Genomic DNA, 72,089 nt, shown 5'->3' with positions numbered 1-72,089 from the left:
TATTGTGCGGGTCATGCGGGCTGCGGGTCACTGCGGGCCAGTGCGGGCTAGTGCGGGTCACTCCTTTCTTGACAGTTTTTAGGTTGCGGGCCAGTGTGGGTTGCTGCGGGCAAGTGAGGGTCACTCCTTTCTGGCCAATATTTAGGTTGCGGGTCGCTGCGGGCTTCAACTTTCTGAGCAGTTTACAAGTTGTGGGTCAAAGTCAGCCATTATTTTCTTACGGGTTTTCAGGTTGCTTAAGGGTACTCGAGGTTGCAAAGTGCTGGTTGCTGCCCTGCATTAAATTTTTGTATAATTTCTGACATTTTCAAATGCCTTATCTAATATCTCAGTAAAAATAGGGAAACCAGTTGCACCTGTCTTTCCTGAAAAGTGATATCCTGAAAAGTGACATTTTCATTCTAGACTGTTAACAGGTGTAGGCCACCTCAGTAAGTGATTATTTTGCATCAAAAATCTGAGTATTTTGAGCACCTCTGTAATTTGAGTTCTGATGTAATTCAAACAGAAATGTTGCATGTCATCTGTACACTTTTATCAAATAATAATAAACTGATAATTTGCAGTTTAAAATATTACAAATGTGTTGAAGAGAAAACAGGCTTGGCACAGGAAACATTCAAGCATGCAAATCAAGAGAAATTGTGGGTAATGTACTGTACTGTATGGAAATCCGGTCACGACATGCGACATGCGACCTGAGTAATAAATAAAAGTCTTGCTCCTCTCATGCATGAGGTCGTTGGTGGCGCACTCAGACCTGCATTCTCGATCAACAGGTGAAACCCGGAAGTGCAATTATCGGCAAAGATGTTGTATTTTTCGTGGTATCCACGAAAGGAAATATGACCTTTAAGGAACTAGGTGTTTTTCATGGTTCATTTTATTTCAAGAAACAATTGTACACGAAGATAAGTCTCATTTCTATCGTTTTCGGGCGACCAGCAAATCGACCCGCACTTTGACCCGCAATTTGACCCGTCGACCCGCAAAATAACGATACTGGTTCTCTCATAGACAACAGTGTATTATATTGTGAGTCAGCATTTCAGTGAAATTCAAAAATCCAATCTCTTGTCACAATCCTTTAATAACAACCCTAGTCTTATCAAATATTTTAATATAAATAATCAAGCACACAATAATCAGAGATTTACCTTTTTTTTGTATTGGAAAAAATTATTCAAAGTTTCATCAAAGATCAATCATAAATCTAGTTCCAGCTCGCATAATAGCCTGCGGAACTGGGGGCACAAAGCGAGGTCAACGTTCCAAATCATACATTGTATCAAATTTCCTTTGTTCAGCACAACATTGTATCGATTCTGATACCTAAAATATCTCAAAATCAAACAGCGATCGACGATGTCTGTCTGGCAATGCCCGAACCATCGAGTCTGGCAAAGCAATCGTAAATTGAAGATCGAGTCTACTGGGTGACTGGACGCATGGGACACGCGACCTGTCACGCGCCCGGTAATGCGTACTTTCCAATCACGCGCGTACGCGACGATTGTGATTCTCGGACATAACCTGTTCTAGGACGTGGGCCAGAGGGAGTCTCCGTGCACCCCAACAGGATAACAAACCTGTATTTTTCAGAAGCCTTGGGATCCTTAGAATACGAAATGGAATTTTAACAGAAAAAATATAGGGATGCAATAGCTGTTACGGTCGTGTTTTGAAGATTACTGCAAATCACGATTTTGCGACCAACATGCGTTTTCGTCAAATCTGTCTATTGTAAGTCATCTGCAGAGCTTATTTTTTATTGTAACCTCACTTGTTTGGTATCATTAGAAAGGCAATTTATTTTTCTTTAGGATGAAGTATTGTACTAAGCAATATCTTGTACAGTTTTCATGAAATATGACCAAAGCTTACCCCCTACCCCAAAGTTTAACAGCGCAAATTACAGTTAACCTCAAATTCTACCAATTTTTAGCTACACATAATTAAAAATGCAACGCTTTGTATGAAGTCTGTTTTAGTTGGTACAGGTACATATTCGAAATATGAAATAGACTTTTAACAGAAAAAATATTGGGATTTTATAGCTGTAACAGTCATATTTTGAAGGGTACCGCAAAATCACCGTATTGCCGACTTGCGTGCGTTTTTGTTAAATGTCTTCATCCGCTGAGCCTGTTTTTGTATATAGACTAGCTTGTTAGGTATCATTAAAAATGTAATTTACTAGTCTTAAAAGATACATATTGTTACATGCAATATCTTGTATAGTTTTCATTAAATATGACCAAAACTTACCCCGTACTCCAATATTTATATAGAAAGTGCTGTCACAGCGAACGTGATCAAATTCTGCGAATGTTTTAGCTAGACATGATAAAAAGAGCAGTGTTTTGTATGAAATCTCTTTTATTTGCTACAGAGACATACTAGAAATATAAAATAGACTTTTAATAGAAAAACTTTTGGGATTTTATAGCTGTAACAGTCATATTTTAAAGGGTAACGCAAAATCGCATTACCGCAGATTGGCATCTTTTTTGTTAAATTATTCTTCTTGTAAGTCATCTGCTGAGCTTGTATTTGAATATAACCTAACTTGTTAGATATCATTAGAAAGATAATTTATTAGTTCTTAAAATGATATATTGTAACATGCAATATCTTGTATCATTTTCATGAAATATGACCAAAACCTACCCCATACACCAAAGTTTATATTGAAAATTTCAGTCATAGCTAAAATCAAATTCTACCAATTGTTTAGCTAGACACAAAAAATATGCCCATTTTTGCTATTAAATCTGTTTTATTTGGTACAGGGACATGTCGGAAACATGAAATAGACTTTTAACAGAAAAATGTTGGGACTCTACAGCTGTAACAGTCATATTTTGAAGGGTACCGCAAAATCACAGTGTTGCCGACTTGCATGCATTTTGTTAAATCTGTCTTTCTATATGTCATCTGCTGAGCTTGTATTTGAATATAACCTAATTTGTTTGGTATCATTAGAAAGATAATTTAGTAGTTTTTAAAATGAGATATTGTAACATGCAATGTATTGTATAGTACTCATGAAATATGACCAAAACTTACCCCATACCCCCAAAGATTATATCAAAAATTACTTTCGTAGCTATCGTCAAATTCTACCAATTTTTTAGCTAGTGTTATAGTCGTATCTCGCCGGTCTGGGGAGCGTACTCACTGCTGAGAGGTACTTCGAGATCTTTGACAGAGTAGAGACTCACAGAGTTGTTGGATATCAATGATGGTGGTTTATTACTGAAGTGTAGAGTTTACACATCAGATGCCCAGCTATCTCCGACTGAAGATAGTTGGTGATTATCCCTTTTTTAAAAGAAATTGTAGCATCCTAATTAGATTAAATTAGTTAAGCCTCCAATCGCTAATCGACTAGTATTTCTTGATTGGTTCAAATAATTAAAATATTCTTCCCTTCAAGAAATACATTACTAAACTTTCTCTGATAGGACATTGATCATATAAAATTTTACATAATCTGCATAAGTGACATCATCGTTATACAACATTTCCCTTATGTAATCGTCCCAGGGTCCTGCCTGGAATTTAGGTATTGATGATACGAATTCACTCTACTGCCTTGACAATAGATGTCACTAGTACCAGTTTCTACCTGTATCCTTGATACTTAGGTATCAATGACGCAAATACATTGAATGTCCCTGACAACGGAGTTTTAACCAAGATGAAGGAAAATTCGTAATGATCATTAACCCTTACACAGACTTGGAAAGTTCAGCCGTCTCGTTCATTGACCTTTGTACAGATTCCGAAATTACAAAAACAATATCAATAAGCCAGAGAAAATTTAGTCTGTAACACTCCCCTCATTTCAAGGAATGCGTCCCGCATTCGAGTATACTAAAACAATTTAACATACAAGTTGATATTATTAGATAAAGTGAACAAATGCAATAAAAAATACATAATCGACAAAGTGTTTTGTTAACATACAACATAATTCAAAAATAATAAAACCCATAAAATATATGTAAAGGCTAAAATATAGATGGTATACATACATATACGATAAGACTGAATATCATGAAAGTAATAGAGTAACTTAAGAGACTGAAGTTATTTCCCTATTCTTTCTTAATGGAGGGGTCGAGGAAGTAATTCAATCGAGGCATTCGGTTCAAGACTTTCATCCATTTCGAAAGGGGAAAAAAAAAAACTACTGAAACTGATATAATATTTCCGAGGTTGAACTTAATTTAACTAACAATAGGCGAGCCTATGTCTGACCTGAGTCAACGGTACACACCTTGAAGTCAACACCCTGATTGTAAACAGTCGAGGTATTGCTAATTTTAGATCTGAATCCAAACAACAAGAAGTGTTATGTAACTCGCAGGGTCAAGTCTGTAACACTAGACATAATAAAAAAGGCAGTGTTTTGTATGGAATTTGCTTTATTTGGTACAGGGACATGTCGGAAATATGAAATAGACTTTTAACAGAAAAAATATTGGGATTCTCTGGCTGTAACAGGCATATTTTGCAGGGTACCGCAAAATCACAGCAATGCAGACTCATATGCGTTTTTGTTAATTTTGTCTCATTGTAGGTCATCTGCTGAGCTTATTTTATTACATAACCATGTTTATTTCAATATATTACTTTATTCCTTCATAATGTAGGCCTCCGGCCCTTATATGAGCTTACAATATCTATGTGTCTTCCAGAGACAAGTATTTTTTCAGAAATACAAAGAAGTATGGCGTGGAAAAAAAAAAAAATTTTACAGCGATGAAGGGAAAAAAAATAGCAATAGTTACAGTTTCTCTTTAATTCTGAAAATGTGATAGATAAATAGAGCTAGATTTTTTATTTGATTTTCGTCTTTTGTTTCCATAAGTATATTGAAACTAAACAATGATGGCGACCTGTAAAGATTACTTGGAAGGTATTTTTCCCTTAAATAGTTCCATGTACTACATTTAAATAATAAGTGATATTCATCCTCTATTTCTTTGTGACATAAATGACAGATCCTAAATTCTCTATCCACACCTCTATGACGTCCAAGTTCTATTTCTAATGGGTGGTTTCCGCATCTAAATCTTGCCAAGGCTCGACGATATTTAAAAAGATTTATACTTGAAATATACAGTTCTAACGTTACATCTGTCTTAAAATTTCTATAATAACTAGTTTTCTCACATGTGCTTATATCTGACCACCATTCTTGCCTTTTTGTATCTTTTACTCTGTTGACAAACTCTGACAGGAAAAACTCTGTATTACCAACACTACAAAAGACGAGTTCTATCGACAGAGTCGAATGCTTTCTCAAAGTCGACGAAGAGACAATACAATTTACTTCCACTTCCCATTGATAACGACTTTTGTATTATTGCGAACAGTGTAAAGAAATGATCTACTGTGGAGTAACCTTCCCGAAAGCCCGCTTGGCATTCTGGGATATTTTCATTTTCCTTTGCCCATTCTTTTATCCGTTCATTTAGGATACTGGTAAAAATTTTGCTAAATACACTAAGAAGTGTGATGGCCCTGTAGTTTTCTGGTTTACATGGATCACCTTTCTTGAATAGTGGTACTATTGTACCGACTGACCAGCTATTTGGGAAAATTCCCTGATCAAAAATACAATTGTACAGCTTATTTAGGAAAGGTAACAACACATCTATTGAATTCTTAAAAAATTCTGCTATTAACATATCTGGTCCCGCTGACTTGTTATTTTTAAGTTTGCTTATTGCCTTCAGTATTTCTTCATCTGTAATTGAACAATTCAAGATATCCGAGAAAGCATCATCATTGCTCTCCGGTACATGTAACCTACTGGCATCAAACTCAGTAAGGAAAAGCTCCATTTCATGTTTAAAATCCATATTCATGTCTAAGTCATCTACAGATTCTTGAAAGAGATTCGAAAAATACGACAACCAATCCTCAAGTGAGACTAGACTTTGCTGTTGCTTACCACGTTTTCTTAATTTTATAAGATTCCAGAAACTCTTTTCATTTGTCATATTCTCTCTGAGAAATGTCTGTGCCTCCTCCTCATATGCACGCTTTTTACAGCGTATCAATTTTTTATAAGACTTTGTCTTTTCTTTATACGTTTCAAAATCCTCCTTCAACCCCGAACGACGAAATTTTCTCAGACTTCTCTGCATACCTGATTTAGATTCTGTACACTCTTTATCGAACCAGGTCTTTCTACAGGAGTCATCTCTGATTTCATGTTTTCTTTGAGTAAACATACCTTTAGCCGAACTTTTCAAAGCCTGTGTAATACCTTCAACAACATCATTTACACCAAAGTTCCTGGCTGTCATCAAACTATGTAAAAATTCTCGACTTTCTCCACAACCGATGTTATCTTTAAATTGATGTACCAACTCCTCTCGCCAACGTACTATGCTGGCTGGGGGGTGTTGGACCTGCTTGGTACGCTCAACTGTTACTTTAAATGAACAACATAATGGAAAATGATCTGATTCGACTCGGGTCGGTACATGAAAAGACATAACATTATGAAATAGTTCTTCTGATACCAGTACATAATCGACAACACTACGCCCTTCATTTGAAATACAAGTAAAATCCCCTTTGATAGAATCTTCTTTCCTACCATTTAACATGTAAAGTGACATGTCTTTACAAAGCGTGATTAATGACAGACCAAAATTATTTATCCCCTGATCGAGTGAACTACGTGGAATTTTGAGACTATTTGATTCATAAGAGTAACCTACTCCATATCGTGAATCATCAAATTTGACGAAATCTTGCATGGACGCTGTTCTTGCATTCAGGTCACCAGCTATTATCATGCTAACATCATCCCCATTGAAGGTATTCAGCACATCAACCAGGTGGCTTTCCAGTTTTTCCACCCCGTCATCATTGCGATTTGCATACAGCTTTGAGCCTTCTGGTAATACATATGTAACCACTAGGAGAACATCCTTTACAAAATGAAAAATCTTCTTTCGGAGTAAAATAATAACAGTATTATTCAAATCAGTCTTTATCTGTTTGACACCTGGTGCTAATTTTTTGTTAACAAATATTTCTACACCACCGCTAGCTCTCCCCCTCCTGCTCAATTTAACAGCTGGACATTTAAATGAGACAAAATCTTTGAAAATACAAACAGAGTCCTTTTCTTGTGACCACGTTTCGACTAAACCAAAAATATCAAAAGATTGACAGAACGAAATAAAGTCACTATTTGATAAATGTGAGGCAATGCCTCGAACATTCCAGACCATGAATCTCAAATCATTTTGTCTGTACTCTACATCAGGGCCTTGGCCGAATCCCTACAAAGTTTTACTATTCACTTCCACTACGTCCGCAGACTCTCCGTTACATATGAACACGCGGCGCGTGCTATCCGCCATTGTCACAATCAACTTATCAAAGATTACTGTCATCTTGGTGATATCTTTCTTTTCTTTCAGTGTCTTTCTGTACGCGAACAATTTCTTTCTCTTTTCTCGTGTTCTTCTAGAATAATCTTGATCTATGTAGATTCCCGTTCCTTGTAGTTTTCTGGATTTACGTGCGACTTCTTCTTTGTCCTTGAAACGGCTAAACATAGCAACAATCAACTTACTACCGTTCACTGTAGGCCCATTTGCAATGCGATGGACTCTTTCGAAATTTATGTCTCTGTCAATCTCCAATTTTCCTCGAATGGTATCCTTGACCCTTTGTTCAGTCTGTTCCCATGTTTCATTCTCATTTTCTTGCTGAATGCCGGAGAATATTAAGTTACACCTTTTGCTTCTGTTTATCAAGTCATCTTCACTTTCTCTGGTATTCGCAATCTCTCGTCTGAGTTGCCGTATTTCTTCTTGAAGGTTTCCAACGGTTTCATTTCTGTTAGTGATATCAGAACCTTCATTTCGCATTCCAGCAATGTCCTCTCTCATCGTGAAAATTTCATCTTCAACATTATTTATTCTTTGTTCGAGTGACTCGAATCTGCCATTCATCAATTTTATGTCAGCAGCGATGGTTTCCAGTTTATTCAGCATGGTGTCTTTCAGCATTTGGATGTCAGACCGTATATCGCTTGTAGTGTCAGAGTCACTTTTTGATGCACTTCGCAACGCTCGTTTTGGTATAGCGCCGCTTTGGTTTTCTCTAGTTTCACTCTGGGGTCCTGGGTTTTGCTCTACATTTCCAATTATCAAGAGATAAAACAAGCATACCTTTACGGCCAGCGACATGGTCCCACTCGACACTAGGAACGAGTACAAAGAAACCAACATGGCGGGAGTTTTGACTTGACCACATGGTCTCCCTCCAGCAAATTTGCCAATTCTCAGTCTATACGTGTTCAAGTCCACACCCATCGCTCTTCCTCACTTCCAGGGTCTCAGTAGAGCATGTTTCATCTGAATTTTGGGCTGTACTGACCAAATTTTACATGCCAATTTCGGTTTCCCGAGGAGCGCCAAATTCTACGTGTGCACTGGATGACGTCTCATTTGCATCCCACCATGTTTATTTGGTACCATTTGAAAAGGAATTTATTAGTTTTTAAAATGACATATTGTTATATGCCATATCTTATATAGTTTTCATGGAATATGACGAAAACTTACCCCATACCACAAAGTTTATATCGAAAATTACAGTCATAGCTATCGTCAAATTCTACCAATTTTTAGCTAGACATAACAAATAAGGCAATGCTTTAATAAAATCTTTTTATTTGGTACTGGGGAATGTCAGAAATATGAAATAGAGTTTTAACAGAAAATATATTAGGACTGTACAGCTGTAACAGTCATATTTTGAAGGTTCCCCAAAAATCACAGTATTGCCAACTCGCATGCTTTTTTGTTAAATCTGTCTTCTTATAAGTTATCTGCTGAGCTTGATTTTTGACATAAACTAGCTTATTAGGTATCAATAGAAAGGTAATTTACTAGTCTTTAAAATGACATATTTTAATATGGAATATATTGTTTAGGTTTCATGAAATATGACCAAAGCTTACCCCATACCCCAAGGTTTACACAGCAAATTACAGCGAATCTGAAACTCTACCAATTTTTACAATTTATTAACTTTGTATACAAAAAGCAATGCTTGTATGCAACCAATGAAATCTGTGTTTATGTTAAAAAAAGTATGTCACAAATATAAAAAGAACTTTAAACAGGAAAATAATATGATTTTGTAGCCTTTTGGATCATATTTGGATGGGTACCCAGGTATCATGACAAATTTGCCGAAACACATACATTTGCCATATATGGTTCCCCCGTCAAAAAATGATCCAAATGGCTACTAAATAGTATCATCTTCCCGTTAAAAGTTTATTTCATACTTGTGACATACTTTTGTAACAAACAAATCAGATTTCATACAAGAATTGCCTTTTGTATTATGTGTAGCAAAACATGGTAGAATTTAAGATAAGCCGTAATTTGCAATTTGAACTTTTGGGGTATGGGGTAAAGTTTGACCATATTTCTTTAAAACTATGAAGAACATTGAATCTTACAATATGTCATCTTAAAGAGGAATAAATCGCGCTACTAATGATACCCCACAAGCCAGGTTATGTTACAAAATAAGCTCAGTAGATGACTTACAAGAAGAATAATTTAACAAAAAAGGTGCCAGTCTGCGGTACTGCGATTTTGCGTTACCCTTTAAAATATGACTGTTACAACTACAATCCGAATATTTTTTCTGTTAAAAGTCCATTTCACATTTCTTACATGGCCCAGTACCAAATACAACAGATTAAATACCAAAACAGTGCCTTTTTTATCATGTCTAGCTAAAAATTCGCGGAATTTGATCACGTTAGCTATGACAGTACTTTCTATATAAACCTTGGGGTACGGGGTAAGTTTTGGTCATATGTCATGAAAACTACACAAGATATTGCATGTTACCATGTTTCATTTTAAATGCGAGTAAATTACCTCATTAATGATACCTAACATACTATGTTGTATTCAAAAACAAGCTCAGCAGACAACTTACAAGAAGACAGGTTTAACAAAAACTCATGCGAGTCAGCAATATTGTGATTTTGCAGTATCCTTCAAAAGATGACTGTTACAGCTATAACATCCAAATATTTTTTCTGTTAAAAGTCTATTTTACATTTCTAACATGTTTCAGTACCAAGTAAAACAGATTTCATACAAAACATTCTGTATTTATTGTGTGTAGGTAAAAACTCAGTAGAATTTGACGTTAGCTATGACAGTATCTTTGGATATACACTTTGGGGTATCGGGTAAGTGTTGGTCATATTCCATGAAAACTATACAAGATATTGCCCGTTGCAATGTGTCATTTTAAAGACTAGTTAATTACCTTTCTAATGATACTAAACAAGCCAGGTTATAATCAATAACAAGCCCAGCAGATGACTTATAGGAAGACAACTTTAACAAAAATGCATGCAAATCTGCAACACTGTGATTTTGCGATACCCTTCAAAATATGACTGTTACAGCTGTAGACTCCCAACATTTTTTCTGTTAAAAGTCTATTTCATATTTCTGACATGTCCCTGTACCAAATAAAACAGATTTCATACAAAGCATTGCATTTTGTATTAAGTCTAGCTAAAAATTGGTAGAATTTGAGATTTACTGTAATTTTCGATGTTAAACTTTGGGGTATGGGGTAAGTTTTGGTCGCAATTCACAAAAACTGTAGAATGATATTGCATAGTCAATATGTCATCTTAAAGAAGAATAAATTGCCTTTCTAATGATACCAAACAAGTGAGGTTATGCTAAAAAATAAGCTCAGCAGATGACTTACAAGAAGACAGATTTGACGAAAATGCATTTGGGTTGCAAAATCGTGATTTTGTGGTACCCTTCAAAACATGACTGTAACAGCTATTGCATCCCTATATTTTCTCGTATTCTAGGGATCGCAAAAAAATACAGATTTGTTATCCTGTGGGGGAAGCACGTAGACCCCCTCTAGCCCACGGCCTAGTATCTCATGTAATATATTCTGAATTTTTTAAAATTTGGTGTAAATTAGTAGGAGCTGAAACGTTTTAAAGTAGAGCTGTGGAAATTTGTATATATGTGTGACGTCACTGACCAATCGCGCGACAAACCTGCGTCTTTTGGAATTGTGTGGTTCTGTATCTTTGTTATGCAAAGAAAACCATGAAAACTTTGTATTTTGATTGATTTCGGAAATCACACTTAGCCACCGTTGCTTAGCAATTTTAATCCTTCGATATCGCCTTAAAGTTGTAACAATTTTTCTGACTGCGCGACCACTCCACACGCTGTCGAGTCCGTGAAGCACTCAAGCTTGTACACGTACGCTCACTATATCACACATCGCACTACAGTGGCCGGGTAGCGTGTGTCTATGCGGGTCATCAAAAGGTCACCCCCCCCCCCCCCCCACCCCTCTACACGGATAGCTGCAGTGCGTTTCCACATCGTGGCGGGTTGACTTTTTTATGACAAGTATAGCGACGCACGCTACACCGCCAACAGATAGCTGCGTTTCCACAGCTAACATCGCACACAAACTTTATCGAAGCGAACCAATTTACACATCGCTTAAAATCGGTATGTTAAGAACCTTGATGCCTTTGGAGAGATTAAATATGATAATTCATAATTAAAAATGATAGGATATGGGTAATATTTGCCATATTTTGAACAGAAGCCGGGAACCTCGGGTTAATCCCTCTTTGTGGATAAGAACCTCGATGAATTGAAAGTAAGAACCATACTACGGGTGAAATAAGAACACAGGCGCTCCTTAGCTGGTTAGTCTACTAAGTAGATCGATTTTCGGTTCGATTTATCGATCCCGTAGTCGATATGCCCGCCAATGTAACCTAATTAGGTTGCAGTGGCGGGCATATCGACTATGGGATCGATAAATCGATCCGAAAATCGATCTACTTAGCAGACGACCCAGCTAAGGAGCGCCTGTGAATAAGAACCTTGATGTTGGGTATGAAAAAAGGAGGTAAACTATAATAATAAATAATGATTAATAATGATAATGTTGACCATATTTTGCAATTGGAAACCAAGATCCTCAAGGTTAATTGACTATATCATGGGCATGCAAACTAAGAACCTTGATGTGGGATATGAAAATGTGTACGTTCAGAACCTGACATAGGGATTTAACCTAGCGATCACTTTTTAAGTGAGTTGGGAGGTCTGTTCGTATTTTCAACCAATCAGAGCTAGGGTAAACCCCTAATGGCATTTGGCGTTTATAGACGCCAGCATGCAGCAGTTCGTATCATACCTCCTGCGTGGCCAGGCTTGTTCCTTGACATGTACGATTTGTTTTGGAGCATTTTCCAGCGAGGAGATTCTGATTTTATGTAAGCAGCGAAACATTTTACCCGTTTGTACCAGAGTTATAAACGGTGAGTCTGTTGAGATATCCGTTGTTGTCCGATGTAAGCCTGTTTCTGTAGTAAACTACAATGCATGCAGTGCCTCACTCATGCTTGGCCTTTTTTTTCCGCTTCCGTTCCCCATGAAAACACTACACGACTCATGAAGTCTTTGATTAAGGTTATGATTCCATAGTTTCTTTGGTCTGTCACAGAATTATAATAAGCGAACTGTGTATTCTAGTTGGCATGTTTTGGTCTGTTTACATCCATGGTCTGATTGATGGACAATATAAAAATATACTTCTCTCTGACTCTATTGCGTGTGACAGACTGAAATGCGTTCCACTCCATTGTCTACCAATCAGTTGCCCTACCACCACGTCAAGGTACATGCCATAGGTAGGGTATGTAGGCGTGGATGTGTGCATCACGAATGTGTCAGTGCTGTTTGACGTCATATCATGGACATAGAGCTGTTGATTGCATGCAAGTACTGTGATTCACAGTAGCATCTGAAATTCAATTATGTATATTATCTTGGAGTTGTTCCGCTTTGTTAAATAACGTTTTAAAACTATTTTCCAGAATCGTCTTATTTTCCAAGGCAATTCACAGATGTATTCTGCCTAGAGATTTCGCCATCCAGGAGTTCACAAATGGAAAAAGCACTCACCATTCAGCTGACAAAGGAAAGAGGTGTTATACTTCCAACGGCATCATGAGTGTCATTCCCAGTGGTAAGGGACCGTTCAGTTTTTACGGCCGGGGGGTGGGGGCCGGCAAAATCCAGGGGGGGGGGGTCATCGTAATTTTGGAATCCCCTAAGGGGGGGGTCATCGCTTTTTCACTGGTAGGAAAGGGGGGTCACCACATTTTCAAAAACATAATACCAACAATGAAGTTCACTTTATGCCATGGCCATGATCGACCCTCTTTACCGGCGGGCCGCCTTCGGCGGCCTACTACAATAAATATACATTATGTATTACCCATGACCCTCTTAACAGGCAGACGCCTTTGGCGGCCCACTCCAATTAGGTTTACTTCATGCAATGGCCATGATCCGACCCTCTTCACCGGCAGGCCACCTGCGGCGGCCCACTACAATAAATTGTATTTTATGTAATACCCCACGGTAATCTTACTGTAAAATTCCCAATTGAAGCCGCGGCTTGTATTAGAAACATTTTTGAGGGACCCCGGGGATCACGCACTGAATAATGGTAATGGCCGCGCACCTTCAGCGGCCCTGTCCAGTAAAGTCTACTTTATGCAATAACCATGATCGACCATCTTTACCCGCTGGCCACCTTTGGTGGCCCACTAGAATAAAGTTGACTTTACGTAATGGCCCATGACCCTCTTAACCGGAGGGCTGCCTTTGGCGAACCACTCCAATAAAGTTTACTTTATACAATGTCCATGGACATGAGTTGTCTATGGAAATGAAATTAAAAATTGCCTTACAGTCGTCCTAATTAACAGATGTTTCAATGGATGTGGCTGAGAAGTTTGTGCACTGGCATCTCTGCTACACGAATAAAGTGCGCTGCGTACCGGAGTTCAAATCCAAACCATGCGGGTAAATTTGACATATGGGTTTTGGTTATTTTTCAGGGGGGGGGTCATCAATTTTTTTCTTCTGACAAAGGGGGGTCATCTTTTTTTCACAAAAAATGCAGGGGGGGGTCTATATTTTTTTGAACACCGGCGACAAGATTTTGCCGCCCCCCAGGCCGTAAAAACTGAACGCTCCCTAAGTTGATTAAATTTGGTGAGTAAATGATGTGGTTCATCCAATGATGCTACCAATAATACAGCTCCTAGTTGATGTCCACCCCCCAAGATGTGATAATGGGAGTCAAACAGGATTAGCTGAAAATAAAAAAGATGTTAATGATCAACAGTGATTGATGTTGTGTGTCTTTGTGAATTGTGATTATTTACAATCAACTTGCAAAACGTTAGTGAAAATTAACATCTACAGCCAGAATTATATTGCACTTGTGTCAACATAATAGTCATGACATTTGCAGATGGTTTCGTAAGTTTTATAATGTGAATGTGGTTACCTTGTTTTGATGTGTAGAACACCACACTCTGTCCCCTTGATACATATATTACAGTGTGGATGGTGTCGTGAAAACTGATGCTGCAGATGATGTAACAGACTTTGAGAAATGTTGTGAAAATTGTTGTAAACAGGGCCTATCTCTTGATTGTATCGTGTAGGAAACCTGCAATGTAACACTGCCTCCTCGATGGTTAAATTCATTTCAAATGAACGGTTTGATCTATGTTGATGAACATACCTGGAAGAAAGCAATATTATTATGGTAAGTACTGTAGAGAGATGCACTGGTATTTTCCTACTCTATAATAGTGCATGGCAATGCCCTTGCTGCTCAATGAACAAGATGCCGACATTTAAGTCTCTTTATCTTAACTCCTTGTATTTATTAGACGATGTTCATTGGTGCTGTGCAACAAATGTTACATATATGCTCTGTCAATGAAGTTCTGAAATGAGTCTTTAGCTTTGTCTTCAAAGTTTGGACATTTTAGGCAGAATGCAGCATCAGTTTGTTGCCACTCTTAATTTGGAGGTTCGTTTTTGAACGACTGCGCATGCCCAGATCTCAACTCGATTACGTCACTGACTTCGAAGTCTTCGTGTTTGGTTGGGACATCGGCTATTTTCGGCCTTTGTTTTAACGCTATGCAAGGCCAAGTGCGGAAAAATTCGGTCTTGTTAACTTAGTGACTAACCTCACTACAACATCATGGCAGCAATAGAGCATGATAAGTCGTAATTTGTCAACTTTTCCAGCTTTCTGTTTGACGTAGTGCGATCGTGACCTCAATGTTTTCAGTATCGGCAGTGACAGATCAAGCACCCGCAGTTCAAAAATGTCCTATTTTCGCGTACTTATGTGTTTGTGAGCAATGTCCTTCGAGTTATTCAATCGATAAATATAGATGAACAAAGGATGGCAGTTTCATTGAGCTACGTTGACGGGGGACGTTGGGGGACATTTTTGAAAATCGGTTACCCTTCCATATTGTATTCGTTTAGCCTGGTCAAGCCAGCGAAATTGATGATCACCGAACTGTGGATGGTTCAAAGACTTTGGAAGTGCAGATTTTATTGACTGAATGTTTCCAAGTTGTCTTTCCCGGGGTTGAGGCATTTGACAAACTTCATAAGATTATTTCCAAATACCCCACTGGCACACTAGGGTAGTACGTGGGTAAGCTTAGGGGTTGACATCGACTTCGTACTTTCCACTGTCCCTTATAAAGTTAAACCACATTGTAAATATGTTGAAGCTTCAGCATGCTCGAGATACAGGTTTTAATACAGATACACTGCTGTTAGTCAAACACGTGTATGTCACACATTCAGAACCGACCCAGACACATTGGGCACAGAGTGACATCAGTTACTTTGCACGTCGCCTTCAAGTTCAACTTAATTCCAACACGGAAAAGTTTTTATTTGTGAATTTCATGTTTTGCAAATCTCTTGAAAGAATAAATTTCGTTCGGTTTCTTTACGTACAGGGAAAATTACTGCAGTTACTGGCTCATGTCTTTAGGAACAGCAGGACAGTCTTTCACAAGTTACTGGCCCGGCATGAAAATAGCTGGCCTCGGGCCATCGGGATTGCGTACATGGAATCTACATCTCAAACAACGAGCGACTTGGCATTGGGCGAGTTGGAATCGGGCGAGTTGGTATCGGGGGAGTTGGAATTGGGCGAGTTGGTTCTGGGCGGGTTGGAAAAGGTGCGAGTTGACTTTAATTCGTTACCCGGCTGCACAGTGGCCGGTCATCGTCCATTTCCGCGTCAGATAACGTAGGTAACATGTACGTACATATGCATTCAGGGATTAAATACGCATGCGCATGTCAAAGTTCACCGAGGTCATCCAATCTGGGATTGTGCAAACGAACCTCTAAATTTAGAGTGGCAACGAACTGAGCATTATACTATGGTAGCTGGTGATGTTTAGATATGTATGAAAACATTATTTTTAGCTCCCATATATGCATATGTATATATGCAAATGGGAGGTATTCGTAATGTTAAGATGTATATGATGATAATCATCAATATTCAGAGTGATCAGTAGGTTCTGTAGGAGTGCAAAGAAATGTTTCCATTATGTTAATTTATAGACATACATATGTATCGCTTACTACATGATTACCAATCTTATTCCATATGGTCTTTGGTTGGAAGACTACCAAATATAGAAGATTAAATCAACACATTTAAACATGCAAGTATGACTGTCAGTCATTATCATACACGATAATGACACAAAAAAGTCCCATGACACAAAAAAGTTTCATATTAGATCGAAAGAAATCACACTATTCTGTAACTCCTCAAACTCTTTGTATTGTCGAAATGTTGTTATTAGTAAATGGAGACACCATTATTACCAACACTAGAATAAATTAATTTAATTTCTGATATTAAATCAAGTTGTCAAGTTCTCAATTTACTTACATTGTATGCATCTGACACCTTCTTGTTTGTTATTTCAGCATTCCTATCGGCCAGATACTCTTCATAACGCTTGATTGTATTTGGACTCGTTGAGTAGCCCATCACTCTACCTATAGTACCAATCCTTCCCAGGGTAGACCATGGTCACGAAGATAAGCCCCACAATCCTTTTCAAGAGCAGAACACTTTTGTGACTTGAAAACAAACAAAATCTAAGAAGGTAAATCATTCAAAAATCGATTTCAGTTTCTTTGTTAGAGATGTCCAGTCATGCAAAGATATGATAGAGATTTTACAATATAACTAGGAAGAACTTTTCTGTCTGTGTTAGCACAAGTTAGCTAGCCCAAGGCAAATGTGGGGCCAACTACTCATTTACACACATGAGTTTGAAGGGAACAGCAGAAGAGAGTTGCGCAAAACATTTATTTATAATTTGCTGGCAGTGAGATGCTTTGCTTTTTACTTTGATAGGCTTTTATGGACGTTATTGGTGTCTTGTTTCCATACTGCATACTCATACACAATATTATGACTGAAATTTAAACTTCATTCTTTTAACTTTAAGTGAAATGATACTTACCTGAAATATGATATTGTATGTAGAAAAACCACAGTCCTTTTCCTTTGTAAATGGTATCTATCTAATGAATATCTGTTATCTCTCCTGCAGATGGAATTCAGGATGGCTTGGTAGAGTCCAGGACTGTGTTTATCACAAAAGTCCTCCATGGCATCACTGTTGTATAGTCTCTGGTCTGGATTGGTGGTGTAATATTGCAGTAAAGCTGTTTGAAATGACTTCACAGACTCCTCGAAATTAAAACCTAAGTCTATTAGCTCACATTTGGTTATACCAATGTGAGTTTATCGTATAAGCTGAAGTCGATGGCATCTGTATGTATGTGTGTATGTATGTATGTAAGTACAGTATGTCCGTCAACATCAAAAACATGCAAACCACTGCACGTTTCAGCTTGGTATTTGGTGTATGGATGCATCCTGGGCTATAGATGGGATTTTGTTCAAATGAAGTATGCATTGCCAAAATTATGCAAATGAGCTTACAAAATGTGAAAATGGTTAAGAATTAATATCTCAAGAACCGCTGTTTTGATTGCTTTGAAAATTTGTGTGCAAGTACCTTAGGTGAACCTTATACAGTTTTATGAATATTGTGAAGATATCCTTAATTTTGTATTTTTACTGAATTTTTTGGTGATTTTTCTCATTTTCTATAAAAATTCTTCTTCTCTGAAACCGCCAGCTCAGTCGCTCTCAAATTTGAGTTGGATCTTTGCTAGGGTGTTACTCTTCTTATTTGTTGAAATTTTGACAAAATTGGGAAAATTACTATTTTGGAGCAATATTGTAATTTTTGGTCAAAAAATCTTAAACAGTATTTTCTTTTTAAAACTCCTGGACAGACAGCTTTTATCTTTGGTACACAGACGTACAGAGAAGACAATAGTTAGATATGTGGAAATTGTCCTGAAATATACAAATTTGTATTTTTAAGACAATATTGTCATTTTTGGTCAAGAAAACTTGTTCTCAAAATTACTTGTGTGATAGCTTTGTAATTTGGTATAAAGTCCCGAGGGATGTTTTTAGATAAATTTTCTGCTCAAAGTGTTGGGAAACCCCCAAATTTGTATATTTTAGGTAATTTTCTCAGTTTGTGACCTTAAATGACCTACACCAACCCAGGATATGTTGTGAGACAGTTTTGAAGGCTGTGAACATAATTTTGTCATATTTGGTATCAATTTGTAGGAAAATTTGATCCAGAAAACAGCTGCGGTGAATTTTTTCATTGCGGACCAATTTTTGCAACTTTTCTATGTAAGACATACAAGAACTGATGAGAAATTTGGATCCAGGATAATTCCAGATGTTGTAATCACCGCCCACAGTGGAAGGCATTTCACCATCTCTAACTAACTTAAGTGCTGTTTACATTAGAATGATAACACTCACATTGTATTTACAACCACAAGGTTGTAAATACCAAGGAATGGAACATTTGATATTCAGGAGGGGTAGGGTCTAGAAGATTGATGAGGTAGCATTACTTTTTTACCAGGTCCCTTGTACATTTTTTTATCCACTCCCACCTTTTCTTTTTATCAAACCTTCTCTGTCTTTTTTTTGTTGTTGACATTTGCTTATGTATTTAGGATCTGCTTGTCCCATTGCTATAGAAGTTGATATGCATGTTCCTAAAGATGACCTCCAATACCTAAGTTGGAGACCTTTTTATTTGCTTTTGTCATTCTTGTTTTTCGTGGTTTAAATATTCTCGAATGGACAATTCAAACCGAATGTGAGCACACTGTCCTTGACGGTATTTTTTTTAAATGAAGAAGAACAGTGTTATTCAACAAGATATCTAATACTCCCACCACTGTAAAGGAGGAAAGGCATCTGACTGTTTAGAATGAAGCACAGTAATTTAGGAATTTTGTGCAAATAAAGTACAATGGACAATATTTAGTTTAACTACTTTCAAGATGCACAAATGATCAATACAATTCGTTGCAGATTCTGTTGTTACCTGTTAATAACTTCTTTATGTCATCCATTAATCTGTTCCACAAAGTACAGTTCACATGGAATTGTCCATCAGAATACTTGATTGTGCCGTAGGGTGTTTCAATAGATGTAAAGTCATCCTGCAGAGCCTACAGAAATAGATTGAACAAGTAAGGAGCATTATTATCAATGTCGTCAGTGGTTAGTAGTACACTGAAAATGAATGTAGATTCGGGAGAATTCTACTAATGAAAACCAAAGACCAGTGTAATTCACAATTAAATGGAGAATAACAAACCTTCTTGACACACTTCAGCACAACATCCTCAACTCAGGCACTAAAATACTTTTGGTTTCAAAGATGACACTTTTTAAAATGTACTATGCAATTTTTTCTATTATTCATGTTATCATATGTATACCAAACTCTCATCAATATAATTGTTGTTAATAAAAATAAGAGTGTGCAAGGACACTTTCTGTTACTCACTTCTCAAGTAGAATGGCACTCTTCTGTTCTTGAGTTGGTGGAAAACGTATGTTGAGACAGGACTGGTGTTTTTACCTTTTGGAAATATAGCAAATCAAGATTCAAAATTGTCCATAAACATATGGGTTTGTCTGACTTAAAAAAACAGGTGTTTGAGAAGTCATTGTTTGTTAACTTTCCATGTAAGAAATCAGTACTTCAAAATTTTAACATGATACAATTTAATGCATGATTGACAGTATTTTATAATTATATCACAATTTTGTGACAATTGTTCACCTAAATTTAAAAATAGTGAAAAGCAGAAGGGTTGTACTTGTAATTCATTGATGTAATAAAAAAGCATTTTGTATCACATTGATGTTACATATTCACAGTATCAATCAATTAAAGAGACAATGACCCAGCTGATCAAAAGTTATTTTACTTACCTGACATTTTTCCCAACATCCCTGGCAGATCATACTACCAACTGTACCCACACCGTTGTTTCTTAGAAATTTTAGCAAAAGTGACTTAAATAAATCTTTTAGCCACCATTGAATGCACCATATACTTTTTATCGAGGAAAAAATGTGATTTTATTCCATATGATGACTCTTAATTTTGATTGTCAACGGTAATTCGTACAGAATGACCACCCCTAAGTTGGAGACCTTATTTTTTTGTCAAAGAATGTGCACAACTTTGCGCAGTGGATTTGTGCAGCGTCTGGCATAATTCTTCAGATAGTGGCTCAGTGCACACAGTGAGCTCCACACGTACACATGCCACACACTGCATATTAAAATGGAAAAGTATTTAAACTGTATCAAGGATGAAAATGACGGAAAATACATTACCAAGCTGAGAATAAGTGACCATAATCTGATGATTGAGAAAGGTAGACACATGAGACCAAAACTAAAAGCTGAGGACAGAATTTGTAATAGGTGTGATACCAACTCAGTTGAGGACGAATTTCATTATATCATGTGTTGTCCATGTCATACACAATCACGACAAAAATTGTTAGACTCGTTAGCAGTCAACAATGAAAACTTCAACAACTGGGATTTGCAAGCCAAATTTTGCTACATAATGAGCAATACAGATAGCATGATATACCTCACAACATTTATCCAAGAAACACATATTTTTTAAGATTCCCCCACATTTCATATTCTGCATAAAGTTATATCTTATATTTATATATATATATATATATATATATATATATATATATATATATATATATATATGTTTATTATTTTTTGATAAGTATCCTTTTCTTATTTTTGTAGTATTAGTTCTTGACTATGTTCACCCATAGACTCTCGAGAGTCTATGGTTCACCTTTGAGGGAGTAACGTCAATAAAGTTAAAGGTTAAAGGTTATTAATGTTCGCAAAGCACCCTGGGTCATGTGGGTTTTCAGGCTGTACACCAGTACGCGCGCACCCGGAGTATGTCATGTGCTTGCAAGCCTGTCACACAAGTACCAGTAGGACGTACGCCCTCTATGGTCACCTCTCTCGTCCGAACATGTTATGCAGAGTTGCTTCTCGAGGGTCTATGCTTTGAACTTACAAGTATTACTGGTGAGAAGTCGAGTGTTTTGCCTGAAAAATGTCAATAATTTTTCTGTTTTGGTAGAGCAATGGGGTGTGAATTTATTAGAATCTTTTTTTTCTCTGATGGTGGAACAAAACAGGAACAACAGTGACACAGGATCCCGCATGTTTTACTTTCCAAGATTTTATTCATTTCAACAATTCAAGATTACAAGAAGTAACAACACAATTTTACATAATCAAACTTTCTAAGGTTAACAAAGGATGAAGAGTGAATAAAATTAACGTTTTCGTGTGGTAAAAATCTTACTTAGGGAGTCGTCATTATTTACGACCTTAGGGGGAAGTCTGGGGAATTTCATGGTAAGCTTATTCTGAAATTTCGAGTAAACCCCCTGCCAACCCCAATGCATTTGAGTAACCCAGTCTCTAACACAGAAATTTTGACTGATCCCCCCCTCCCCCCCCCCACACTTAGACCAGTTAAATACCAAGACATGCATTTGTAACATTTACAAAACTACAGCAATAGTACAGACCTTTCATATCCTGCTAGAATATCATCATTTACCTCATGACAGTTGAAAAAGATGACACCAGCAAAAGGAAATTCAAAGTCACAATAAAATGTAGATACAAAAGCTCATGCTGTAACCACTATCCAACCATATAGTATTGTTTACTTTGGATGGGTATCATGACAAGGTTTTCACTAAGATATCTGACAGGGCAGAATTTGAAAGTACAGGAGAACAGTCAGGAGGCTGGGGGGGGGGGGGGGGGGGCAGTGTCAGAGGAGTTGTACCGTCTCGTGTTGAAAATTTGAGAGATTGATGTGTACAATAATGCAGTCTGGTGCAATATGAGAGATGTTATCAATTTGTGTAAAACTGTTAGAACACCCCACAGGGGAAAAGTGTGAGAGGCGTGTCCCCTCTGCCACATCGGAAATTTTGAGAAATTAATGTGTTCAATGATGCAGTCTGGTGCAATATTAGGTGTTTTCTATTTGTTTTTACTAAGTAAAACTGTTAGAACACCCCAGGGGGAGAGGAAGTGACAGGGGGTCGCATTAAGAATTTTGAGAAATTGATGAAATGGTACAATCTGAGAGGTATTTCAATTCATTTTGTACCAAAAATTGAGCAACCCCCTTCTTTCTCTCCAATTTTGAACAACCCCCTTGAAGCTTTCAATTTTTTGAGTGACTATAAATACCCTCACATTCCTCTGACCCCCAGGCCCTTATGTTAAATTACTCTAAAAGACCCATAAAAATATTCTTGATGGCCTTTAGAACTAAATTTGTGAACAACATGTACAGTAAAAGTGGTCAACTTTGATGCAGTCTTGCTGATGCATTTTTATGGGGCTTGAACTCACAATATCTACAATACTAATTCGCCTAGCTTAGCAGTCAGTTAAAACCCCTACAAATAGGCGTTTCAACTAGCAGCGGCCTGGTGGCTCATGTAGCTGTACTGTGATAATATTCAAGAGAATCCATAGGATAGCTAGGTGTGTGCCTCAATCAGGCAAAACAACAATTAGCAATAACAGCAATAATAACAAGGCAGTATTGCTGAAGGCAATGAGTACTTGGGCCGTGATAGAGTAATTTTGAGGACAATATACACTACTATTCAAATATGGTCTTGAATTTCCTCCTGTCAATTAGGCATTTGATTAACTGGTTATTAAACGAAGCAATGGCATGACAACGGCAAAATATGTCTAGCAACTTTTGTGGAGTTTGAGGCAGGGGTTCTTTATTTATAGTGGAAATTGCTTAAACTCCTTAAATATTCAAATTACAGCAGATTTCTTTTGTTCTCGATGGTAGATGTCTAATATTAAGATGGGCATATTTAGATTTCTACCCTATAGTTATCCCTATATACCAAAAATCAGACATCCAACTCTATTGGCTTGCTCAGAATTAGATATGCGCATAATTAATGAGGTACAATATGTAGTGTCATAAGGTGTCCCATCATACCAAATATGAAGGGTGTAGCACTTGTGGTTACTGAGTTGTGGACAAATATATATATTTGAGGTAAAAGGTCATTGAGGTCACGTGACATTTTGTCAAAATAATTGTATTGCTAAGTTATTCCTATATACCAAAAATGAGACCTCTAGCTCTATTGGCTCGCTCAAAATTAGATATGCGCATAATTAATGAGGTACAATATGTGGTGTCATAAGGTGTCTTATCATACCAAATATGAAGGATGTAGCACTTGTGGTTACTGAGTTGTGGACAAATATATATTTGAGGTCAAAGGTCATTGAGGTCACGTCACATTTTGTCATAATAATTGTATTGCTAAGTTATTCCTATTTACCAAAAATCAGACCGCTAGCTCTATTGGCTCGCTCAAAATAAGATATGCGCATAATTAATGAGGTACAATATATGGTGTCATAAGGTGTCCTATCATACCAAATAAAAAGGGTGTAGCACTTGTGGTTACTGAGTTGTGGACAAATATGTATATTTGAGGTCAAAGGTCATTGAGGTCACGTGACGTTTTGTCAAACAAATTATATTGTTAACTTATCCCTATGTACCAAATATCAGACCTCTAGCTCTATTGGCTCGCTCAAAATTAGATATGCACATAATTAATGGGGTACAATATGTGGCGTCATAAGGTGTCCCATCATACCAAATATGAAAGGTTTAGCACTTGTGGTTACTGAGTTATGGACAATAATGTATATTTGAGGTCACCAAGGTCACATGATATTTTGTCAAAATGTCTGAGATATCTGCGTGAACTGATGGACTCACTGACGGATATGACCCAATCTATAAGCCCGCTGGACTTTATCCGTGGGGACAAAAAACTGTGTCACTGCATCCTTTAGGCAATATGAATACGATGAGAAACTAAATTTTTATTTTTCTTAGCCTTATACATGGGAGTCTATGGAGAACTGCCTTATACATGGGAGTCTATGGAGGTGTAAACTAAAACGTCCTCTAACACGGCCAAATTCGATCGCATTGTGAAACAAATCGACGTGCATCTGTATGGGGTTGGGTACTATTCTTGTGCAAAGTTTGAAAGAAATTGACCAGGGCATGTCTGAGATATCTGCGTGAACGGACGGACTGACATGACCAAACCTATAACTGCCCCAGGACTTCGTCCGTGGGCACTAAAAACAACGCAACAGTTATTACAGCTACACCGGCGGTAGGTCCATATCCAGAGCCCCGTACGGTCTGCCGCCGTCGCTTGAAAACAATCTCATAAACATGGCCATATGGGCAACTGTGTATGGGCAGCTGAATGCTTGACTTCCGAGCTTCCCGGAGAAGGAAGGCGAGCTGTCACGTTCAAGCTCAGGAATATTTGTCGATCAAATTTCAGTAAATTTACCTTACCTGGATGAAATTTTGTCTATAGGCTGAAATTTCGCCGAAGTTTGACAAAATTGCATCAATTTTTCAGGTTCATATCCGACATTTTTGAGTTTTGAGTGCAGACAGAAAAAGTTTTGAGGCAACATGGCTGCGACCCCATGGTGACCTTTTAGCCCCGCGTACGATGCTATGTGCTACAGCTAACACACAGCATCATACGCAGGGCTAGCGAGAGAGTTGCCGACATCGACGGTTATTTACGAGAAGTGAATGAATGACTGTCATTTTTGGCAGCGATCGAGTAGCTGAGGTAGGCTGGGATACGACTTGGGCCCAAGAACGCTGAATTTCGGCAGTAATTTGGCTTTTTACGTCAAGTCCCAAAATGGATTTGAAGTCACTGACCCTACGTACGGGGCTTTGCAGGGCTGTGGTGCGCGGGGCGATTAGCTGTAGCGGAACACGCAGCATCGTACGCAGGGCTAGTTGACCCCAAGTGAAAATGTGTTCGCGATCAAATCTTCCTATATTTTTTTCAGAATTTTCGACAAAATCATTGCTTCTTAAATCTTTTGTAAAATATAAAATTCTAAAATAAAAATGCGATGTGCCATGTCTCCAGATTTCTAAAATATCGTTCGTTGACCGTTCGACGGAATACTCATTTCGCAAACTTGTGACGCAGTTGAAATTCAATACTCTAGACATCCTCCAAATTATCCAATCATTCGCGTTAGAGTTCAGCTCGCTTAGAGTATCATAACATTCTTCGGCCTTCGTTTAGATCGACCCTAATCTCTCCCATTTAGGAAATAAATACACAAGCTACCTTGACAATACTTCGTGCACCATCCAGGACCAAAGGCACTACAAATCTGTCTTGACGTCATCATCTCCTTACATGGTAATCGGCATACCGTATTTTTTAGCAAAGGAGACACAGAATACTTCGGAGTATTCAGTTTCAAAACGTATTACATTGTGTGATGTTGTCAAAAAAGGTAATGTTACTGCAGTGGTATAAATTACAAAACACAAAAGTTCAAATCAGTTTATTTTGGACTGGCTTTACCCAACATTTCATATTGTTTCTTATGCCAGATTTGACCACGTGCTTACTGGCGACCCCTTTACATGCAAATTTTGTGTCAAATGGTGTGTTCTCCTGGAAAAACAAACGTACGATTTCTATATGAAGGAGGCGAAATTTGCCCTCAAAACTCGAAACCACCCCTTTATGGGGTGTACCTAGCTATTTTGAACGAGCTTCTCGAATCTGCAGCTCTATTTCGAAATGATGGTCTGGTTTTCTCAGCTCAAGGATAAGTGTTCTCCATCGCTGTGGGCATTACTATTCTCAACTGGGGGTACAGTTTCCAGTCGTAATGGTTTTCATTGTGTCCGTGATATAAAACCTTTCCTTTTCAAACTTTTACTTTGATTATCACTAGTACACATCTTGTCAGCGATTAAACATGTTTCAAGTTTAAATGTTAAATTCTGGTCTCGAGCCCTCTTGTTCGACCAAACTGAAATTACCCCTCCCACTTTGGCTCGTCCATTGGGTGTAGCAAGGGTCGTGCCATCGACTAGGAAACGGAGGGTGCATTAATTGTTGCATTTCGATGCACATTTTGATTATATTAAGAAGATTTTGTGGCAAAAACTCAGATAGAGAAGCATTAATATTCAGATCTCACTTATTCAAGACTGACTGAGAGCAGCACTTCCATTCAGTTAACATCATTACGCCATTTATTATGCCGAGAAAGATGAAGCCAAGACATTTTGCCCTCCCTGGTCTCAGCCAGAAATGGTTATACCTTACAGTTTTTTCCCACGGAATGAAAACAAATGTACTTGGGCTGAGGCCCAAGTACAATAAATATCAATTTCTGCAAGTCATTTAAAAATATACCACCAAGGGCACAGTATTGCTCCTATCTGACAAAAAAAAAGAGGTATTCCTATTTCCACTTATTCACTCAAAATGCTATTGTGTTTGCAAAGAGTTTGAACTTTAAATTTTCATAGGCAGAATTCCGTTTTAACACCCACTTTTCAATTTTGTAGATCAACAGTAAAAATTTGATGGTCCTTGCTTGAAATGTTAAGATTTACTCAGAGTTAAGTTATACACAGATGAGCCAAGAATACAATGTGCAATATACACACCAAATAACCTGGTGATAAACTGGTGAGAAGGAAACTTACAACAGCTCAATTAACTTTCAAATGTTGGACGTCAGAGAAAAATTGAAAGATTTCAATAACTTCCTAGTTGTATGAGTAGTATGTGTAACATTAAATGTGAAAACTTCTTGGTTTCAGATAAAAATGAGCAATTATATTTTGACAATTACTGCAAGCAAGATATATTGTAAGTTAACATTGTCTACTGCAAGTTCAAAGTTGTAATCAAAAGCAGGCAACCACGGGTAATTGGTCGATGATAACTGATAAATTCGAACCTTGGAAGGAGTAAATATATGCAGTGTACTGATCAAAAAACAATATGGTGTCAGAGGGATAGGTCGTCAACATTAATATCGTTGTTTATTCTGTTTGTGTGGTGAAGTGACCTGATATTATCATTCATCACTCATCTTATTCAATCTACACATGATTTCACTTGGCTGCCTTCATCTTTGTGAAGATTTACTTAATTAAGTGATACCATGACAGGTTTTTTTGCTTATGTAATAAAATGATTGAAACTGATACAAATAAACTGGAGTCTGTTTTAATGGTATGGTGCATCTTGCCATATGCCTTCTTGTGGATTGAAATCCCTCATCAGTGTATGGGGTTTCCTCCATGAAATATTTGCTATAGTTGATCCACTACATAAACATAGCCTCACAACTTTTTTCTAGATCATATTTCACTACAAATTGGCACAAAATAAAACTACATTATTTTCAGTGTCTTCAAAATTGATTTACAAGGTATTCAGGGTTGGAATAGGCCATTCAAGCTTGCAGACTAATATATTGGCTCCAAAAATAAAAAATCATGGGTTCCCTCAGTTTGAAAAATGATTTGGCTTAGGTAGTCTCCAGGGATTTTTATAAGAAAATGCAAAGCTATCAGATAAACAGCAATTAGACAAAAGCACGTTTTGACCAAAATTGACAAAAATTGCTTCAAAAAATACAAAATTTTGCATTTTCTCACTGTATAAAAATATCTGACTTAAGTCTTCCTAAGGACCTGCATATTGAATATCAAAAAGTCTGACAAGGAGTTTTGAAGAAAAAAATAGATCTACAATGACAAAAATAATCTCAAAAATACAAAGTTGCATATCTTGGCACGATTTTACAAAAGCTTATTGCTGTCATCCTAAGGGACATGTATAATCAATATTAATGCGTCTGACCAGAACTTTTGAATGATATTTTAGGTCAAATATGACAATAATTGCCTTAAAATATGTTTTAAAATATTTCATAACAATATGGACAAATGTCAATAAGGTTATCCCTGCAGAACAGTATATTTAGATTTCTGTAGCATACTAGAGTTTATTTGCTTCTTCAAGCATACCATTCTTTTTCTTGACATAAGGTAAACTTCAGCCTCCTCCAACAACACAATTGTGATGTAATCTACAAACAAACCTGAGTGAGAAAAATAGAAATTTAGATATACTATTAATACATTTTTGTATATTTCTTTCACCCATGAAAACCTGTGGTAGATAATGTCATAAAATGTATGATATCATGATAGGGCAAGCCCATAAACTTGTGCACAGTAACATTGGAAATGTAATTCAATATAATGTAATAGTTCAATAATTATATGAGTTCTGTGTGCAATAAAAAATATTTGTTAAAATACTCTTATTTAGCACTGGTGTTGATGACCTCCACTGCTTATGCATGTGGCTCCTTGTTGAGTCTGATTACCCAGTATACTGTGCACCAGGATGCTGATGTTTAAAACAAGTCCTTATGGCTGCTTTCCAATACCAGTGCAATCACACATACAAGTGCTATGCTGACAAGCTAAATATTGATTTTAGCAATCTTTTTGTAGTAAAATAACAACTTACAGTGGGCAAATATAAATAATGAAAAAAAATGTCAAAAGTAAGCATTACAGGCCCTCTAAACTTTTGAGAGTTGTAATATAATAGCTTACACAATTATCCCCAAACCATTCACAGGATACAGCTCAAGTTGTAACTACAAAATGGTACACCAATGTGAGAAGCAACATATGAACATAATACCCTACTTACATTGACGTTTCTTTCACATTCCTCTTCCAAAACAAACTACTTACCATCTGTTGTTAAGGCAGTGTCATAGCATTCAAAGATACTGTCAAAATAAATAAAAAATAGTGACAATAATCACTGTTCGCTCCCATACAGTTATCAAAACAAACCACCAATTGTATGAAACATGGGCCTAAATACAGACAGACTGACATTCACAGACGGGCACAGAGTGATAACATTGACCCCAAGTGTGCCTTGGCCCATGGAGAGTGATAAAGATATAACAAAAAGCTGAATGTAATGATAAAATAGTTAAGTATAGGCCTACAGACACTGAGGATGAATAAGTTACAGCAATTTGATTAGTTTCTTTTCGTTTTCTACTTCTGTGATAATTTTTAAGACAATCAAACTGCAAGGCAGTTTTAATATGTATTGACATACATGTTATCTTTTACAAGCACACAGCAAACTGTTCTTGATTTTTCATTTACAATATTTGACATAGACTGAAATACATAACATGCAACCAATATTTACATTTTGCCCATGCACCAGATACATGGAGAGATTTCAACATGCAATCATTAACTCAGAAACCCTATAGGGAAAAGTAAACATTGTTTTCTTCCAGAACAGCTGGTACATCCACATCTGGAGCAAATATTACACAAGGATGATGACACAAGAGATAAAGTTAAACTGTGGTGAACTTGACTATTCCTTTCAAATCCTTACCTAACTTGATTGACATCTTAAACTAAAATACACTGCATGGTTAATTGCACACAAAAATACATCAGGGGTGTACCATTTGATAAAAGGGGGTTGTCTGGAAGATTGATGAGGAACATCTTTTTTATCCGATACATTGTACATTCTTTTTTTCCCACTATCCCACCTTTTCTTTTTGACAAACCTTCTGTGGCTGATTTTTTTATTGACATTTGTTTGGATTTTTTTCAAAATTTGTTTGGATTTTTTCAAAATCTGCCAGGACCCCCCCCCCCCCCCCCCCCCCCCCCCCCCCCCCCCCCCCCCCCCCCCCCCCCCCCCCCCCCCCCCTCCATCACTCTTAACATTGAAAAAAACTTTGAATATATTTGTTGGAAACCAAACCTGCTGAAATCACCTCAGCTATGTTTTCTCATTATTTTTTACCGCATTTCAACACCAAATACAGTTTACCATTTCAAAAAATGCTTACTGAATCACAACATTATCTTAAACATAGGTGCCAATGTCCCTGAAGCTACTATAGACATGGATACAAAATAAGTATTTCTGACTGTATGAAATCATCTCACTAAGGTCATCCTAGGGACCTGTTAACCAAATATTAAAGCTGTCTGACCAGCGGTTTTGAAAAAAACAAGCGACCCAATAGTCGACAGAGCTCTGCTGTGTTATGTAGAGAGTAACTTTTTGTGACATATGTATTGATGAAGATGGTTGAGATCTTTGATAGCTCATTTCAGGATGGCCTGACCTAAAATGGCAAAATTAGCTGCAAAAATACAAAATTGATGATTTCATCATAATTATGTATAACAATGTATACCAAATATCAAAGCTATCACATGAGTAACTTTTGAGAAACAAATATTTTGACCAAAAACGGCAAAAATTGACCCAAAAATACAAAAATTGAAGATTTCATCAAATTTCACTATATCACACTAGGAGAACCCCCAGGAATCTGTATACCAAATATCAAAGGCATCAGACAAGTAGTTTTTGAGAAACACATTTTTTGACCAAAAATGGCAAAAATTGCACCAAAAATACAAAATTGCAGATTTCATCATATATTCTATATATCATATTTAGTTTATCTGTAGGAACCTGTATACCAAATATCAAAGCTGTCAGACGAGCGGTTTTGATGAAATAAATTTTTGACCAAAAATGACCAAAAAATTCCTTAAAAATACAGATTTGCATATTTCATCACAATTTGAACAAATCCAAATTGGGTTATCCCTAGGGACCTGTATATTAAATATCAAAGCTGTCAGATGAGCGGTTTTGATGAAATAAATTTTTGACCAAAAATGACCAAAAAATTCCTTAAAAATACAGATTTGCATATTTCATCACAATTTGAACAAATCCAAGTTGGGTTATCCCTAGGGACCTGTATACCAAATATCAAAGCTGTCTGACCAGCGGTTATGAAGAAGAAGATTTTTTACCAAAAAACGCCTTTTTTGGCACTAATTTGTATATTTTCAACAATATCAAAAAATCAAAAAAAGCACAATTATTTCAGGTCAGCCCAAAGTACTTACATGCTAATTTTTCATGTAATCTGCTCAGTGGTTATTAAGATTTTCAATTTTGACTGTTTGTACATTTTTTCACTTAATTTGCATATTTTTGGCAATGACAACTTCATTTGGACAAAATTTCATCTACAGCCCACCATCCATGTACACACCAAATATTAAGATGAAATGTGCAGCGGTTTTGGAGTTTTTGATGTTGACGGACAGACATACAGACATACAGACATACATACATACATACAGACATTTCCCTAGCCTATAAGAATAGCTTCCATTGCCATATATACATATGGCTATGGGAGCTAAAAACCATTATTACATCAGAATGAATAGACACTGTTCACAGACGTTTCATATTAAAAATTAGTCCTTTTTTAATGCTCTCAGTTTTCAACAGACATGCCATAAACCTTCAAAAGACACAGTTTATGTTTTACTTTGCATATAAAAAATGATATCAGTCTTGCAATGGTTATAAGTGGAGCTGACAACAGTTGCCCTAAATGGGCAGTGACACATATGATTTGAATAAAATATCACTTTTAACATTTCCTTCTTTTGGCAGGTTACATCTGAACATATTTTACAGTACATGATCCTCATAGAAATTTAAATGCATCTTATTCAAAATGTAAGAACTTTATTGCCAATCAAAAAAGGTTTTGTTTAACAACATTTAAAAAAAAATAATGAGAAAATTTAAGAAAGTTTGACCAAGTCAGTATGGAGTTAAATTGTTTGGAAATCTTGAAATTGGAAGAATAGTGAAGCTAGGAAATTGGGTGATTTGCAAACATTTGCAAAAATTAACACTTCATCAAGCAGCATACGACTGCTTGACAACCTTGAACGATAAACCCAAATAATAATATTTTAATCTTGGGTTAACAATTTCATTAAATTACATGAAAGTGATTTTGGTGCAAAATACCCTGTGTTGGGTGCAGCGCCCCTTAATTAGCAAGTTTTATACCACTGCAAAGTCTCTGTGCAACCAGGTGACACATTCTGACTCGGTATGATCTAACAGCAGATTCCTGCATAAAATTTTGATTTCAAAACTTGAATCACTTTTTAATAGCATAAAAAGAGCAAAACCAAGGAGAAACATAGATGACAAAGCCTTATAAGGAAAAGAGAGATGTACCACATGACTCCGTGCAACCAGATAACACATTGTGACTCAGCATACTACTAAAGCAGACGATTGCATAAAATTTTGATTTTGAATCACTTTGTAATAGTATAAAAAGAGCACAACAAATGAGAAAACTTAGAAGTCACAGCCATAGCACACTAAGAGAGATGCGCCTGAGTGTCCATGCAACCAGGTGACACATTGTGACTCAGCATACTCCAAATGCAGATTCTGCAAAATATTTAGATTAGACAACTTAAATCAGTTGGCGATAGCATAGAAAGATGAAAACCAATGACAAAACTTAGCAGTCACAGCCTTAGCACAGTAAGAGAGATGCACCAGAGTGTCCGTGCAACCAGGTGACACATGGTGACTCAGCATACTCAAAATGCAGTTCCTGCAAAATATTTAGATTAGACAACTTAAATCAGTTGGCGATAGCATAGAAAGATGAAAACCAATTAGAAAACTTAGAAGTCACAGCCTTAGCACAGTAAGAGAGATGCACCAGAGTGTCCGTGCAACCAGGTGACACATGGTGACTCAGCATACTCAAAATGCAGTTCCTGCAAAATATTTAGATTAGACAACTTAAATCAGTTGGCGATAGCATAGAAAGATGAAAACCAATAGAAAACTTAGAAGTCACAGCCTTAGCACAGTAAGAGAGATGCACCAGAGTTTCCGTGCAACCAGGTGACACATTGTGACTCAGCATACTCAAAATGCAGTTCCTGCAAAATATTTAGATTAGACAACTTAAATCAGTTGGCGATAGCATAGAAAGATGAAAAACCACTGGGAAACTTAGAAGTCTCAGCCTTAGCACAGTAAGAGAGATGCACCAGAGTGTCCGTGCAACCAGGTGACACATGGTGACTCAGCATACTCAAAATGCAATTCCTGCAAAATATTTAGATTAGACAACTTAAATCAGTTGGCGATAGCATAGAAAGATGAAACCAATGACAAAACTTAGCAGTCACAGCCTTAGCACAGTAATTGAGATGCACCAGAGTGTCCGTGCAACCAGGTGACACATGGTGACTCAGCATACTAAAAATGCAGTTCCTGCAAAATATTTAGATTAGATAACTTAAATCAGTTGGCGATAGCATAGAAAGATGAAAACCAATGAGAAAATGTAGCAGTCACAGCCTTAGCACAGTAAGAGAGATGCACCAGAGTGTCCGTGCAACCAGGTGACACATGGTGACTCAGCATACTCAAAATGCAGTTCCTGCAAAATATTTAGATTAGACAACTTAAATCAGTTGGCGATAGCATAGAAAGATGAAAAACCACTGGGAAACTTAGAAGTCTCAGCCTTAGCACAGTAAGAGAGATGCACCAGAGTGTCCGTGCAACCAGGTGACACATGGTGACTCAGCATACTCAAAATGCAATTCCTGCAAAATATTTAGATTAGACAACTTAAATCAGTTGGCGATAGCATAGAAAGATGAAAACCAATGACAAAACTTAGCAGTCACAGCCTTAGCACAGTAATTGAGATGCACCAGAGTGTCCGTGCAACCAGGTGACACATGGTGACTCAGCATACTAAAAATGCAGTTCCTGCAAAATATTTAGATTAGATAACTTAAATCAGTTGGCGATAGCATAGAAAGATGAAAACCAATGAGAAAATGTAGCAGTCACAGCCTTAGCACAGTAAGAGAGATGCACCAGAGTGTCCGTGCAACCAGGTGACACATGGTGACTCAGCATACTCAAAATGCAGTTCCTGCAAAATATTTAGATTAGACAACTTAAATCAGTTGGCGATCGCATAGAAAGATGAAAACCAATGAGAAAACTTAGCAGTCACAGCCTTAGCACAGTAAGAGAGATGCACCAGAGTGTCCATGCAACAAGGTGACACATGGTGACTCAGCATACTAAAAATGCAGTTCCTGCAAAAAATTTAGATTAGACAACTTAAATCAATTAGTGATAGCATAAAAAGATGAAAACCAATGAGAAAACTTAGAAGTACTTAGCACAGTAAGAGAGATGCACCAGAGTGTCCGTGCAACCAGGTGACACATGGTGACTCGGCATACTCCAAATGCAGATCCTGCAAAAAAATTTGATTAGACAACTTAAATCAGTTGGCGATAGCATAGAAAGATGAAAACCAATGACAAAACTTAGAAGTCACAGCCATAGCACAGTAAGAGAGATGCGCCGGAGTGTCCATGCAACCAGGTTTATAATGCTTTGAGCATTTTCGACCGTTGTTACTGAAGCAGTGCCATGAATACAAAAGCAAGCACAGTAGCTTTGTACGGCGTTGGACCATAACAATCAAACACTAAAGTGCTGAATCTGTCGAGGTCGATCATGATGACTGATGTTTGTAGACACAGTCAGAGGCGGACTGTCATGTAGACCTGGTTTCGTCTGACCTCTGAATTTTAAAACCGCCTGCATGCTAACACCAGAGATATATGAGAAATCGTATCCTTGTGTTACAAGCCTACGATCAAGAATCGAACAGACTACTAGACTTGTACTCACTTGCTTCGAAATGGCACAAATGAAAACGTGCTTTGACAACCAGAGCTAGCACAAGGTATCAAGAATGCAAGGAATTAGCCATGCTTGGACTTTCAACTCTGATCTTTGACATCGAAACATAACCAAATATGGGTGTGTCATAGCCAACAACCACATGACATATTTACAACCAGATGACAGGACTCCCAAACGCGCGTACTCCCTCTATCCTTTTCAGGCAGTTGAAGCGCGAACTGCGCATGTGTCTTTAGACCCACGTGTAGACGAAAATGGCGGACATATCAGGTAAGAAAATACAAAGTTTGCAGTATTTTTCTTTATACCAGTGGAGTCTGTGACGTGGGCAATGATCGTAAACAAGAGGAGACATTGCACAAATGAGCGTACTAGTAGTGATATTTCATTGTGTTCAAAAATTCAATAATGCGCGTCGCGGCTTTCACGTCTACACCTCACACGAATGCGACCTCCCGTTTATGTTTGAACGTCGTTGTAAACAGATCTACTGTACTGAGTACGAGCAGCGTAACTGCAAAAGACAAGATTGGTTATTCGCTTGAATTGTGTCTGTGTACTTTGCAAAATTGGTACTATCATAATTCCTGATTCTCTAGTGAGCACTGAATGGTTGTGTTAAATGGTGTGCACGTTGAACAAGTGGCTTGGCATGAGCATAACCATTAACCTAAAATTTGCATACATTTTGTACCGCCTAATCCAATCGCACAAACAAACACAAGTTTTAGTGGCAGTACAGTTTTTTTCCGGTCAAGTAATGTCATGTATGCGAACCACAACGAAAGGTTACATAAAATCACAGCAGAATTCGAATATGAAACACATCGCAATAAAGATAAATTTACTTGCATCACTATGTTGTATGTATGTTGTTATGCAATGTGTAAAACTGTTATCAAAAACGGCTTTGCTTGACTCACTGTCGGTCTACCTATTTATTTTGTATAGGTACGCCGCATAAGAAAGCCAAAAAGGACAAAGAAAAGAAGCGCAAGCATAGTCTTGGAGATATTGGGGTGAGAGGCATGGCTTCGTTTGTTTGTATATGTTGCCTTGCATCACATAATACCAGGCACTTGAAGTGCTCCACTCCAAGTATACTACATTCCCTGTCCAGACTCTTGCAGTTTGCTTGCACTATGTCTACAGTAACAGGAGCAGGTCACTTAAACCTCTGTCCATTTCAACCTCAGTGTTTAACATCATGTTGCTGATGATAGTCACCTCAAGCCCAGTACCCTGGGCCTGGTAACTTCAATCTTGTCATACTTGTTATGTGACAACACTTTTAATATCATACAACTAGGCCGGCAGAAATGATGTGTCAGGGAAGAAATCTGCTTGATTTAAATATCATTAAAATAGGGTTATTTGAATGCAGATTAACCAGGGTGGAAGTGACCAAAAGCCAACGGTAACTATGTTATCACATCATCACAGTAGATGGAAAGAGAAGGATACACAAAGACTCTCTCATGCCATGACAATAGTCAAGCTTTACATTGTACTACAATGTTAGCTGTGATATCGCAGCGGTGCTGTGGCGTATCAATCGTGCCCGCGTCAAGGGCCACAGAACCGTTGCGAGCCACTCCATATACTTGTTTGGTAGTTTACTCCGACACAGATCGGTGTTGCTGATTTAGCACACAAAATAATGAAATGTACTTGTCTTTGAATAAATTAACTTGTACCAACATTTTCATTGACTAATAATAATGACTCACTCTGTACTCCTGCTTGCAACCTCGATGATATCAACACGTATTTTCAGCCATTTTCCTGTGAGCATCGACGATCTATGTGATATTTGCCCTCTTGCGTAAAACACATTGAATACGCTGGAGGTCAAAAGTTCAATTTGAGCAGAAGCCGTCAATGGATCACCGAAAAATGGCTTAAAATATATGTTGTCACGGTCAAAAAATTAGCAGAAGTAGGAGATGAGAAGTAAAAAGTCAATGATAAAGCAGGTACAGGTTGATTCATTCAAAGACTAATAGATTTCATTATTTTGTGTGCTGAATCAGTGACACTGATCAGTGTTAGAGTAAACTACAGAACAAGTCTATTGGGTGGCTCGCAGTGGTTCTGTGTTGATGACCCTTGACCCGAGCGCAATCGATATGCCACAGCACCACTGTGATATCACAGCTACTTCAATGTATGCACTACAGTCTGTGTTCGCGCTGCCCATTCGCCACGTTCGCAAATGCGAATTGAAATCAGCAGTGGCGAAGAAAAATCGATCCTAATTCGCCACAGTGGCGAAAGTGATTTTTGTTGAAAAAATTTCGCAAAATAAACAAAAACGTGGGGTTTTTTAGTCTTTTGTTGATCTGCGCTTCTCTTTCGGCGATTCGCGAAAAAACTATATCTACTTCCGTATTGTTCTCTCCGACGTACGTAATTTCAATCAAGCCAAGTCTCGCGAGAAATTTGACGTCAATTTGTATAGTGTACAGCATGCACATAAATGACTATCGCGAGAATTGAAAATGAAGGCAGACGCAATCGAGCTCTAGTCTCGCGATAAATTTGACGTCATTTTGTCTAGTGTACAGCAAGCAAAGCGAACACTAATTGAAACTTTAGCTACAGCAGACATACGCATTTTAATCGTGGCCACAACGTTCGGTGTTGAAATTTATTTGCATCGTGGTCTAGACGTTCTGTGTTGCGCATTTTAATCGAGGTCTTATTTTAATGGTGGGCGATTTGCATCGCGGTCCTCATGGTCCCGTATTGATGTTCATTAAAATCGCCATCCCAACGACGCATTCCGTGTTGTTGTCGATTTGCATCGCAGTCTCGACGTTCCTTGTAGTTGTTCATTAGAGAGGTTATAATCTAATTACGTGTACATCTGAAGGCACACAGTGGCATACACGTATCCATGCTCAGTTGTGATTTTTTGGGTTGATTTTGCAGTATTGTTTTTTCAGAAACATACGAAATTCGTTTAAGTTTTAAGTTTTAAGAAACAATTAATTTCTCTACGCGAGGACTATTCAAGCTCGTTGTATCCTCGCATTAAATTTACCGATTTTCTGTAATACAGTTATTTATGTGGTTTACGGAAATCTTTGTGACAGCTTCAGGTAAAAAGTTGAATTAGACGGCAACATTTCATTTATGTCAGGAAATCATAGCACGTACGTCTTGTGCAGGTGAACTGTACGGAATTTCCTGATATCAAAGATGTTTGCTAATTTACAATGATACTCATACTTAACGAGATTTCCTGTCTAAATTCCTGCAAATCACCAAGAAAATCTAAAAATTACTAACGTAATTAGGACTACGTGTAGAATTGTCGTTTGATGACGTTCAGAACGTCTGTGCCACATGTACGCGATGTCTTGTATGACGTGACAAAGACGCTACGTGTACTGATGGAACGTAATTACGTGTAACCAAACTTCTATTTTAATCGCAGTCCGAACTTTCAGTGTTGCTGTCATGCTGTTGATTTGCATCGCGGTCCCAACCTTCCGTGTTGCAGTTCATTTTATAATCGTGGTCTCAACGTTGCGTGCTGCTGTCGATTTGCATCGCGGTCCAGAATCAAGCAATTTCCAGCGTTAAAATGAAGACAATTGGATACAAGGTGGATGTGTTGATAGTTTATTCTTGTGCATGCAACCGACATTGGAGATTATAGCATTATAGAAAGCTTTGTTTTCGTAAAAATGTGTGGCTAATAAAATTTGTTTGTGGCTAATAAAAATTTGATACTATTCGCCACAGTGGCTAACAGCTTTCCAAACCCAGCGCTAACACAGACAGTACACTTACATTCATTCTTTTTCCAATCATTCACATTCATTTCAAGCATAAACTATAGTCTTCTTTGAATTCTTGCATATTCAATTAAACTGATCATGATTTTATGGCCTTTTAGAAATATACTTACAATAACAAAGGATCTGACATTATAAATGTACAGACTGTATTTCAAACGATGCAAAACTTTCTATGAAAATAATCTGTCATATTAAAAAAAAACGAGAGGGAAGCACTGTAGGTGCCAAAGCAAATGTCAGATGAGGGATTTGATCAGGTAGATCCAGTTTACGGAGAAAGTGTCAAAGTTAATATTGGTAGTTAGACATGTTCACCAATAGATCAGAGGATATGCCATGGTGTCAAAGCCTTAGAGGATGGTATTTCTGTTCTTTACTGCCATTTATTCAACGTCAAGCAGGAAGATGATTTCAGTGACACTTCTGTATGTAAAATTTACACATGCTAATCTTCTCAAGTCTTGTAAGGCAACTATCCAATTTCAGTCATAGCCAGAGAGTAATGGAATGACTAGACTAAAATATTGAGTCATATGATAATACTCTTGGACCTTTGACCTCATCTTGTTGGGTCAAAGGTCCCTTAGTACTCTCTCATCACTGAATCTTCCAGTCTATAGAATGACAAGGCTGCAAAAGGTGTTCAGTCAAATGTTTGCAAGATCATGAATATGGCGTTTAGCAGTAGGGACATGTGAGATCTTTTAAATGTTAGTAACAAGATGCTTCGTAGAACCCTGCTGAATGAAATAGTTCCCGATTATGTTGTGTATGAGCTTTATGTACTACCAAAATGATTGAGAAGTGGATATGTTAGAGCACACCCGAACCCCAAAGGCACTTCTATTGAAGTATTCACATCAGGTTCTGCAATTTTGACATCATGACTTAAGAAAAATGTTCACGTTTTCCTGTTTTTGTCGACTTGATCTTTAATCCACATTGACACATTGCAAGTGGTTGCCTCGCCTGAACTGAAGCATACGGCAAGTTGACTACAAAATTGCATATTCCCCAAAAAATCATACAGGGTAAAATGTTTTACAGAATTTGATTGGAGACAATGACATGATAAGCTCTTTTTTACAGTTATTTTGTTTTTGATATACAGCAAGAGTTTGGGGATTTCAAAATGATCTCTCAATCCCTTCCACGGTGATCTTTAATTATTTAATTGTCTGAAAATAAAACAGGGGAGGTAGGAAAAAAATGATCAAATAAATAGAATTCTTGTTCCCCGGCATCTTGTGTCTATATCTAATGTGTTTCTGCCATTGGAGGGGCTCGTGTAACTCGTGAGTAGAAGGTTTATGTTAGATGTTCGTTGTCTGCTCGCAAAGTAATTCTTTTTCACCCTGGAGTGCGGCAACAAAACGTTATGGGACGCCACACTGTTTGTGAGACAAAAGTTGCAATTTGTGAACCACTCACAGACCTTGTTGTTGATGAACTGGCCACGTGGTATAAAATTGAGACAATATCCGGAAAGGGCCAATGATGGCGCAAGTTTTAGAGAAGACAATCAACCCGAGGCAGTGTTCTCCACAAATGAAAATAAAAGGCGGGTGGCTAATTAGCATATTTATTTGCATAATATTTGCATACAATTTACATATCACAAGGGCTATTCACAAGCTCATTCCAGTGATGAGATACTAGTATACTTCTGACATTTTTAATATTTTTCTCCATTCAGCAGTGAAAACTGGCAAGCTATACAATTTATTTTTAAATTTAAATCCTTTTTATTTACATTAAATAAATAATAAAACATCAAAAGTGAAAAAAAAACATTGAACTAATACAAACAATACACAATTTAGTAAATATATTGCACAATACCAACATGAAAATTCAAAAGTAGGCCTACATGAGAAGTAATCAGTGTTCGAAATAATCGGTGGCAAATGGTGGCACGTTTTCATATGATCCTCTGTTACTATATGTTTGTCGGTAGCCGGATTGGTAAAGCCATGAACGTCTTTTTTTACGTGCGGCGTCCATGACAAGTTGATACGGGACTGAATATTTGCAATAAGTTACAATACAATGTGGAGTCAGCGGAGCATGCCTGCAGAGAAACATACGTTGACTTTAAAAATCTATTCATAATAAAGAGAGGCCCGAAAAAAAATGATACCAGGTATTTCCAAGAGAAAGATTTGAAATTTCATCGACTAAGTTCGGCAAACGTACAAAACTTTGACAACTGCGCGGCGTAGGCTGCCATGCATGTTACGTTTGTGTGGAGCACGCTGGCGCTCTTGATCTCGATCACACGCGACCTTTGAACTATACAGTACAGAACCGTATGTACATACCGGGTAGCTGCTGTATTCGGATGATCACACGAATGATGATTTTAGCTCGTGCAGTTTCTTTTTATTTCATTTCATTGTGCCTTTAATATTTTAAAATGGTCACGGATTTTGAAACTTGATCAAACGCAACTGCTTCTCAAAGTCAATCGAGTGAATCACATGCAAGTTACGAATGCGTGACAGGAAGTGACACACATGGCTTCAACGTCATGTGGACGTACACGGATCTCAAAATGGCTAACTCGGCTCGGATACGCAACGACCTGAACACGCGAAGTACCATACTTTTTTGCGTCTGATATTTGTGTCAACCAATCGTAAGATTTTAGCCACATCTGATCGAAATCACTTTTCCTGACCTTCGGATCCTTACAAGTACGAGACATTTGCGGCAATGGTAGTTGCCTATAGTAATAGATGCTTTGACTGAGTGCCCGCTGGCAAAAATGCAACACCGAGCCTTGTACCGTGTCCGTTGTATGAAATGGACGGTGTCTGTACGGTACGGTCGGCAGCTTAAAGCCCCAACTCCCGTATAAAAGCGCGAGAACCTACGAGAGTGGTCATAATGGTGGGATATTCAAACGTACTCGGTACGCTCTGGACGCCGTCCATAAAAACCGTTAATTTAGAAATCTACCGATTAATTTTTTCTTGGAAATTGAGGGATATGTGTATAAGTATTTGGAGCACAATATACTTGGTTTCTGACGAAATTAAATTTGAAATGACGTCTGGAACCAGAAAAAGGATAAAATATTTGCCGGTAATATCGCCGGTATAACGTTCGATGTTCAGTTTGAATCCGCATGATTGACATGATATGCAAATTGCAAATGAGTCATTAGCGATACCTTGTTTACTTTTTCCGTACGTAGCGTTGATTGTTCAAGGCGGGGAAAAACACCAAATACTCGGAGCGTACCGAAAGATACAAACGCACACACACTGTGTATAACAAATACATGCAAACACATTTGATTCGGTAGTTCTCTTTTGGAAAATTTGTTGGTCCTGAAAAGGACCGTTTTCATTTATGTTGGCCTACCTGAGCCGTACATTTTACAGACAGGAAGGCCTATACTGTCATTCATGCCCGGCATAAAGTACGTCTGGTATGTTCGGGTTGAGACCACGGACAAGTACCAGCACAAATTCTGGCATGATCTTTCACTTTTACTACACTGTCTGTACATCTTCTGTCTTCTTTTCAAATTTCAAGTTTTACCCTCTAGTCAACGTACTGTTGAAAGCGCAATCATCGCAATACGATATGCGTAACTATCGCTTAGCTGTTTCCAAAAGTGATATACATTTTCTTTCCCGATCTAAAGCCGTGCATGCCTATGTAACACTAAGCGAACAAAGTCAAAATTCAAAAAACAAGTGCCTTCAATGTGCTGACAAAACCGGGATTTTTTTACGCCTGCAATCGCCTTCGGCATATTCGGTCGTCACTGCTGGGTCACTTATGCTGATCTCAGTGATCAGACGTCGAGTTGACAAACGTCGCCGGCGGCAGCTGAGGTCACCGTACTAATCAGTCCCATAAGTTGCACTCAAATGTCCGCGCTCGATCCCCATCACAGCTAGCTCCAATTCATTCTGGCAAAGAAAGTTCCCGAGGCTACCTCTAGTGCTCATCAGTGACCGCTACCTTCATAAAGCTAGCTGACATAGTGTGATTAGCAGTCTGACTCTGACTACCCCACGCGTTTGTAATGAACTAGTATCGCGACTGCGTGCATGAGAGTGCAGAAGTGCAGTGCACTCGATTTTGGCGGGATCGTTCAAAGTAGCGAAATACTAGAACTCACCATTTTATAAGGAGGGATGAACATTGAAACGAATGCTCCGAGAATTCATGAAATCACTTTATTCTGATTTTATTTTTGGTGATTAAATATTAAAAGCTTTGATTTCTAAAATAAGTATTTTTCAGAAGCTTTTTGAAATAATCATAAGACAACAAATCGACACCACATTTCATTTCGGTCACCATAAAACTTGTAATCGAAGCCGGGGGAATAGTCGTCGGTACCCTCCCATCCGCGACAGCGCCGAGTTCATGAGACAACGAAATTTTGAAAAGGAAACTACAACTACCATCCAAGAACTGTGGAAAACTACGTTTTATAATGGAGACAGAGCCCTGCCTCGCTGAACTATGGTCGAATGAGGAAATGATTGTTTGTAAGACAAAAGCTCTACAAAATTTGGTAGACGACTTGGCCGTTGAGCATTGTGGTAAGTGTCCGTCGTCCATTGAAATAACCACACTCGATAAATTTGGACATCTAGTAGGCGAATTTGCTGTTCTTTCAGAACTGTTTTGATTTTTTCCCGTTCTTTCCTGAAATGCGGCATTTCTAGGACGGCGTTTGGACAAAACGGTGCTTCAATCAAGACTCCCTGCAAGAGTGATGTACACTATACTATGACTGAGCCAAGGCAAACCCCGATAATAGATCCCGTGGCAGAAAAACTACATTTTCTACGATTTCTGCATCGTTTACCCGTATACAAAGATGCGGATAGCTATTGCCACTGTCATGATATGCATTATGTTGAATCATTCAAAAACGCGCTGAATACAATGACAAACGCTTCGTTTTCGGACGAGAAACGTATACCATGAAGCATGAGAACTAAGGAGTGTCGATCGATCGCCTGGCAACGTCATCACGGTTTGTACAAATCCGAAGCGACGCCGCGCCGAACCTCTGCTCCAGTAAGACTTCGAAAACGTCTATGTTCAAGACAAACCTATTGGGGAAATGAGTGGATGTATCGTATGGAAAGTAAACCGTAAAATTGGGTGAAAATAGTATACGTAAAGTCACCGTGCAGTCAATGTTTACATTATGTGGCGTGCACGATCTATTTTTGGAGGTGTTCAACCAGCTGTTTTAATTTGCTACTTTTTGTTCACAAAGAAACCATTTTAGTTATGTTTTGCTCCGCCCATTTTTATCGATTTTTCTCGGTAGGGCCCTACCGAGAGTTACCGGTTTAACACATTTCAAGCTTTTTGAATTGAAGTCTCAGCCAATGTTCATCGGCACTACGGTCGTTTCACACTAAAAGCCCGCTGAAATAAAAGCGTGACAAAATCGCCGCTGAGAAACAATAGGTCTTCAACCACATTTACTACAGAGTATCGGCGGATATGAAAGAGGATCGGGCGAAAAAAATAAAGGATCGGGGCCGATCCTGTTAAACGGCCTAGGGAGAACATTGAGGATTGCATGCAGTCGCAAAACAAACCGACAGATGTGTGAACGGCCCCTCTTTATTACACGACGTTGTCAGTTGCTGTCATTTTTATACAATAGGCTTTCAGATATTGTTCGGACAACTGACTGTGAAAACAGTTTAGGCTACAGAAAACAAAGGTGGGCGGGCGAGATAAAAGGTGGGCGGGCGAGATAAAAGGTGGGCGGGCGAGATTAAAGGTGGGCGGCGACAAAAAGAAGCCGGGCGCACCGCCCGTCAAAAACCCCTCGTGGAGAACACTGCGAGGGATATGGGAGGGCTTTATTTTTAAAATATCATCCAATGATAGTTTGGATTTATTTTATAGACATCCTAAAGGAAAGTCATTCATTGATGCCAAGCCGCAACTTTGAACAAAGCCAGAGCCCGGGGATGTTTGAGTACGATCACCCGGCCTCGACAAATTTACCCAGAGACCGGCGTTGGCGTTGATAGATCATACCAAGTAAAGTTTTCTTACTACTATCTCGCATTACTTTTTTTTGCGGATTTTTGTAAATCACACATTTCCAATCGCGTAAATAATAAGCTTAGGCTCCATGCACTGAGAATAACCAAGGGACGGACTACGTCGCATCAGAACATTTCCACGTCCTTTCATGTGATGATCGACCTTCGCCACTCCATCCCGGTGTCAGCCTTGGCCGGACTGGATGTGTTTAATCACGGTAATTTGACAGCAATACTTGAAAAGAAATACACTACATCCCAACTCATTGTAAAACTTTATCTTTCTGACATTATTACCCAAACATCCTTTCACAAACTCCTCACTTTGCGTGATATGCACATAAATATACGTTTTCCAAGGCCAGGAGATACGGCGCGCCTTTCATCGGCTTGTAACATACATAGGAGTTCGTTGACCTCATTGTACGTCTGGCTGGGCGACCGACTGGGCGACGCGCGCGAAATCAAAGTATCTTTTAAAAATTGGAAGTTTTGAATAGTTCATGTTGTTTGAAGGTTATAATGTTTAAAAGCTTATGGCTCCTATCATATTCCTATCTATTGATCTAAATCTACACCTCTTTTACGAGCGTATACCGTTTCGGTCACAGGATCATGTTTGTTTGCACAGGCAAAACATGGTCGGGGTGCGACTCCGCGGCTTGTCCGGAGTGTTCCGCGGTTTGTTTGATGTCGCTAATTCACATTAAATCAAACCCATTCACAATTTTAAAGACGGGACGAGTAAACAAAGTTATGGCTGGAGTAAATTAACATGTTTCGGGACATTATACGCGTAAAGATACTTGAAATTAGCGGTTTTCGTTCGTGCTGAATTTGTTCCGTTAGAACATAGAGTAAGCGACGGGGGTCACGTACAGCGGTCGGGCGCACTTACAAACAAAAAGTCGGTCGCGAGCCTCCCATCGGAGACGGGATATTATAATTATTAATCGCAAGTACGGAGATAATTTAAGCAAACAAATTAAACCAGGTTAATGTCAGAATAATCCGCAAGAAACTTACTAAAATGTACCTCATTAAATGCGATTGTGTTTGTTAGTCCCCACGGACACCGTCCGGGGGGACTTATAGGTTTGGTCATGTCCGTGCGTCCGTGCGTCCGTGCGTCCGTCCGTCCGTCCGTTCACGCAGATATCTCAGAATGCCTGGAGCGATTTCATTCAAACTTGGTACAAGGATTACTTCATATGTCATACAGATGCACGTTGATTTGTTTTGTAATGCGATCCAATATGGCTGCCAGGCGGCCATTTTATTACGATTTTTTCATGTACAGAGCCATAACTCAGGCATGTTTCAACTGATTTTATTCAAAGTTGGTACAAGGACATTGACCAATGTCATAGATATGCACGTCAATTTTTTTTGTGATACGATCCAATATGGCCGCCGTGCAGCCATTTTGTTACGATTTTTTCATGTACAGAGCCATTACTCAGGCATGTTTCAACAGATTTTATTCAAAGTTGGTACAAGGACATTGACCAATGTCATAGCTATACACATCAATTTGTTTTTTGATACGATCCAATATGGCCGCTCTGCGGCCATTTTGTTACGATTTTTTCATGTACAGAGCCATAACTCAGGCATAACTCAACCGATTTTATTCAAACTTGGTACAAGGATATTGACCTATGTCATGCACATGCACATTGATTTTTTTGTAATACGATCCAATATGGCCGCCGTGTGGCCATTTTATTACATTTTTTCATGTCCAGAACCATAACTCAGACATGTATCAAGTGAATTTATTCAAAGTTGGTACAAGGAGATTGACCAATGTCATACATATGCACATTAATTTGTTTTGTGATACGATCCAATATGGCTGCTGTGCGGCCATTTTGTTATGATTTTTTCATGTACAAGCCGGAACTCAGGCATATCTCAACCAATTTTAATCAAATTTGCTACAAGGACATTGACCTATGTCATACATATGCACATTTATTTGTTTTGTGATACGATCCAATATGGCCACCGTGTGGCCATTTTATTACGATTTTTCCATGTCCTGAACTACAACTCACACATGTATCAAGCGAATTTATTCAAAAGTATTTTTATCACAGACCTAATGAAGAGGACTCTATCCTCTCTGAGGACCTGTAATCAAAGTACCCATTAACAAGTGGGGACTGTGTCATCAACGATGACTTGTTTATATTTGCCTTTATTATAATTTCTCGCGCGGGGGCACCGTCAATTGTTAGGGTAAGCGAGAGTACACGGGATTTTGCGAGAGATTTTGAAAAATCACATTTTTTATCAAAATGATGAATTTTTATCAACATATTTCTGTACGACCGTGTTCCTGAATGAGAAGAGAACGTGTGGCCACAAAACAGTCTCTTTACGATCTGTGCTTGGAGAACGGGGTGAAAAAAAGATCCGGGCGTAAATAGGTCAACCTGAATTCTTTTTACTATATAGTAGTAACTATTACATAAAGAATGTACATGTTGTTAGAGGTATCTTTCCCAATTTTGAATTCACAATTTGCTTGCATGAAAATTGGGTTTAAGTTGTGGTACAGTGTTCAGGTTTAGTTGTTCAATGAAAAGAAAACTTGCCTACAAAAAATCTGAACTTTAGTTCTTAACTTTCTAATTCTGTTAAGTTTTATTGTAGACTTTAGCAAAGATATTTAGATATTTAGCAAACTTCAACTTGATCACAGGACTGATGTTAAAATATTGTCTTTGCTGTGACTCTCCCAGAATGAAACCTTTGACACCTTGAAATCATGACAACACATATACTATTCATGTGTGAACACCATATAAGCTATTGCATTGGACTTGAACATATTCATTTGTTTCTTGACAATTTGCAGGAGCTCAAACTACGGATGACTTTTTGATCAAACCAGAAACAAAGGAAACCAAACTAGATACATCCCAATGGCCATTGCTGCTGAAACATTTTGACAAACTTAACATTCGAACTGGACACTACACACCACTGCCAACTGGTTCATCGCCTCTCAAGAGAGAACTCAAAGATTACATTGCGTAAGTATTATACAATACAATATTACAGTCAGTAGTTTATGATAGTAACAGACTTTCACACACATAAATACATAAAATTAAATTCTTTGCAATTTACAAGAATTAATTTAATTGTATTTGAAAGTTTAGTATGTCTTTAGTTTTGGTGCGTATAGCAGTTACATCTCTAATTTAGGAATTCATTTACATTGCATATGATTATGAGATTATATGTTGAAAACGTCAGTTTACTAATGCAATATAGCACAAAATACATGTAAGAGCGAGAATGGAAATGTGGGATTTAGCCAGTGTTTTCACGTTGCGCAAATGTGTTAGATGTTGGCATTATCTTAGTTCTAGATTTGTAGACTAGCATGATTGTACAGGACATGTTGAAAAATAGTTAAGAGTTAAGTGTACAGAGGAAAGATGCATTGTTACAACGCAAAGATACATCGGTTTGGAATGTTATTCATATTCATCAACAAACAAAGTCCATAAGCACAGTACCCTTCTTCCTGTACTGGTGTGACTTAGCTTGCTATGCAACATTTATTTTCACTGAGGGAGGGCTACTTCCATGTTTTAACAGTAAACCTAACCTCAATTTGTCATGAGTATTATATTTTTCAATTTTATGTCATTGCTAATTTTGTGAAAGGAAAACTGAATATGTGACAGTTCATGACTGACAAAATCTCACATTGAAGAGACTTGTAAACTTCTGCCTAAGGTAAAAAAAAATAAATGGTGCTGTTCTGATAACATGGTTTCCAAAAATAGGGTAGGTAGGTCGGCAGGATTTTTTTTTTCCAAAATATTTTTATTTTTAAATATGCGTTTTTCAGGGGTTCAGGGCGGTCAAACACTGGCCACAACATTTCCAGAAACATGTATCCTACATATAAAAGGAAAAATATAAGACATCCTCGTTCAAGCAAAAATTAAATGCCAAGTAACGAACGCGTGATTTTTTCGGGTTTCTTTTTTTTACTCCCGTGTTTACGCATCTCTAAAAAGTTTAGGGTCGGTGGGTAAAAAATAGGGTAAGTCAGGTTATCGGAACAGCGCAATTTTTTTTGTTCAGCCTAATACTTGTATACTAAAACCGTCTGGAGAGAACACTGATGGAAGATGTTTTAAAAGCTTTCCAAAATGACCATCTATGCATTTTATGCAGGTTTTAACTGTGAACTTGGAATGAAGTGCCATTCCATTTATCATGTTGTCATATTGTTAACAGCCAAAAGTAAAGAAATCATTTATTTCCTCTTATGATTTCAGGAGTGGGTTCATAAATTTAGACAAACCAGCAAACCCTTCATCACATGAAGTTGTATCATGGATCAAGAGAATATTACGTGTGGAAAAAACTGGACACAGTGGAACACTTGATCCTAAAGTGACAGGATGCCTTATAGTTTGTATTGAGAAAGCCACAAGATTAGTCAAGTCACAACAGAGTGCAGGTAAAATTAGTAATATTTTCAAAAAAAAGTTGATTTACCATTTATGGACAATGTCAAACCATATATGGACAATGTCAAACCATATATGGACCATGTCAAACGATATATGGATCATGTCAAACCAGATAGGGAAAATGTCAAACCATATATGGACAATGTCAAATTATAGAGAGACAATGTTAAAAACTTTAGTTTTTTGCCTTTTGTTTGCTAGTTAATTTTTAGTGATCGCTGAAATGCACACACCAGTCATTAATGATTTACTACGTTCCAACTTTGTGGAAAATATATTACCTTGAAATACAGCAGTTATAGGTTATACAAATACTGTTCAGTGTGTAAAATATTGATGCCTAAAAGATTCTGTGATTGTTGAAATGAGGAGAACATATCTGGTGTTTAGTAGATCTCACAGCTACACACTGTTGTATAAATACAATAAAATGATCATATACAGGATTACGGTATTATGCCTAAAGTGTAGTCTACACTTTGCCTTGTCTTTTATCAATCACTGTAGCTTTGTCAGTGAATGCTTTGATACCCACACAAATTTACAGCACTAACTGCTAGTCTGTTCTCACAGATATGGTTGCAAAGGGAGATATGAAAATTTGTGGGTTTTGATCATTTGAAGAAATATTTCAGTGAGAGACATATATCTAGCTTGGTTTATAAATATCAATAGTGCTAGCAGTCTGTCTCTTAGTAAACCTAATACATTCAGCTCTGATGATTGTGCAAAACTCGTTAAATTATGAATTTTGAAATTGTGAATCTTCCCTCAACAGGAAAAGAGTATGTTTGTATCGTAAGGCTACACAGTGCCATAGAGAGTGAAGCAAAGCTAGCAAGGGTAAGCTTTAAAAGTTTACTTTTATGTTTCTTAATGTTAATAAAAAAATGAATATTGCAAGAGAGTCTGTAACTTGCTGGTGAAATTGATGTCATCTCCAGTGTGGAATGAAAAAGTGAAAGAATAAAAATAATTGTTTTGACTTTCAACAGACTTACATATTTAGGAAGGACCTAGCACAGTCTTAAATTCTGAAAGAGAAAAGGCCATGATATGCTTTTGCCTTCATGTAAGGACAGATACTCTACTTTTTTGATATCAATGTCTTCACGGTTTTTGTTGCCAGGCAATTGAAACACTGACAGGAGCAGTTTTTCAGAGACCACCGCTGATATCAGCTGTGAAAAGACAACTCCGTGTCAGAACAATCTATGAAAGTAAACTGCTTGAATTTGATGCAGACAGGCATTTAGGTAAGATGTTAACCTTTCTTTTGCAAAATTTAATCTTATTGTACATCCATTGTCTGCACCAGACAGATCCCTCTACTCTGCACCAGACAGGTCCCTCCACTCTGCACCAGACAGGTCCCTCAACTCTTCACCAGACAAGTCTATCTGCACCAGACAGGTCCCTCCACTCTGCACCAGACAGGTCCCTCCACTCTGCACCAGACAGGTCCCTCCACTCTGCACCGGACAGGTCCCTCAACTCTTCACCAGACAAGTCTATCTGCACCAGACAGGTCCCTCCACTCTGCACCAGACAGGTCCCTCCACTCTGCACCAGACAGGTCCCTCCACTCTGCACCAGACAGGTCCCTCCACTCTGCACCAGACAGGTCCCTCCACTTTTCACCAGACAGGTCCCTCCACTCTGCACAAGACAGATCCCTCTACGCTTCACCAGACAGGTCCCTCCACTCTTAACCAGACAAGTCCCTCCACTCTTAACCAGACAAGTCCCTCTGCAGCAGACAGGTCCCTCCACTCTGCAGCAGACAGGTCCCTCCACTCTGCACCAGACAGGTCCCTCCACTCTGCAACAGACAGGTCCCCCTACCCTGTCTTTACAGTCTCTTAGAACTTTGTTCAATGGTAACCGTGATTACAGTAGTTCAATTTTCATGCTCGTGAAATTTCCTCTACCCAACAGGTGTGTTCTGGTTGAGCTGTGAAGCAGGTACTTACATAAGGACGCTTTGTGTGCATGTTGGCTTGTTACTTGGAGTGGGAGGTCAAATGGCTGAACTTCGTAGAGTCCGGTCTGGCATCCAGTCAGAAAAGGTACGTCAGTCGGCCCTTTGCTTCAAATAATGAGCAAACTCAAAACTTTTTCATATTTTGACTACAGTATGCTTCCACCCAGAAAATTTTGAAAAATGTGAAGCCACACCACTGGCTGGCATTTTACTATACTTTACTTGGATATCACAGGGCATTTCAATAAAAATTTGTTTTGAAAATGCATCACAAACTCTGACAATGCCCAATGATGACAAATTCTCTTGTGATCTTTCAATGTGAACGATACTAGAGCCAATCCACAGAGGGCGCTCTCTTTCAGTGACTGATATGGGAAGACATTTTCTTTGTTCATATTTCAAGTTTTTTCAATCCATTCATAAATGATCAATACTCTTTAGGCACAATCGTATGAATATTTCACTGTGGCTGCCTCCTTGAAATATCTCCCATGTGTTTGAGAAAAATGAAAAAGGAAGAGTTAATGGGGACAAAATCGGCCATTTTTCATGAATTATCTGTGATGCAAGATACTACTTACATTGTTTGACATGTTGAAAGATACTTAATGAATGGGTGACCATGTATATATTTGACCCCGGCTTTAGACACGATACATGAAACCATCGCGAAAATGAATTAATGGTCATGACCATTGATCCATTTTTACCATGGTTTCATTTAATTTGTCTAAAACCGGGGTCGAATATATGCATGGTCACCCACTCATTCAGTATCTTTCAACATGTCAAACAATGTAAGTAGTATCTTGCATCAAACAAAATTCATGAAAAATGGCTGACTTTGTCCCTTTAATATTTCTGCATAGATGGTTCAGTCTCTTTGAGTCAAGGTCTTCTCTGTAACCATTTGTTTAAACAATTTGACAGGATACCATGGTAACAATGCATGATATTCTAGATGCACAGTGGCAATACGATCACAACAAAGATGAAACGTACCTAAGAAGATGTATAAAACCATTGGAAGCTTTGCTCACATCACACAAAAGAATTGTTATCAAAGACAGTGCGGTAAGTATTTCTAAGTGTCATGTCAATCCTTGTATGAAATCACTACCTATGTTAGGTCCTTCTAATTCCCTCCCTTCCTCCCTGTCTCTACACCAATGCTAATTATGACAAACTCAACCCTTTACCTGCCAGATAGTATCACTTCCCCATCAGCCAAGTCAGTAAAAAGCGGTATTGAGCCAAAACATGACGTATTTTCACCCACTTGGCTTGGTCTGTTACAGCATCTTTAGTTCATAAAAATCAAGTTTACAGTATTTATGTTTTCAACGGCCTTCAAATGTACAGTATTATGTTTAAATACACCATATGGAATATGTTGTGTTTCATTAATTTTAACGATCTTGACCTGGTGGTGAAATATGGACTTGGCAGGAAAAGGGTTAATGCAATATAAATGACACTCACTAATTCATTAAAATTTGACAATTCATGTGTTTACTTTCATTGTTGTATTGTATTGTTCTAGCATTTATTGTGTTTACTTTCATTGTTTATTGTATTGTTCTAGCATTTATTGTGTTTACTTTCATTGTTGATTGTATTGTTCTACCATTTATTGTAGATTTGCTATGTGAGATTCCTGAATTGCATAAATTCAATGTAAAACACGGACCTTGTCTGTCCTTTGCTTAATATTTTGTGAAGTTTATAAACTGCACTTTTCTGTTACTATATTTGTGTTAGAAAGGAATTTTATAATGATCGGTTTGTTTTGAGAGGAAAAGAGAGATTGAAGGAGTGTACATCAGGATTCAAAATGATCTGAGATTTAAATGTTGTTATTCATTAGGCATGGCACAGAAATGTTCAATTAAATGACCAACATGAAGATTGCTATTCTGTCAGACATGCACCCTGTGTGTTCTGTATTGCTACACTTGCTACACACATCTAAGTTAAGTTACAAGTAGAGTTTAATGACTTCAAATATATTTTTACCATCAGGTCAATGCAGTATGTTATGGAGCCAAAATCATGTTGCCAGGAGTTTTAAGATTTGAAGATGGCATAGAGGTGAATTCAGAGATTGTATGTATTACTACCAAGGGTGAAGCTGTATGTCTGTGCATTGCCTTGATGACTACCGCTGTCATGGCAACATGTGACCATGGTGTTGTTGCTAAGATAAAGAGAGTTATTATGGAAAGGGATACCTATCCAAGAAAATGGGGACTTGGACCAAAGGTAAGGCTATGAATAGTTAGTCATTAACCACATATTTCTGTGTGACCCAGGTATGATACAATATCCTTGAAGATTGTCTTGTAATTGTCCATTTTCTTGCTTCTCAAGCTCCAAGAAGTGGAAATTTGAAATGTAATGGGAAATTCAGTGGATATCACATTTACCAAATTAATCACAGGGTTAACTATTACAGAGTTAGTCTTGCAGATTCTAAATGTTAATGAGTATGAATATCAATGACCCTGAACCACATCCACCCAAAGACTTCTATCGGTATCCCTGCCAGTGTCTTAGTCCATGTTTGAAGTCGTGTGGAAAGAAAGTATTGAAGAAATCTATTTCAATAATTTGAGTCTTCTAACTTACATGAGTTGTCCAACTGACATAAGGAACATCATACTCCAAAATTTAAATGGCAAACTGTGATAGCAGTAGGTGTATAAGTACCCTGTCATCTACTTCCAACTGTTTGTGTCTGGCATTTCATTTCAAAAGTTGTATCTTACACAACCATGATCAAACTCATTAGGATGTCATTTATGAAACCAGCATCAGTAATATGATGAAATGATTTCAAAGGCAGATTGAAGTTGCAATTTTGTTGTCTTCTTTTTTTTTTTTAAGGCCACGATGAAGAAGCATCTGATAAAACAAGGGAAGTTAGACAAGTACGGCAAAGCTAACAAAGAAACACCAGCTGAATGGTCATCATCATATGTTGATTATAAGTAAGTCATTTTACTTGAGATGCTGAGATTTCAATGAATTAAAGTAGTTTTCAACTCTTTCACCACCATGGTTTTGGCCCAAACCCCTTGTTATCAATAGTCAGTGTGGACCTGTTTACAGAGTGTAAACGATGTTTGTATTGTACAGCATGCACATTGAGGTTGTCTTGAATTATCACGTAGCAAGGCTCACAATCACAAGTAACCCTTTTCATACCAGACCATTCACTTCCATATCTGCCAAGTCAGTAAAAACTGATGTAGAGTCAAAACTGTATTTATTTTCACCAATTGGTTTGATCTGTCATAGCAGCTTTAATCCGTTTTGAGGGCCATTGAAATGTTCAATATTTTGTTACAATGCACCTTATGAGAAATGTACTTCACTAGTGTTAACCAACTCGACCTGATGGTGAAATATGAACTTGGCAGGAAAAGGGTTGGCCTGTGCACCCCTTATTTCTTGTAGGCAGGTCCAAAATCATTGTTGAAAATACTGGGTTAGGGCCAAACCATGTCGATGAAAGGGTAAACAAACAAGGAGTGTACTGTTTGTTTGAATGAAGGCAGTGAAATCTTAACTCATGAAAACATGATACATAAATCAAGTATGAGAACAGTTACATATGCAGTTTTGTTAAGTTCAACAAGAATTAATTTAATTTTTATATTGCTAAGCTGTGCGTGCTCAAAGGAAATTACAATAACACCAAAAAGATGGATGTTGGTAACTTTATTGTAACAGAACATGTGATAATTTCACATCTAACATTGGGAGACTGGGTTTGAAGCTAGGAAGTGTGACACCAAAATTTTACCAAAACTCTGTATACCTTTTCATATTTCTTAGCATGAATTTTAATGGCCGTGAGATCCATTCCTATTTTGAAATTGCAAATTACATAACTGAGAATTTAAAACAAATCTATGCCAGACCAAGTTTTTAAGTCTACCCTGAATATTCCACCAATTTTCAAACAATAAAATGAAAATCACTGATTTTATTATGTCCAAAAGCACATGAATTACATCATGACCCAAAAGTGTGAAAAAAGCTGCAGAAATTGGTCAAGTTTAAGTTGCAAAGTGTGTGTTACAAATTGCCAGCATTTATTGCCTTAAAATGTGGTTATCATAGTGAAAGTATTTTACCTGTCATGTGACATAATAGCACTTCAACAAGAAAGCATTCATGAAGATTTTTTTTATCTTGAACCTGACAGCCAAAAGAAAGAAAGTGAAAGACCAGGTAATGGAGATGTTACAATACAGGAAACACCTTCTAAGAAAAGAAAGTTGAGTGAAAGCAGCAGCAGTTCATCAGAGCCAGCATTGCCTCCACAGACCCCTGTCACTCCACAGACCCCTGTCACACCAGTTACTACAGAAAAGAAAGATAAGAAGAAGGAGAAGAAGAAGAAAAAGAAAAAACAGAAATTCAGTGATGTCGAGGTGAGATGTTATTTGTTGACTAGCTTGAAACGGATCGTAGAGATGATCAAATATGCAGATCCAAGGTGAAAGACTGCAGACCTTTTACTGAGACCAGAGATTTCACAAGAGTGGTTTTCCAGCAGACCAGCTGTAGGACTAAATTTGATGTGGAATGACTAAACTAGGCAAGGAGCAGTGTGCCGTCTCAGGGCAGGTGAAAAAAATTATTTTGAGTCAAAGTGCAAAAAAGTTGACATGCTGTTTGTCACCCTATGCACGAACAGGTTATAACTAAAAAGTCAGCAGTTAGAAGTACAGCGCCCTCTATGGTCGAATGTCGTTCTAGATTCCTTATACACTCACATGAGTCAGTGAGAAGACAAAAATGGCTGCCTCCTTGCCCATCGACCGATCGGCAAGATAAGTTTACTATATGTACGTAGTATCAATCCGGAAACTTAAGGAATGATGTTTTCAGATATTTTTTTGGCTCAAAAACTATAGGAAAACAGGTTATCTGTGTAAATTATGATACTGCTAAGCATTTCTAGTCATTGGCAGCCCTTATGAAAATTTTTAGCCTGCTGCACAGTGTTCCTGCGCAGGTGCGGCACTAGTGCAACAGGCAATTATTGTAACTCAACTGTAAGGCGACTTTTTCGCATGCAAATTAGCTGCTGCCGCACAGGCGCAAGAAATGATGGAAACAGTAACTGTGCGGCACCTTTGTGCAGGAACTGTGCAGCAATATACAGCAGGTTGCAGCAGCTCTGCTGTGTAAGGCGATTTTTTTGCATACAAATTCGTTGCTGCCGCACAGGTGCAAGAAGCAATGAAAACAGTAACGGTGCGGTAGCTTTGTGCAGGAACTGTGCAACAATACAACAAGTTGCAGCAGCTTTGCTGTAAGGTGATTCCTTCGCACTATACAAATTAGCTGCACTGAGCACATATATAGTGCAAGAAATGCTGAAAACAGTAACTGCAGTAACTTAGTGTTGGAAATGTGGAAGCCTGTGTTTGCACAATAGCCCTTTGAACTACAGAGTACCTGAAAGACTGTGCAGGAACTTCACAGAAAATTGTGGCACCTTGCAGGACAGCTACAAGGAGTAGGTAAAATTTGTGGCAAATTAATTTGAATGTAAATTTTGAATGTTACTGCAAATTTGCCGCAAACTCAATGCAGCGAATTATTTTGCATGTTACTGCACATGATTTGCTGCAAACTACACATGCAAAATTTCCTTCATAAGTTGGCATAATTCCACAGCAGTCAGCTCTGGAATAAACTTTAACCAATTTCAGCAACAGTAAGAAAACGAAATACATTATTGAATAGACAAGATATACTGAAAACCAAAGAAGCAACAAAATTAAGTGACAGCAAAATTTCTTGTATTGTACTATAAGTTTCAACGTTTTTATCTTTTCCAACGATATATGTTCAGCTCAGATATGTACACAGAAGTTGTAAAATCGCTTGTGTAAACATGGCCAATGTTAGTGACACGGTTGAAAACCTGACAGACTGTGGAAAGCACAAGATGTGTTTTATCCAACTAAGCTCTGAAATGCCAGTTTCACAAGAAAAAAACGGTCAGCGCAAATAAAGTTATTGTTTAATAAAAAGACAGAGAAAAAAAGATTAAATTCAAATTGTGGTACGATTTATTTTATATGCCATGTTCATTTCATGCCACAAGTATCTTCAAGAGATTTTCTTTTGACTCGAGAAGTTTCATGTAACATTTACATTACTGTCAAAGGCTGCGATTTGGCTTTCTGTTCTCTGAATTTCTTGTCCCTTCCTCACTATGCATTCTGAAAAATACAAATCGTTCAGAGAAGAGTATAAGTCTTTACCGTTTGACCAAACATTTTAAACATCGCAATTTGATGAAAGACATCAATAATTATTTGAAAAGAGACAAAAAAGTTGAAAACTTGAAGCAGAAAAATGCATAAACATTATGATTATTAAATTAATAATGATCAAATGTCCAACAGCGATGGACATTATAGCGATGAACAGGCGACAATTTGCAAAAATCTCAGCACTTACTGTAACTGTTGTCAAACGAAAGTGAATTCAGTATGAATCAGTACTCAACGAAAATTTATCAGTAGCTAAACATAGCAATACAGCGATTACAGAACATTATAGCAATGAACAGACGGACGGTACATTGACTTACATTTGAGAATGGCTCGCAGTGGCTGGATGATTCAATCCCGGTTCCAGTTGCAGGTCTCTCCGAACCGTGTGTCATATGTATGTCTCCGAACATAGTCAGCATTTTTACTGCTGTTCGCGTTCACAAATTTTGAAATCCGTCTATCTCTGGTGCTTTACACACGTTTTTCCAACACTGTGATATCATTTGGCTGGCAATTCCATAGAAAGATCACGAAATTGTCCACTGGATAACTCCCTAACAACAAGTACACAGCCGATGGTACCAAAATCTAACTTCGCGCCGATCAAGCCTTATGACGTTAACGGAAGTGCGATCTATAAATCATTACACGATTGATAATGTAGTCCCGTTTTTAAACACTGGAATTGACTCTACATTATGCACCAATCCGTTATGTTTCATACTTGATAGAGCACTCAATCTATAAGTATAATGAAAATGGTTATTTTCATCATAGAAAGACTCAAAATAGAGTAAACTTTCTTTCAACACGAAGATTCAATATCAATGCGCGAACTGAACTTAATGAACCGTGACCTCAGAGTGTAAACATGTCGGCTGCTCTCAGCGCTGGACGTTGGCAAAGTAGCGTATTGGATTTTCGTACAGCTGTCGGGATGGGAGTGTGAAAAACCCCAAAGTTGTGCTCGGCAATATAACTCTAACACTGAAAATATGGACAAAAACATTGAATATCAATCCAGTCATGATAGAAGGCGAGATTTTGTTAGCGATGACAGGCACAGACTTAGCTTCCAGAGCTGCGCACTGTACGTTCTTACCGTATATAGAAGTCTGAGCACGTCCGGCATCCACAGCCCTGCTTGTAGCGGGTCCTGCAACATTGAAGTTTACTTGTTTCTTTCTATAATGAAAAGTTCTCATCTGTCGATAATTTTAAGGTACAGATTTACAGTAACAAAAGTCTACGACGCGTCCTTACACAAGTTAAAGACCATCAGACTTAGATTTTGTTCGAAACTGTTTCAGACTTCAGTGCATTTTGGTATCACTCGCAGAAAATACAGAGTTTAACTTGCAAGACAGACAAGTCCCTGTTTTAAAAATTTGTTTTCCTAAAAATTCAGTTGTCGATTGAACCGTGATTTACCAAACCAGATCGTCGAAGGGGATACTCATGTTACATGTCACTGCTGTATAATACAGATGTACTCTTTATATCCATCATCCATGCAATGTTGTTGAGTTTAGGCCTGTGTCGCTTTCACCAGCTGAACTGTGCTTTAAAAGCTGTCCATTATCTAACAGTTTTTATAATTTAAAAATTGGATTGTCTGTTATAAAAATAAATGAATGTAAAATATAAATGAAAGGTCAGTTTTGTTTTCTTGAATATGACTGGTCACGAAGTGCAATGGTACACTGCACTTCCGGTAATGAAATAGTCGGCAATGTGCCCATCATGTGTTGCTCCATATTGGCAGCAATAACCAATAACAATCTGTACATGTAATGTCATTTCTGGCACACAAGCTGCACACTTTGATGGCCTGCTGCACACAAGCTGCACACTTCAAGGTCTGTTGTACACAAGCTGTACACATTTCACATTTGCCGCACACAAGGTGTACAGTAGGGAGAATATCGCACAGAAGCTGCACAGTTTTGTCTCCTGCTGCACAGTTTCTGCACAGATTAACACTGTGCAGAAACTGTGAAGCTAGCTGCATTTTCCTGCACAGCCTCTCTTGCACAGCTTTCCTGTGCAGCACTAGTGCAGCAACTCTGCAGCAGAGGTGCCGCTAGTCTACAGCAGAGCTGCCGCACAGTTTCATTTTCATAAGGGAGGCTTTTTACAGCTGCAACAGTGACGTGTCTGATTAATTGTAATTTCAATTGTGTCAGGCAGGTTTGCCCTGCGTCATGACAAGTCAAATTGGCTTAGCGGGCACACTAGCAAGGAGACAATTAAATGTCCCTCGATACTGATTGTTGGAGCAACTAAAAAATAATTTTGTTCAGTCAACACTTATTTGGTTGGAGATAACTTTATTGAAAAGCTGTCATATATTTTTTAAACAAGTATAGAGGATTGTTTAAATTGTGGAATTCTGCAGCAACCTCAGACATTAAAGTATTGCTAATGTTGCACTGAAATGTGCTATCGCTTGAATAATGAGTACGATGTTGTATATTTGCAGACTCCTAAAACAGAAGAGAAAAAGAAGAAAAAGAAAAAGAAAAAAGACAAGGAAAAGGAAAAGAAAGAAAAGAAAAGTAAAGCAGAGACAACGGAATCTTCGTCAGATTCAGACTAGATGAAATTCCAACAGTACATTCAAACCTTTGACACTTTATGAAATCAACAACAATCATGAGATTAATGCAGGAAAAGATATACAGATGTTGTGTCTGTGTAATACAATTGCACATAAACAATATCTGCATTCCATTTGAAGGTTTTCCATCCAGTATACAGGCCAGTCTGTCTAGAAACAACACATGTTGCTGATAATTATCATCACACCTGCAGCTTAATTTGACCTCTCTTTAATTTGTATCCAAGAGAAGTTATTTCTGTATTTTGACCCAGATTGTATAATAAAATACTCCAATTCTATCCATTTTGTGCAGAATATGTCATTTTTTACCCCAAAGTACAACACGGCATTAGAGAAGCAGTAAGATTAAGGCTGAGTGCACGGTTGTCTGTTTTACTCCTGTAAACATGGTTTTTTTTATCTAATACTAACATATGTTCTCTTTTAAGACCACAGCGCATAATGCATGGCTGTTCATAGGCTGTACAGTGAACACAATGCATTTATCTGTTATCAGCTGAATGATAGTGCAAGCATACTGTATCTTATACACTAAAGGCTTGACCACTTAATTATTGAGTGGGTTATGGTAAAAGTAATTGTTCCAAAGCCCCCAGTTCGTCATATGTATAGCATATCTGAGTATCTGTAGGTACAAATGTCCACTGTATTTAGTGTATTTTACTTTGATATTTAATGTGATGCATGTGTCTTTGTGGAATTTAGGAGCTCTTATTGTTTTAGTGCAAGTCCCAAATATATGCAAATTTGAATTGAAAAATGAAAGAATGATAACTGAATATTTTATTTTCTCAATTTTTGTGAAAAAAATTATTTTTAGCTCATATTTTGTTTTATATATAAATACCAAAAAGAGCTTATATGATGAGTCTGAGTGGCATCTGTATGTCTGTATATTTGTGGGTATGTATGTGCGGATGTATGTCCGTCACACACAAAGGCTCCCATACCACCAGAGCTACCATCTAAGTATTTGGTTTACAGGTAGATGCAGGGGTTGAGATGAGAATTTGTTCAAATGAACACATCAGTGTCAAAAATGTGCAAATGAGGTAAAAAAAAAGGGAAATACTGCAAGTGTGCAGGAGTGGTGGCAGTGAACTGAGTCAGCCCACACATCTGAATAAGAGGATTTTTACCTTTAACCTATTTGTATGCAGGGTACCTATTATGTTTGGGAGTGGTAGCAGTAACTGAAACAGCTAATTGGTCATTTCCTGTCATATCATTGTTTATGAACTGTAACATATTAACAGGTCTGCTGAATCCATGGATGTCTATTTTTGTACATCCATGGTAGAACGATTCTCTGCTATGCATGTTGCTAAAGTTGACCTTCAGTACCTAAAGTTTCAGATCTTATTTACTTTTGTCATTCTTAATTTTCGGGTTTAAATATTGCTTGTTGTTTCTGGTTGTACTGTGCAGAAATTGTCATAACATCAACGTATAATTTTCCTGCACGGAACAGATAGAAATAACACTTATTGTTGATCTTTGGTATGTACCAATTCTGATCAAATTTGAGCGACACCATATAATTGCGGTATTTTTTTTTGAAATCGATCACCCCATTGATTTGTTTGCAAGTCTCTACAGATGTCTTGGCCAAATATTCAAATCATTATATTACCATGCCCTGTCCATTATATTTTAATTGGTCGAGGTGAACTACGTGACTGCCCACAAATACACAGTAACAGTTTGTTTTCATGGCCGTTAATATGGATAATATCGTAAACATAGTTACTTTACAGCTAATACGAAAATTATGATTTGTACAAAGATCATAATCAACCAGAAAATAAAATGGAGCATTTGTGGGCCAAGTTACCGTACGACACTTTTTTCAAAAAAATCTCTGGATGTGCAAAATTTTTGCAGCACACGCTCCACTACTCACTGACATGTTCTAGGGCCCCGTTGTTGTTCGCATGGGAAATTTTCTTAAATTTTGACGGTTTCTCGGGGTTCGTTGATAATATAATTGAAATAACAAACTCCGCGCTGACCATTAACGTTTATTTATGGGCGCGGGCTCGAGGAAAGCCAAATTAACGGGATCGGCAAGCCTCGCCCGTTAATTTTGGGCTTCCTTTGGCTATAGGTCTTCTTTCTGTTAGAGAGTAGCGAGAAATTTTTTGGGATGACTTTGAATGACCTTTAACCTGATCTCAACCACCGCAGAAACACTGTTGCACCAAACAGCTTACCACTTGGGCCATAGGTAAAACTGATCACAAATGCTTTTCTGGTTACATGAACATAATAAGTCACATGATCTACCAGCCATGTTGGATTGAAACTTTAAAATTGACCTTATTAGTATAAAAATTGAAAAAAATATGACCGTACAGAAGCTTGGTAGACTATTTGGCAATGTTGCTTCATTGGAAATTTGAAGGTATCAGGCCATGGAGATTTTTAAGAATATCGAAATTTCAATGACCTTTGACCTGCCCTATACCTCTCAAGCTAAGTTATGGCAATACCTTATTCTGGCCCATACAGTAGTGTTTGGGGGCTGTTCTCTATTGACCCACAATGATCAGTATGAGACCAAATAACACACATAAATTTTTGTTTTACCCAAGAGTTTAACCCTCATGTCATCCTGTACCCAATTAATTATGCACATATCTTATTCTGGATAAACCAATAAAGCTAGAGATCTGATTGTGGCAGACAGGTATGATTATAGGAGAAGAGTTCATGTGACCAAGATGACCTTTGGCCTCAATTTGACAAGTATGCCCATAAATCAGAAACTACAAGTGCTGAACCCTTTAAATTGGTTGGGATGAAGCACCTAATTGTATCACAGGGTCCTCGAGCTCCGATGATGATGGTGATTAAACATTTAAAAATGAAGAAAAATAAAAATATATTTGGACTCAGTAAAGTTGTTGTTGTTGTTGTTGTTATTGATGTTGTAGTTGATAGTATTTGCAGAAAATGACAAATTATGCGCTGCAAAATTCAATACAGCCTCACTGTACACATGGAGGTAAGCTACCTCCATGCTATACACAAGCGCTGCAAAATTCAATACAGCGATATTGATGATGATGATGATTAAATATTTAAAAAGGGAGAAAAATAAAAATTTATTGGACTCTGTAAATTTGTTGTTGTTGTTGTTGTTTTATTATTGTTGTTGTTGTTGATAGTATTTGCAGAAAAGAACAAAGTATGCGCTGCGAAATTCAATACAGCCTTACTATACTATGCGCTGCAAAATTCAATACAGCCTAACTATACATGTGCGTTGCCGCCTAACTATACTATGCGTTGCAAATTCAATACAGCCTAACTATACATGTGCGTTGCCGCCTAACTATACTATGCGTTGCAAATTCAATACAGCCTAACATTACCCAAGGTTGTCACTTCATTGCCACACACTTTTTTTTCAATCGCCAAAAATGCACCTAGCAAGCATCGAAATCGGTAAAATTCGACGTAGGGTCAAAGCACATTGGTCCTTCTCAATCATACTCAAACATTTTTACCTCTTACCGATGAAAAGTCGAGAAATCAGCAGGTTTTTCAACGCATCTTGTCGTCTCTCACATTCCAGATTTAAAAGACCGCGCGGTACATTAAGTCAAGTGGGCGCATTTCAAATCGAACCAATAGCTGAGCCCGTACTGAATGAATGGGCCCGACGTGAAAACCGGCAGTAACGTAAGTTTCTCACGTCTTTGGAAAGAACTTTCTCTTGCTATGGGTGAACTGCAACTGTTAAAGTTACCAGAATTTCATACGCAGACAGTGTCACCCATAGTCTTCAAAAGACGTAAGAAACTTACGTTACTGCCAGGTTTTCACGCTGGGCCCATCCAGCTCTGCTATTGGTTCGATTTGAAATGCGCCCATGTGACTTAATGTACCGCGCGGTCTTTTAAATCTGGAATGTAAGAGACGACCAGATGCGCCGAAAAACCTGCTGATTTCTCGACTTTTCATCGGTAAGAGGTAAAAATGTTTGAGTATGATTGAGAAGGACCAATGTGCTTTGACCCTACGTCGAATTTTACCGATTTCGATGCTTGCTAGGTGCATTTTTGGCGATTGAAAAAAAAGTGTGTGGCAATGAAGTGACAACCCTTGGGTAATGTTAGGCTGTATTGAATTTGCAACGCATAGTATAGTTAGGCGGCAACGCACATGTATAGTTAGGCTGTATTGAATTTGCAACGCATAGTATAGTTAGGCGGCAACGCACATGTATAGTTAGGCTGTATTGAATTTGCAACGCATAGGCCATAGTATAGTTGGGCGGCAACGCACAGGCTGTAATGAATTTTGCAGCGCATAGTATAGTAAGGCTGTATCGAATTTCGCAGCGCATACTTTGTTCTTTTCTGCAAATACTATCAACAACAACAACAACAATAATAAAAACATCAACAGCAACAAATTTACAGAGTCCAATATATTTTTATTTTTCTCCATTTTTAAATATTTAATCATCATCATCATCAATATCGCTGTATTGAATTTTGCAGCGCATGTGTATAGCATGGAGGCAGCTTACCTCCATGTGTACAGTGAGGCTGTATTGAATTTGCAGCGCATAATTTGTCCTTTTCTGAAAATACTATCAACTACAAAAACAACAACAATAACAACAACAACAACAACAACTTTACTGAGTCCAAATACATTTTCCTTCATTTTTAAATGTTTGATCACCATCATCACCGGAGCTCGAGGACCCTGTGATTGTATAACATCATTATGTGCATATCTAATTCTGGGCTGGCAATTGGAGGTAGAGGTCTGATTATTTGCTGGAAAGGTATAAGCACAGGGTACCCAGACATCTGGTTGTTGTTATTGTTTGTATTGTTGTTTGTTTATTTGTGTTGTTTTGTTGTTGTTGACCAATAAAATTCAACGAACATAACTGTTGTGTTGTTGTTAATGTTTCAAACGTAACGTAGATGTCATAAGAAACGCTACAAAGACACTATCTATGGCGCGTAATCCATGCCAAAATTAATACCTTACATTTTGAGCCAAACTTCATTCAACTCTCGCTCAGTGCGACCCAACTGTGGCCACCTTCATTCGGCTCTCGCTCAATGCGATTCAACTCTCGCTCAGTGCGACCCAACTGTGGCCACCTTCATTCGGCTCTCGCTCAGTGCGACCCAACTGTGGCCACCTTCATTCGGCTCTCGCTCAGTGCGACCCAACTGTGGCCGACTTCATTCGGCTCTCGCTCAGTGCGACCCAACTGTGGCCAACTTCATTTAACTATCGCCCAATTCCATCCAATAGTCGCCAACCTATCCAACTTTCACGAAACTCAATGCGACTCGTAACTTCGGAAACAGCTTTCAAAGCAATATCTTTGGTACTATGATTCTATTATAATTAACAGACAATATTCATATCATTAAAAAAATGGGTCATCTAATATTATGAAGTTTAAGGACATTTTGAATGAGAAGACTTACACAGTAGGCCTACAGTTGGTTAGGGAAATAGTACATTGAAAATAAAATTACTGTAAAGGGGAGAAAAATCAAAAGAATCAAAACAGAATTAGAAACTCTGTTAAATACAACGGGTATGGGAAGAATGACATCATTTTATTCTTAGACTAATAATCGGTATTAAATATTTAAGCAATAAAGCACACCCAGGGGTATTTCTCGCTTCTGCACACTCGTCTATGGGGCGAATAGTCCCAGCGCTGAATAGCTCTCCAAACGACTGTGGATATAAGTACTATGGAAGCAAAGTTTTTTGCCAACATGTCATGTGACCAGGGTGACCTTTGACCTCTAACAAACATGCTTAAAATTCAGTAACTCAAGTACTTCACCCTTCATATTTTGTTGGATGTAGCACCATTCTCGCGAGCCAGAGCAATAATTTCCGCTCCGTTGACCTACGTAGCGCTGAGCTGTTGCCGTAAAGAGGCTGGTGGTTTACGAGGATGATGTAGCACCTAATTGCACCACATCCTGTACATCATTAATTATGTGCTTATCTTCCCCGTTATCTTCTCATTGGCTAGCCAGTAGAGATAGAGGACTGATTTTTGGTTTGCGGGTATGATCAAGGTAGCAAAGTATTTTCCCCAAATGTCTCACAACGAGATGACCTTTGAGCCCTATGATGACGTTATATTCCTTTACACATTTAGATTGCTTTGGCCCCGGAATCGCTATGTGCAGCTATATTTTATCTTTTTTTTTATCTTTTTTGTTTTTATTTTAGGAGAATTTTTAATTCCATCAACTTTGAGTACACGGTGATTGAAGCAACATTTATAATGCTTTGAAATGGTAAACTATATTTGGTATCATAATATATTTGTTTTCACATGTTTTATCACAAAGTACAGATTTTCAATAATATTAGTGATACAAACGGCAAGAAGTATCTAGGTTGTCAAGTCGCCCACTATGCATTGCCTGCCATCTGGCCTTCATACCTTATTTAATGAACTGTAATCCGAACCCGCAGCTTGCCAAACAGGCATCATCTTGCATCTGTCGTCCATCAACTTCTTCTAAAACTTCCAGTCCAATTACTTTCATATTTGGTATACGTACAGTTCCCAAGGGATGACTGAAATCAGATTTGTCCAAATTATGATAAAATCTGCAATTTTGTATTTTTGAGGGTTTTTTTTTTGCTTTTGGGGACAATTTCTTTACAAAAATCTGCTCTTAAAAATCCATCCTAAGGCAATCAAATTTGGTTTGTAAGTTCCTGGAGATAACATCATCCTTTTTTGTCCAACAAAAGGTGACAATATTTACATATGCACATTTTTAGGATTAACATTATTTTCCATCATTACGTGTATATATATATATATATATATATATATATATATATATATATATATATATATATATATATATATATATATATATATATATATATATATATATATATTTTACTGGTCATACAACTGTGACATTCAATGTGCATGAAACATGCATATTTAATTTTGATTCTTTTTCGTAAAAACGTGGATATCTTTATATTATACACACACACACACACCCACACACACACACACACATATATATATATATATATATATATATATATATATATATATATATATATATATATATATATATATATATATATATATATTATCCCCTCGGTTCTCCGAATTTTCTTCAAAACATTTTTTCTCTAAATTTGCTCTGCCAAGATTGACTACCGACCTTAAACGTTTCTTCAAGATATTACACACAGACTTGCGTGGTCTACAATTTCATAAACCCCGACTCAAAGACGTGAAGTTCAGAAATTTAGCCGTACGAATCCAAACACGAAAGTCCACGAAACTTTATACAAAAATCGAAAGATGTGTGCTTGCCACCAAGTATCACGCGTAAAACACACAACACTTTGTGAAAACGACGACGACGACGATAATAATAATGATTTATCCTTTATTATTAAAAAAATGTAACAATAGAAATACGTAGTGATTTACGCAGCTTTAGAAATAAAGATATCAAAACAACAATAAAGGATCACGTAAATTTATACTTCTTTTTGTCTCGTGTCTAGTGTTTGAACCATATTGCTTACTTTCGATATTCGACAGTAGTACTAGGCAAGTCCCCAGATTAGTAATGCAATCAAGTTATCCGTACTGTTTTACACAAAAGAAGTGTCCGGATAACAGATAATCAGTACTGTTGTAGAAAAAGAGACTGCCTGCTATTGGTAAACAAACACAAAAGAAGTGTCCGCGCCGCTGCGTGTTTACCAATACAATAATGGAGAAAATTAAAAGGGACTAAGTACCTGGAGTTCACTGGAATGAGAACTGGCACATGGACAATGCCAAAAATACAAAATCAAATCAAAAGCTACCCTAGGAGTACGCCTTGCTGATGCATCGAAGTAGATTTAATCAAACGAATCGCGAGGAAGGCTGGAGAATTGGGAAATAATGTAAGGCACACAGATAGACACACCTGGTTAGAGACCAGCTACATTGCATCGCTCAAAACTAAGTGAAACAATACACTAAACCGTAAAAAATTGCATCTCACAATGATATACTTGGTTATGTCGGGTTACTCACAACGAACTGCACATGACTCCTTCACAGTATGAACATCCGGGAACATCCCTAGTCTTGTACAAAGCGCCTACGTTGACTGGACCGAGAACTGACGACTGATCGAATGATTTTAGCAGACATGTACCTCCGGCCATAACTTGGTACACTGGCGACGCTGGCTCAACAAGAGTCGAGTACAGAAGATTGGCAATGATGTGGAGCATTGCGCTGTTATTTTCATCGTCCACAATTCAGTGACAATTACCAGTAACTAAAATGTTCCAAATCCAAGTCAATATCTGTCAATTTAGTTTCAGAAGAATGGTCTGCCATGATAATGGTGACACAGTCGCAGCGCAAATTGAATGTCTACGTTTTGCCTATTCGGATTACGACTGCATGTGATTTAAGTTGCACCTGTGAATAATTACATTTACCCAATCACGAACGTAACACGTCTATGGGTCCAATCAGAAATCGTTTATTAGTTTATTCGTGAACAAAAGAATAACACATATCCAACTGAATTGATTTTCGGTTTTGCTTGTGAATCTGCATCGTTAGTAATAAAGGAGTGACGTAAGTTCTGTAATACGTGCAGCCCTATCCAGAAAGTCAGTTTTTTGTTTCTTTTTATTATATTTGTTTTACATTTTTTATGAGATGTCGTCCAAAACTCGCTCAATCACAGTACGATTACATTGCGGTTAACGGTAAATATCGGCCCCGCGCCGAAGACATCTACCTGATGGAAACCCCAAGAGTGGCCGCTATTTCCGTACTCGTACCATAATGGTCGATTGTAGAGGGCGTTTGTCAAAGTCGGATGGTAAAGGCAATGACATGAGAGCACAGGGGGCTGGTCCACCTTGTTTTATGTGTGTGTGCTGTTTGTTTTTGTTTGTGTTTGTTTATTTGTTATTTTTAGGGACCATTCAGTTTTACCACCGGGGGGCGGCAAAATCCAGGGGGGGGGTCATCATAATTTTGGAATCCGCAAAGGGGGGTCATCGCTTTTTCACTGGTAGGAAAGGGGGGTCACCACATTTTCAAAAACATAATACCAACAATAAAGTTCACTTTATGCCATGGCCATGATCGACCCTCTTTACCGGCGGGCCGCCTTCGGCGGCCCACTACAATAAATATACATTATGTATTACCCATGACCCTCTTAACGGGCAGACGCCTTTGGCGGCCCACTCCAATTAGGTTTACTTCATGCGATGGCCATGATCGACCCTCTTTACCGGCGGGCCGCCTGCGGCGGCCAACTACAATAAATTGACTTAATGTAATACCCCGTGGCAATCTTAATGGCCGCACGCCATCAGCAGCCCTGTCCAGTAAAGTTTACTTTATGCAATAGCCATGATCAACCCTCTTTACCGGCGGGCCACCTTTGGTGGCCCACTAGAATAAAGTTGACTTTACGTAATGGCCCATGACCCTCTTAACCGGAGGGCTGCCTTTGGCGAACCACTCCAATAAAGTTTACTTTATACAATGTCCATGGACATAAGTTGTCTATGGAAATGAAGTTAAAAATTGCCTTACAGTCGTCCTAATTATAAAACAGACGCTTCAATGGATGTGGCTGAGAAGTTTGTGCACTGGCATCTCTGCTACACGAATAAAGTGCGCCGCGTACCGTAGTTCAAATCCAAACCATGCGGGTAAATTTGACATATTGGTTTTGGTTATTTTTCAGCGGGGGGGGGGGGGGGGGGGGTCATCAATTTTTTCATCTGACAAAGGGGGGTCATCTTTTTTCACGAAAAATGCAGGGGGGGTCTATATTTTTTTGAACACCGGCGACAAGATTTTGCCGCCCCCCCCCCAAGGCCGTAAAAACTGAACGCTCCCTTAATAAAATAACAGCGAAAAGCTCTTTTGTTTATATTTGTCAGTAAAGAGTGGTTTATTTATTTATTTATTTGTTTGTTTGTTTGTATGCATTTCCAATGGTTAGTGTTAGGGTTAGGCTTAAGTTAGGGTTATGGTTTGGGCTAGGGTTAGTCACTTCCTCTATATATTACCAGACTCCAGTCTGGTAATATAGAAGGAGTGATAGCTGTGGAAACGCAGCTATCTGTTGGCGGGGTTGCGTGCGTCTTTATGTGGGTCAAAGGTCAACCCCGCCATGGGGTTGACCTTTGACCCACATAAAGACGCACGCAACCCCGCCAACAGATAGCTGCGTTTCCACAGCTAAGGGAGTGACTAACCCTAGCCCAAACCTTAACCCTAACTTAAGCCTAACCCTAAGCCTAACCATTGGAAATGCATACAAACAAACAAATAAATAGATAAAGAAATAAGTAAATAAACCACTCTTTATTGACAAATATAAACAAAAGAGCTTTTCGCTGTTATTTTATTAAAATAACAAATAAACAAACACAAACACAAGCAAACAAACACACACACACATAAAACAAGGTGGACGAGCCCCTTGTGATGAGAGTGAAATTCCCAAGGAGGATTACGCTGCAATGGCGTAGACTTAAAGTATACATACAAATTGCCGTATTCATTGATCAGAAACAAAATACTGTCGTTATGAAATCAAACCTCTGATAAAGATTATGAATCTTTCTCAACGTTGTATAATACTTGGTGTAAACTATAATTAAGCTTAGTATTTCTCCAGCCAAAACAATTTTTGGACAAACCTTACGAATATGATTTACAATACTACAGATATTTTACGACCACAAGCTAAATATTGATGTGTATCTTTTCTAATCACATGCGTTGCAATAGTGACATGAAATGGACAGAGTTCAAGTCACACGGAGACCCGTCATCCGGGTACTCCATTCTTATGGAACTACCCCATGAGATATGCTCTGCTCCAATACTGGAAAGCTTAAACTAAAACCGTACCTATCTGAGCCTTTTGTAATTAACATCGCTCAGTGCAATTGAGTATCCCTGATGGATAATAGGCGCTTTAAAGATGTAATAGTAAATGGGATTTTTTAGTATAACGAACTGCATGTGTGTTTTCACATTAGCTCTCTCTACATCAATTATGATTATAGTCTGGTTTCTTCATTGATAGATTTTGCCATCTTCATAGACCCTCTGTCACGACGTTTGTAGAGCTCCTGTTCGATAATTTGCCAGATCCCAAGTATTGGCATGTCGACACACAAATTGTAGATTAAACCAAATCCAGCGATGAACACGTACATGGCTATGAAAAGGTATATCTGCAATTATACAAACCACATATTGTATTTTTACAATTATTCGAAAGTTTAGAGATGTAAGGCCAATTACGCGGACCAATCGATCTGTTTGTTTATTCAAATGGCATTGCATGATATCTTTATTTATTTATCGAAAGAAATTTTTAGCTATTTAAATTTAAGATGGAGAATGACTGGTATTTCTTGAAGAAGCGGGCGTCTAAATGTAACAGTCTGGCCTCATTAATTGCTTCGTTTCTACATATTACATCATTGTTATATAGAACTTTCACAATCAAGTTTTTTTCTCAACAGTATTATTTGGAATCGAGGAACTCGAAGTGTTCTTTCAAAATTACTCGTTGACACGGGATGAATGACGGTGAATGACAGTTAAACGGTATTGTGTTAAAGTTTAGTGATAAGGCATAGGTGACGGGCTATCTCGATTCTAATATTTCAAATCAGACACGCATCACAAAAGATTATTTCAATGGTCA

General features: G+C 37.9%; 1 protein-coding gene and 3 long non-coding RNA genes across 6 annotated transcripts; 3 read left to right on the top strand and 1 right to left on the bottom strand.

Annotated features, from left to right (window-relative positions):
• Window positions 1-12,246: 12,246 nt before the first annotated feature.
• Window positions 12,247-19,923, top strand: LOC139119486 (uncharacterized). Of its 3 annotated transcripts, none has more exons than XR_011548944.1 (6): window positions 12,253-12,406; window positions 12,965-13,116; window positions 14,612-14,715; window positions 15,944-16,168; window positions 16,938-17,119; window positions 17,573-19,923. It is a non-coding gene; the product is annotated as an uncharacterized lncRNA (long non-coding RNA). The 3 variants fall into 3 exon arrangements; XR_011548943.1 differs by having other exon boundaries at window positions 15,944-16,239; XR_011548942.1 differs by lacking the exon at window positions 15,944-16,168 and having other exon boundaries at window positions 12,247-12,406.
• A 1,278-nt stretch (window positions 19,924-21,201) lies between these two features.
• LOC139119484 (uncharacterized) lies at window positions 21,202-40,414 on the top strand. The gene is made up of 4 exons (XR_011548940.1): window positions 21,202-21,341; window positions 35,257-35,324; window positions 36,006-36,073; window positions 38,497-40,414. It is a non-coding gene; the product is annotated as an uncharacterized lncRNA (long non-coding RNA).
• On the bottom strand, window positions 27,394-35,119 carry LOC139119485 (uncharacterized). The gene is made up of 2 exons (XR_011548941.1): window positions 35,040-35,119; window positions 27,394-29,187 (listed from the first exon to the last, which is right to left on the bottom strand). It is a non-coding gene; the product is annotated as an uncharacterized lncRNA (long non-coding RNA).
• A 7,342-nt stretch (window positions 40,415-47,756) lies between the features above and the next one.
• On the top strand, window positions 47,757-60,611 carry LOC139119483 (H/ACA ribonucleoprotein complex subunit DKC1-like). Its single transcript, XM_070683324.1, has 10 exons — window positions 47,757-47,954; window positions 49,221-49,405; window positions 50,197-50,261; window positions 50,548-50,674; window positions 51,357-51,487; window positions 52,336-52,479; window positions 53,428-53,667; window positions 54,292-54,395; window positions 55,619-55,847; window positions 60,193-60,611. The coding sequence occupies exons 5-10, from the start codon at window positions 51,443-51,445 to the stop codon at window positions 60,307-60,309; spliced, it is 879 nt and encodes a 292-aa protein (XP_070539425.1). The 5' UTR covers window positions 47,757-47,954; window positions 49,221-49,405; window positions 50,197-50,261; window positions 50,548-50,674; window positions 51,357-51,442; the 3' UTR covers window positions 60,310-60,611.
• Window positions 60,612-72,089: the final 11,478 nt, after the last annotated feature.

The sequence above is a fragment of the Ptychodera flava genome, chromosome 19 (assembly GCF_041260155.1).
Source record: "Ptychodera flava strain L36383 chromosome 19, AS_Pfla_20210202, whole genome shotgun sequence".
Lineage (NCBI taxonomy): Eukaryota > Metazoa > Hemichordata > Enteropneusta > Ptychoderidae > Ptychodera > Ptychodera flava.
The sequence above is the reverse complement of the archived record's forward strand: the minus strand, read 5'-3'. Positions and strand labels throughout refer to the sequence as shown.

What these genes read in the sequence shown, in the direction of transcription:
- LOC139119483 (XM_070683324.1), top strand. Translation starts at nt 51,443, where the DNA reads ATGGCTGAACTTCGTAGAGTCCGGTCTGGCATCCAGTCAGAAAAG. An exon ending in TTGTTATCAAAGACAGTGCG is followed by an intron (nt 52,480 to 53,427) that starts GTAAGTATTTCT and finishes TTTTACCATCAG; the next exon opens with GTCAATGCAGTATGTTATGG. An exon ending in TCATCATATGTTGATTATAA is followed by an intron (nt 54,396 to 55,618) that starts GTAAGTCATTTT and finishes TGAACCTGACAG; the next exon opens with CCAAAAGAAAGAAAGTGAAA.